Raw genomic sequence first — 72,089 nt, 5'->3', positions numbered from 1 at the left:
TCACTTAAAGTAGAAAGAACATTGGCTTGGTGTTTCACAGTTTAATAAAGGAGATTCTTGAGGGCCTGGGCTCTGAATTGGTTGGTTTGCATATCAAAGACATGCTTACAATCAAGTTGTCTTTAGGAATTAGTTAACCCTGAAGAAGACAGTAATTTTTCATGGCCACAAGGCCCTCAAGATGTCAATGCATCATAAAATATGGAAAATTTTTACATGTGATTAATATGCACAGTGGCACAAGAGGTAACTCAAGAGACAAGTAGGCTATGAATCATTCATGTCCTTTCACAGCATGGCTAAGAGTTTGGGTTGTATTTTACATATAGAGAAAAGCCCTTGGAAAGTTTACTTTAAAAACTGATGGCTGTAGATAAAATGAATTATGATAGGTGAGGTGGGAAAGTTTGGAAGCAGTGAGACTAAAAGGTAGACTCATATAGTTTTCTGAGTGAAAGATGACAGTGACATTCACTAGCATAGCAGTAGTGAAAATGAAGAAAAACAGACAAATGTAGAATATACTTTGGAAAGAAAGATGAAACGCGGTAATGGATAAATACATAGGGTAAGTGGAACTGAGAGATCAAGGATAACTTAGAGATTCCTGGCTTGAATAACTAGTTGGATGATGGTACCATACCATGAGAGTAGCATCTGTATGCAGATCATCTATATTTCTAGCCTTCAGATGAACCTGAGAAAGCCAATATATTTGCACAAAGAATGGAAATTTGTCCTGATTATCTATATTAATAATGGTAAATGGAACACATTAAGCCTATCATTAGATCTAATCTTAAGACTTAATCAAAAGAAGGGAGTTGTGTTCTATAATTAAACATTGATATTTGGTATTTAGCTAATATTATTTGGAAAATGTATTAAGCAGAAAATAAGGGGGTCAATCTTTAAATTAACTGCCATTGGCATATTGAGGAACATATGTGAATGTGGAGAGTAGAGAAAGATTGCTTGAGAGTCACTTTACCTACTAACATATTAAATGTAAGTTTGTTGCCAAGTATTTTTCTCTGTGGCTGATTGAAACAACAGATACAGAACCCATGCATATGGAGGGGGTAACTGTTTTCCTATCATTCATCTGACACTTGTGGAACACATGCAATCTGTCAGTTTCCTCATCTTATATATTTTGGTATAAAATGCAAGTTTTATGGGGGCACATTAAATATCAAAATCATTAATTCATTATTAAATGATGAGCTTCATTTGCTATCTGTAGAACAAATACTGTAGGTTTACATGCAAGGCTAACTTTGCTTATTAAAAAAAGAATGATTCAAAATTAATGATTGAGTATATCAAACACTCAAAATACAAAGAGAATTTTCTCAGAAAAATGGATGAACGTAGAGTTCACAAATATTGGACAATTTTCAGTGAAAAGAGCCTAAATAATGCAATTTAAAACTGAGCAACAGATCTAAATAAATATTTTTCAAATGAAGACATACAAATGGCCAACAAGTACATAACAAATGCTCAGTATTACAAATTATTAGAAAAATGCAAATTGAAACAGCAATGAGGTATCATCTGACTCCAGTGAGATTGGTTGTTATAAAAAAGAAAACATAACAAGTTCTGGCAAGGATTTAGAGAAAAGAGAACACTTGCACACTGTTGGTGGAAATGTAAATTAGTGCCATCATTGTGGAAAGCAGTATAGAAATTCCTTTAAAAATTAAAAAGAGAACTACCATATAATCCAGCAATCCCACCACTAGTAACTATCCAACAGAGATTAAATCAATCTGCACTCTCATGTTCATTACAGCACTACTCACAATAGGCAAGACATGAAAACAACCTATGTGTCCATCAACTGATAAATGAAAAAAGAAAGCATGTAATATATACAGAAAGCAATGGTATTTAGCCACAAAATGGATGATATCCTGTTGTGATAACATGGAAGGAATAGGAGGTCATTACGTTAAGTGAAATAAACTAACCACAGAGAGCCAAGTACCATGTGATCTCACTCATATGTGGAAACTAAAAATGATGATTTCATAGAAATCAAGAGTAGAATAATGATTACCAGAGGCTAGGGAGAGGAGGGGAGATGGAGGAATGGGGAAGGTTAATTAATGGGTACTCAGTTGTAGTTAGATAAGAGAAACACAATTTGGTGTGTTATTGCACAGTATGGTGACTATAGTTAAAATACATTATATACATTTTTAAAAATCTACCAGAATTTTGAATGTTTTCACTGTATATGCTTGAGAAGATGGACATGCTTACCCTGATTTGGAAATTACATCATGTATACATGTATCAAAATATCACATGGAATTCCATATATAATTTTATATATCAGCTGAAAATAAAAAAATAAATTAATGACATTTTGAAAAGAGTAAGAATGTTGTAAAAAATAGTGGACTAGGGCAGATGTTGTGGCACAGTAGTTTAAACTGCCACATGGGACACCTGCATCTCAAACCAGAGTGCATGGGATTAAGTCCTGTCATTTATTGTTTGAATGCTAATTTTACCTGCTCTGTGAGTGAATTTGGTGGTTTCTGTGTTTTCATGATGTTTACTTCCAATGCTGGACTAAGCTCAGAATTTCTTGTAAGGCTGGTTTGGTTGATCCAACTTCCTGCTAATGTGTCTGGGAAAGAGCAGATGATGCTATTACTTGAGTCCCAGCCACCCACATGTGAGACTCAGATGGAGTTCCTGATTTCTGGCTTTGGCCTGGCCCAGCCCCAAAGATATCTTTGTATCTCTTCCTCCTCCCTCCCTCTGTTTCTCTGCCTTTCAAATAAAATTTTTTATAGATTTATTTATTTACTTGAAAGTCAGAGTTACACAGAGAGAGAAAGAGAGGCAGAGAGAGAGAGACAGAGAGGTCTTCTATCCACTGGTTCACTCCTCAGATGGCCGCAACAGCCGGAGCTGTGCCTATCTGAAGCCAGGAGCCAGGCGCTTCTTCTGGGTCTCCCATGTGGATGCAGGGGCCCAAGGACTTGGGCCATCCTGTACTGCTTTCCCAGGCCATAGCAGAGAGCTGGATCAGAATTGAGCAGCCAGAACTTGAACCGGCGCCCATATCAGATGCTGGCAGCGGCTTTACTTGCTACACCATAGCGCCAGCCCCCAAATAAACTTTTAAAATGATCAAATAAACATTTGCAAATAGTCGACAATTTTGAGTGGTATTTTATAACATTGAATGTTTACAAGATTTCATAATTACAAAAGGGTTTCAAAAAGTTCATGGAAAATATAATTTAAAAATAATTTTATTTTTGTAAGTTTGACATTCATATATATTTTTCATAATATGTGGTTTTTTATAAATGTGTGTTTTTATATTTTAAAGATTTATTTATTTGAAAGTGACTAAATTATCTTTACAAGGAAATCAGCTGTGTACAGTTTCTATTTGTTCTTAGGAAGGGAAAGTTAAGTATGTATTTTCCAAGGTCCAGTTTAAAGGTGACAGAGAGAAAGGGAGAGACAGAGAGCTCTTCCATCCACTGGCTTACTTCCCACCTGCCTGTAATAGCCTAGGCTGGGCCAGGTGGGAACCAGAAGCCAGGAACTCCACCTGAGTCTCCCATGTTGATGACAGGAACCCAAGTATGTGGGCCATCATCTTCTGCCTCCCAGGCACATTAGCAGAGAGTTGGGTCAGAAGCAAAGTGGCTGGTACTTGAGCCTGCCCAATCATATGGGATGCAGGTGCCCCAAGTGGTGATTTAACCAGCAGCACCATAACAATTGCCCCTTTCCATGAACTATTTGAAGATCCTTCATGTTTTTAGTTCTCATTATCTTTTTTTCTATTGTTTTTTCCTTTTGGGAAAACAAGTACCTCTCAAATATTTATTGCAATTAGATTTAATTACATTATTTTGAATGTGTTGCAAAAATGGCTAGGGATATATTGAAATAAATGTTTTAGTGTTATTTTGTTTTACTTTCATGTGGGAGCTGACAACCATATGCTCCAGGCTTCAGTAATAACTTTTACTGGGGAAAAAAAGGAATTTCTATATTTATATCTGTCTGGATATTGCCTTCTCACCTAGTGGAATCACTAAATTATCTGTACAAGGAATTCAGCTGTGTACAGTTTCTATTCTTCTTATTCTGGAAGGAAAAGTTAACTATATATTTTCCAAGTTCCAATTAAAAATGATTGAAATTTGATGCTAAAGTATAAAATTTTTGTTTCAGAATAGTTGGTAAATAGTGTGAAATTTGATAACAGGAAAGATTGACATTTCATTTCTCTCTAATCATGCTACACACATTTGGCAAAAAATGTTTCAAAATTCTTAGAATGGAAATGCGCTTTTAAGATATTAAAAATATGTATTGTCTTGTCTGTGTGCCTGTACAATCTATCTCAAGGCTGTTTTCTTTGCCTATAACAGCCTTCACAAGTTATTGATTCATATAGAAGCTACTGATTCACAAATCATTCTGTACATTTTTGCACTACCCATACTTCTATTGATAAGCAATCCAGAATAAAAGATATTTTTTCATTTGCAAGTAGAATAAAAGTGGTTTATATTAATATACAAATGTGCTCAGTGACTGCTGTTGTTGACTTAACAATTGACACTCTTGTTTATGGCGTCAGTAATCACCCTAGGCTCTTGTCACTGTGCACTTACTCCCCATGTAGGATCTCTGTCCTTAATGTGTTGTACTATGTGATTTAATGCTATAACTAGTACTCAAACAGTACTTCACACTTTGTGTTTCTGTGTGGGTGCAAACTGTTGAAATCTTTCCTTAATATATACTAAATTGATCTTCTGCATATAAAGATAATAGAAAGTGAATCTTGATGTGAATGGAATGGGAGAGGGAGTGGGAGATGGGAGGGTTGTGGGTGGGAGGGAAGTTATGGGGGGGGAGCCATTGTAAGCCAAAAGCTGTACTTTGGAAATTTATATTTATTTAATTATTAAATAAAAGTTAAAAAATTAATATACAAATGTGTACAATGAATGTAGGAATAAAGAAAAGATTTGTTGGAATGAAAAGAATAACCATAATTTATGGAATCAAGGAGTTGTCCCCTCTCTTCCCTGATAGAGGCTAAAAATAGGCTTTTTTGAGACCTTCAAGGATAAACAAGTTTGAGATCTCTAGTGTATGCTTTCAATATATTGAGTGAGAAGCTATATGTATTTACCTTGAAGGGATTCACTAATCCTATCTGCTTTTGATTTAATGAGCAAATAAATTTCATCACTCTACATTTCCAAATATCTCATCTTTTAGCCACTGCTGTAATAATCTGATAATGTGATATTCTTTGTTGGGGCAACACTATTGTTGACAAACGACAGGGACATTAGCATTGGTAAGCAGGGTAGGATAGAGTGGTTTGCAAGGGTACTTAACTGGGTTCTTTGCCTAACTAGTTGTATGACTGTTAAATCTTTTGATCTTTCTGTGACTTGATTTTCTCACGTATTGTTGTACTTAATGAACTTGGATTTTGGAGCTGGATTGAATTAGTTCCAATCCATCTCTACCATTGATTAATAGTGAGAACATGAGTAAATTCTTCAGATTTCTTGTGTTTTAGTTCCTTTGCCTGGAAAGCAGCAACAATAGCACCTTCTTTTACTGTTTGGAGGATACAATTAGCTTATCCACACAGAAAAATCACTTTAAATAGTATCTAGTATATAATAAATCCTATAACTATAGCTATTATTATTATATGTAGTAGAAATATTTGTTGGATGACCTGGGACATGGGTTGGAATTTAAGTTTCATTGCGAATTATTCCAACCAAATGCTTTTGTATAGCATATATAACTGGAATTGTTTCTACATTTTAAATATTTTAGAAAATAATATGAGCAATATATGAAATGCAAATTTAATGTTTCATAAAGTTACATTAAAACAGAGCCATATCTATTCATTTATATATCATCCATAGCTGTTTTATGCTATAATAACAGAGTTCTGTAATTATAGCAGAAACTCAACAGTGTATAAAGTAGAAAATATTTATGACACAGTTTCTAACAGAGGAAGTTTGCCAACTTCTGCTCTAGGAGATGATCTTCATTGAATGGTCCTGCAGTCAGCAACATCAGCATCACCTCAAACATAATATAAATTAAATTTCTCAGGCCTCAGCCTACACCTAGTGAATCAGACTCTAGGATGTGACCAGAAATCTGTTTTTTTTTTAATTGTGGTTAAAAATATCATATGACATGATATACCCTCTTAAAATTTTTTTTAACTTTTATTTAATGAATATAAATTTCCAAAGTACAGCTTATGGATTACAATGGCTTCCCCCCCATAACGTCCCTCCCACCCGCAACCCTCCCCTTTCCCACTCCCTCTCCCCTTCCATTCACATCAAGATTCATTTTCTATTCTCTTTATATACAGAAGATCAGTTTAGCATACATTAAGTAAAGATTTCAACAGTTTGCTCCCACACAGAAACATAAAGTGAAAAATAATAGATGATTTTTTAAATGATGATGAAATCAGATCAGACCTATTGTCATGTTTAATCCCAGTGAGAGTCAAGTTGGGAATTGATAATTTCTTTTCTTTTCTTTTTTTTTTTTACAGAAGATCAGTTTAGTATACATTAAGTAAAGCTTTCAACAGTTTGCACCCCCATAGAAACACAAAGTGAAATATACTGTTTGAGTACTCGTTATAGCATTAAGTCTCAATGTACAGCACATTAAGGACAGAGATCCTACATGAGGAGTAAGTGCACAGTGACTCCTGTTGTTGACTTTACAAATTGACACTCCTGTTTATGGCATCAGTAATCTCCCCATGCGCCAGTCATGAGTTTCCAAGGCTATGGAAGCCTTTTGAGTTCTCCAACTCTTATCTTGTTTAGACAAGGTCATAGTCAAAGTGGAGGTTCTCTCCTCCCTTCAGAGAAAGGTACCTCCATCTTTGAAGACCTGTTCTTTCCACTGGGATCTCACTCACAGAGATCTTTCATTTAGGTTTGGTTGGTTTTTTTTGTTTTTTTTTTTTTTTTGTTTTTTTTTTGCCAGAGTATCTTGGCTTTTCATGCCTGAAATACTCTCATGGGCTTTTCAGCCAGATCCGAATGCCTTTAGGGCTGATTCTGAGGCCAGAGTACTGCTCTTAACAAATTTTTGAGAGTACAGTTTTGTTAGCTATGTGTACTTTGTTGTTTAACAAATGTCTAAAATATTTTCATTTTACATGACTGAAATTCTATAATCATTGTACAGCTACTCCCAATCTCCTAATTTGCCCCTCCCTCTACACCCTGACAATCACCATTCTACTTATTGATTCTATGAATTTGATCATTTTAGATACCTCTTACAAGTGGAATCATCCAGTATTTGACCTTCTGTGAATGGCTTACTTCACTTTGCAGAATGTCTACAGAATTCATCTGTTTTTACGTATGGTAACATTTTATTGTTTGTAGAAGTTAAATAATATCCTATTGTATGTTTGTTCCACATTTTCTTTAACCATTAACCTATTTATGCACATTGAGGCTGTTTCCTCTTCTTGGCTACCATGACTATAGTAATACTGAAATGAACACTGTAGTGCAAATATTTTTTATGATTTCCCATTTTCCCCTTTCAGTTCATTTGGTAGATCTACTACTATTTTTAAAATTTTTTTTAATTTATTTATTTTTAAAAGTGAGGGAGAGAGAGAGAGAGGGAGAGAAAGATAGAGATAGAGAAGGAGAGAGAGAGAGAGAGAGAGAAAGAGAGAGAAAGAGAGAGAGAAAGAAAGAGAGAGAGACAGGCTCCATCCTCTGGCTCATGCACCCACATACCTATAATGGCTAAGACTGAGCAAGGCTGAAGCTAGGCACTGGGAACTTAGTTCAAGTCTCCCAAAAGGGTTTTAGGAGCCTAATTATGTGAACCATCACTTGCTACATCGCAGGGTTCACATTACCTAGAAGCTAGAATTAAGAGTAGAACTAGGACTTGAACTTAGGCACTTTGATATGGAATGTGGACATCCCAAATGATATCTTAACCATTATTCCAAAATACTAGCCACTCTATTATTAATTTTTGAAGTAATTTCATACAGTTTTCCATAGAAGCTTTACTGTTTTTAATTCACATTGAATGCATTATGGTACCGATTTCTCCATATCACTGCCAAAGTTTGTTGTATTTCATTTTTTTTAAATAAAGATTTTATTTATTTATTTGAGAGGTAGAGTTACAGACAGAGAGGGAAATAAAAAGAGTAAGATCTTCATGCACTGGTTAACCCCTCAAATGGTTGCAAAGACCAGAGCTGGGCCACTCTGAAGCCAGGATCCAGGAGCTTTTTCTGTGTCTCCCATGCAGGTGCAGGGGCCCAAGCACTTGGGCCATTATCTACTGCTTTCTCAGGCCATAGCGAAAGCTGGTTCAGAAGAGGAGCAGCAAGGACATGAACCAGCACTCATATGGAGTGCTGGCACCACAGGTGAAGGCTTAGCCTGCTACGCCACAGAACCAGCCCCCTCTTTTCTTTTTATTTTCAATTTTGAAATGGTCATTTCAACATGTGTCAGATGATATTGATTCATATAAATGTTGGTCATTTGTGGAGATTTTTGGACAAACGTTTATTCAAGTCCTTTCCATTTTTAAAATTATTTTTTTTGTTTTATTTATTTATTTATTTATTTATTTTTTGACAGGCAGAGTGGACAGTGAGAGAGAGAGAGAGACAGAGAGAAAGGTCTTCCTTTGCCGTTGGTTCACCCTCCAATGGCCGCCATGGCCGGTGCACCGCGCTGATCCGATGGCAGGAGCCAGGTGCTTCTCCTGGTCTCCCATGGGGTGCAGGGCCCAAGCACTTGGGCCATCCTCCACTGCACTCCCGGGCCACAGCAGAGAGCTGGCCTGGAAGAGGGGCAACCGGGACAGAATCCGTTGCTCCAACCGGGACTAGAACCCAGTGTGCCAGCACCGCAAGGCGGAGGATTAACCTATTGAGCCACGGTGCCAGCTTTCATTGATCCATCTTGAGTTGATTTTTTTGTGAATGGCATAAGATAAGGATCTGATTTCATTTTTTCACAAGCGATTATTTAGTTTTTATAGCACCAGGTAATGAAGAGATTATCTTTTTTCCATTGTCTATTCTAGGCATCCTTTTGGAAGATTCATCAACTGTATATGCAAAAATGTGTTTCTGAGGTTTCCATTCTGAGCCATTAGTTTATCTATTTTTTTATGCTGGTAGTAAGATATGGTTACTGTAATTGTATAATGTTTTAAGTCACTAAGTATAAGGCCTCTAGCTTTGTTTTTTCTCTCTCAAGGTTTTGTTGGTTATACAATGTCACATGTGTTTCATATGATTTTAGTGTTTTTTTTAAATTCTATTTTTGCAAAAAAATGCCATTTTTTGGATTTTGGTAGGTATTGCATTGAATCTGTGAATCATTTTTTGCAGTATGGACACTTTAAAAATATTATATTTGGGGGCTGTTGTAGTGCGGCAGGTTAAGCAACTTCCTCTGATGCTGCCATTCCATATGAGTACCAGTTGGAGTCCTGGCTGCTCCACTTCTGATTCAGTTTCCTGCTAATGCACTTGGGAAAGCAGCCAAAAACAGCTTGAGTGTTTTGGCCCCTGTTACCCAAATGGGACACATGAATGGCATTCCAGGCTCCTGGCTTCAGCCTGGATCAGACCTGATCTTTGCAGCCATTTGGGGAATGAACCAGCAGATTGAAGATTCTCTCTCTCTCACTCTCTCTCTTTCTCTCTCTCCCTCCCCCCCATCTCTCTTCTCTCCTCCCTTTCTGTAACTTTGTCTTTCAAATAAATAAATCTTCAAAAAACTTAAGTCTTTCAATACATGAACTAAGATGTCTTTCCGTTTATCTGTATCTTTGTTAATTTCATTCAGCAATGATTTGTAGTTACCAGTGTACAAGTTTATTCCTAAGTATGTTTTTGATGCTATCATAAATGGAATTGTAGTCTTAATTCAGTTTTTGGATTTTTCATTGCTAATGTACAGAAATGTGCCTGATTTTGTGCATTGATTTAGTATCATGCAATTTTCTGAATTGCTTATTATTCTACCAGATTTTTCCAGACGTATTTAAGGTTTTTTTCGTATATGATGATGTCATCTGGGAACAGAGATAATTTTAGTTTTTACATTCTGATTTATATTTATTTCCTTCTCTTGTCCAATTACTCTGGCTTGAAATCATATTATCATGATGAATAAAAGTGTTGATAGTGGGCATCCTTGTCTTGTCTGATCTCAGAGGAAAAGTTTTCAGATTTTGACTCTTTGTGATATTAGCTGTGGATTTTTCATATATGGTTTCTATTATGTTGGAGCAATTTTCTACTATTCCTAGGTGTTTTTCAGTGTTTTTCTTTATCAAGAACAGGTGTCGGATTTCATCAAAAGCAATTTCTACATCTGGTGAGATGATCCTGTTATTTTTATCTTTAGTTCTATTAAAGTGGTGTATCCCATTGATTTATTTTAAAGTGCTGAATAATCTTGACATAATAGGGATAAATTCTACTGTGTCATAGTACATGATCCTTTTAATGTACTGTTGAACTGTGTTTGCAAGTATTTTTTTCAAGTTTTGGCTTCTAATTTTCTTGTAGTGTCTTTGCCTGGCTTTGAAATATGTGCACTATTGGCTTCATAATATGAGTTTTTTTCTCTCCTCTTCAGGTTTTTGAAAGATTTTGGGAAGGATTGGAATCCATTCTTCTTTAAATGCTTTGTAAAATTTCTTATTAAAACCAGGTGGTCCTTGGTTTTCCTTTGTTGAGAGGTTTTTGATCACTGTTTGAATATTCCCAGTAGTTATAGCTCTCTTCAGGTTTTGTATTTCATCATAATTCAGTCTACAGATAGTATATTTCTAGGGATTTATCTGTTTCTTTTAGTTTGTACAAATGTTTAGCTTACAATTGCTCATACTAATTTATCATAGTCCTTTTTATTTCTGTGGTATCATTTGCGATGTTCACTTTTTCTCTTTTGATTTTTGTTATTAAAAAATCCCAGTCTTCCCACACCCCTGGCCTAACTAGGGATTTGACAATTTTGACTATGTTTTCAAAAAAGTAACTCCTGATTTTGTTGACCTTTTTGATTATTTTGTATTTTTAATTTCTTAATTTCTGTCCTTTTCTTCTTGTAACTTTCGGTTTAGTTTTCTCTTTTTCCAGTTCCATTAGATATAAGTTTAGGTTATTTATTTAGAAACTTCTGTTCTTTCAGTGTTGATGATAACTACTATAAACTTCTGAATACTGCTTTTGCTGCACCACATAAGTCTTGGTATGCTATGTTTTTGTTTTCCTTTGTGTTAAGATATTTTCTAAATTTCTTTGTGATTTGTCCCTTGATGAATTGGTTGTTTGGGCATTTTTGTTTAATTTTGAAATATTAAAGAATTTTCCAGTTTTTCTACTGCTGTTGATTTCTAGTATGATTTCATAGTGACCAGAAAAGACAGATGGTATCATTTTGATCTTCCTAAATTTATTAAGCCTTGTTTTGTGACCTAACTTGAGATATACCTTGGAGAATGTTCCATTTGCATTTTAAATGAATGAATATTCTGCCCTTATTGGGTGGAATGTTCTGTAAATTTCTGTTAGATCATTTTGGCCTATAGTGTTTTGTAACTTTCCCACTTCATTATTGATAATATGTGGGGCTATTCTATCCATTCTTGAATGTGAAATATTGATATTTCCTACAATTATTCTGTTGTCTATTTTCTCTTTAGTTCTGTCAATATTTGATTCATAAATTTCATTGCTTTGATGTTGGATGCAAATATGTTTCCACCTTATGGCTTTCAGCCTGTTTGTCTCCTTTAGTCTAAAATGAATCTTTTGGAGCAGATATTGTGGCAGAGTGAGCTAAGTTGCTGCCTGGGACACCTGCTTCTCATATCAGAGTGCCCGGTTCTAGTCCCAGCTACTCCATGCTTCCTATGAGGCTTCCTGCTACTGTACCTGGGAGGTAGCTGTTGATGGCCTAAGTACTTGAGTTCCTGCCATCCATGATGGAGTTCTTGACTCCTGGCTTTCCCCTGTTTTAGCTCCAGCAGTTGCAGGCATTTGGGGAGTGAACCAGCGTATACAAGATTTATCTGTGTGTGTGTGTGTGTGTGTCACTCTTTTTCTTTTGCTCTGTCATTCAACAGTTCAAATATATAATCCTAAAAAAATAATGTGAATCTCTTGCAGACAGTATTTATCAGATTCTGTTTTGCTTTTTTTAAAAATATTTATTTTATTTATTTGAAAGACATAGTTACAGAGAGAGGTAGAGAGAGAGAGAGAGAGAGAGAGAGAGGTCTTCCATCCTCTGGTTCACTTCCCAATTGGCTGCAATGGCTGGAGCTGCGCCGATATGAAGCCAGGAGCCAGGAGCTTCTTCTGGGTCTCCCATGTGGGTGTAAGGGCCCAAGGACTTGGGCCATAACCCACTGCTTTCCCAGGCCATAGCAGAGAGCTGGATCGGAAGTGGAGCAGCTGGGACTCAAACTGGCACCCACGTGGGATGCCGGCATTGCAGGCGGTTTTACCCACTATGCCACAGGACTATTGCATATATCAATTACTCTGGTGCCAGTTAGTGAGGACTTTGTGGCTGGAACAAGAGGGGCCTCCTGAACATGGAGCCAATGCTATTCCAGAGCCCCAGCTACCTGCCAACTTGTACCGAGGAGGAATCTGGCAGGATAAAACCCAGAGAAACAGATCAATTAGGAACCAGGAACTGCATTCACTTCAGAACAAGATACAGTCATTCACAGACCTTGATGGAAAGGTGTGTTAGCCAAAAGTCTCTCCTTTATAAGACAATGGAAGATACAAAAGTGGAAATCCAGTGTACTTTACCAGAGAGTGCCTTCCATCGAGGAGGTAAACCTGGTGGCTCCTGGATCTCAGGAAACTTGCCCAGCAAGCAGAGGAGGTGAAACTGCCATTGTCTAGAAGCAGGTGTAACAGAGTTGACCATGGGCTGGAGCTCTGCCGAATACAGTATTCCCAGAGAGGCCAGTCTGTGGTGCATTCCATGGAGAGTTACTGCATGCCTCTCCTGTAAATGAGCTGGGAGGACCTGGCTGGACATTCCCAAGCTAGTTTTCTATTCAGGTTTTGATTTTAAATCCCAGCTGGTATAGAGAATGAGAAGGTTGCATGTATTCAACTTAACAAAGAAAGCAATCATTATCCTGCCATTTCTTGTGCCATAGGGAAAATACGGATTCCTTCACTGGATGTTGAAGCCCTACTGTGTGCTTTGCATTGAAGGGGCTGTGAGGGATATAGAGGATTTACTCTTACTTTCCTCTTGATTCCAAATGCTGCCCTGAAAGAATCTAACAATACTACCATTAAGTATGTACTGTATACCAGACACCATGGCATGTGCTTTTTATGAATTATTTCACTTAATTCTCACATCAATCCCAGAAGTTACTCACAGGGGAGGAAATTGAGCCTCATGGAGGTCAGGTAATTTCTGCTGGTTCACATGTGGTAGAATAAGGACTCAAATGCAGGTTGTCCGGCAGTCAGTCAGTATGCGATGCTGCCTGAGTGTCAGGCATGGAAGGCAAAAGATAAACAAGACAGTTACTCCTGGCTCTCTTGAAGATTATGCTCTACTGCAGTCTTTTGAATCTACATTCCCTGGTTTTGACACTGACACTATGCTGCTTCCCTAGATCTGTCCAAATATCTGTTTTCAAAGACAATTACTGTTAAGAGAAAAGTAGCATTTTGAAGGAATCTAGCCAAGTATTCCAATCTCCTCTCCTGGTGCTTATATTCTGTGGTCAGATGACACAAGTTCTGTGTCCTTAAGAAGTCTGAAGAGCATTCTGGAAGCAGAGACTATGTTCCAGTTCCAGCTAGGTCATTTACTAGCCGCCTGAGCTTGGATAAGTAACATAACCTTCTGAGCTTTAACTTCCCCAACTGAAAAATGGATGCATTGTTACTGCATGTGCTTGCAGGGAGAAAGAATTCAGATGATGTGCTCAACACATAGCAAGTCCAACAGTTACTGTTTCCGAGTTTTTTGAGGGCTTGTCTAGGTGCTTCTAGTAGCAGTTTGTCCTGTATGGTAAGCATACAGGTCTTCACTTTCTTAAAGGTGCACACAGTCTAACTGATCCCTGTGTCTGGAGGATTTAGGCTCCATAAATGTTAATCCAGGCAGCATGGAGAGGGGCCTCGGCCCTTGCAGCAGAATTGGACTCAACCCCTGAGTCATTACCACAGCTACAGGTGAGTGACACTGCCTGCCACCTGGCCCTAGCCAAGGTGACCAGCCAGGTGTGGGGCAGAGGAGATCCCACTGGCCTAGGTAGCAGCAACGCTGGATCTCTGGGCCTGGCTGGAGCTGTGTGGTGGCTCAGATAGGGGCCAGGTCTGGGGTCACGCCAAGAGCCAGCCACTGCCTGCTTGCATAGGGGCTCTGCTCCCCTCCCCCACCTCAGGCCCAGGAGGGTTACATTAAAGCGCCTGGGAGTGGTAGATGGGACCCGTGGCTGGGCAGCAAGCTAGGCTGTGGGTGAGCAACTCAGGGGGCATCCATCCCTGCCAGGCCACGGGGTCCTCACGGCAGCCTCCAAGCCTGGGGCTGCAGGAACTGGCAACCAGCCTGTCAGAATAGTAAGCATCTACCACACTTTTAAAGAACTTATTCCAACTCTTCTCAAACTGTTCAAAACAATGAAAGGGAGAAAATCTTTCCAGGCTCCTTCTATGAAGCCAGCATCACCTTAATTTCAAAACCAGAAAAAGATATAACAGAGAAAGAGAACTATAGACTAATATCTTTGATGGACATAGATGCAAAAATCCTCAACAAAATGCTAGCCGGTAGAATGCAACAACTCATTGGAAAGATCATTCACCTGGACCAAGTGGGATTTATCCCTGGTATGCAGGGTAGTTCAACATATACAAATCAATAAATCTGATACATCATATTAACAAATTGAAGAGTAAAACCATATAGTTTTCAATGGATGAAGAGAAAATATTTGATAAAATACAACATCTTTCATGATAAATACCCTAAACAAATTGGGTATACAAGGAACATTCCTCAACACATTCAAGGCAATATATGACAAACCCACATCTAGCATCATATTGAGTGGGAAAAGTTGGAAGCACTACCACTAAGATCTGGAACCAGACGAGGATGTTCACTTTCACAATTGCTATTCAATATAGTTCTAGAAGTTTTAGCCAAAAGCATCAAGCAAGAAAAAGAAATCAAAAGGATAGAAATTGGAAAGGAAGAAGTCAAATTATCCATGTTTGCAGATGACATGATCCTATACATAGAATCTCTGCTGTTAAAATTATAAAACATTAAAGAAAAATATAAGAAGACATAAAAATGGAAGAATCTTCAATGTTCATGGATTAGAAGAATTAATATCAAAGTGTCCATAGTTCCCACAGCAATTTACAGATTCAATGTGATCCTCTTCAATATACCAATAACATTGTACTCAGATCTAGGAAAAACAATGCTAAAATCCATATGGAAACACAAGAGACCCTAGATAGCTAAAGTAATTTTAAATAACAAAGACAAATTTGGAGACATCACAACACCAGAGTTTAAGACACATCACAGGTCAGTTATAATCAAAACAGCCTAGTACTGGCACAAAAATAGGCATGTAGATCAATGAAACAGATCCGTAAAAATTCAAGAAACATACTCTCTGTCTCTCTCTCACTGTCCACTCTGCCTGTCAAAAAAAAAATTCAAGAAACTCAGCAACAACAAAACAATCCAGTTAAGAAGTGGGCAAAGGACATGAACAGGCACTCTTCAAAGAATGAACTTCAAATAGCCAACAGACACATGAAAAACAATGCTCAGGGTAACTAGCCATCAGGGAGATGCAGATAAAAACCAAAATGAGGCTTCACCTCATCCCAGTTAGAATGACTTTCATCCAAAAACAAACAAACAAAAAAAATGCTGGCGAGGATGTGGGAGAAATGTTACCCTAATGAACTGTTGATGGGAATGTATACTAGTACACTAATTATAGAAGACAGTATGGAGATTCCTCAGGAATCTGAAAATAGATCTGCATATGATCCAGCCATTCCACTCCTTGGAATTTACCCAAATGAAATCAGCATATGAAACAGTTATTTGTATCCCCATGTTTGTTTCAGCTCAATTCACAATAGCTAAGATATGAAATCAACCCAGATGTCCAACAGCTGATGACTGCATAAAGAAAACGTGGTATATATATGCTATGAAATAATACTCAGCCACAAAAAAAAAAATGAAGTCCTGTCTTTTGCAACAGAATAAATGCAACCGGAAAGCATTTGTATAGGAATGAAACGGAAATATGTGAGAAGGCACTAAACAGCCATCTGTATTTTTTTAAAGATATATTTATTTATTTTGAAAGTCAGAGTTACACAGAGAGAGAAGGAGAGGCACAGAGAGAGAGAGAGACAGAGGGGTCTTCCATCTGATGGTTCACTCCCCAATTGGCACCAATGGCTGGAGCTGCATTGACCCAAATCCAGGAGCCAGGAGGAGCTTCTTCCAGGTCTCCCAACGTGGGTGCTGGGGCCCAAGGACTTGGGCCATCTTCTACTGCTTTCCCAGGCCATAGCAGAGAGGTGAATCAGAAGTGGAGCAGCTGGATCTCGAACCGGCACCTATATGGGATGCCGGCGCTTCAGGCCAGGGCATTAACCTGCTGTGCCACAGCAATGGCCTCGTCAGCCATCTGTTTTCACTTTGAAGCTTGGTGTAAGCAGCAAGTAAAAGTTAAGGCAGAGTTGTAAACTGCCAGAATGTTGAAGGCATGTGTCCATAAAACACATTCAGAGCTCCATGGCAAAGGCTGGAGACATATTGGTTCCAGGTATTTAAGGAAACCTCTGTCTAATAATTAGCTGTGCCCTTGTGAATAATGTATATTATATCCTTGTTGATTATTTAGTAAGTTATTGCTATTATCAACTGAACTGTGCCCCTGTTGAATTATATGTTGGAGCCCTAACCTTGAATGTTACCGAACTTGGAGGAAGAGCCTTTAAGTTCACTAAGGTTACTTGAGAATCCTAATCTGATAGGACTGGTGTCTTTATAAGAATAGGCAGAGCCCCCAGAAATATTTCTCTTTCTGCACACTCACAAGGCAAGGGGAATGTAAGGTACAGTGAAAGGTCTGTATCTGCTAGCCAAGATGAAAGATCTCAGAAACCGTCCCTGCTGGAATCTTGATCTTACATTCCAGGATACAGACCTTTGAGAAAATAAATTTTTGTTGTTTAAATCACTCAGCCTCTGGCACTTTGTTATGGTAGCCCAGCTGACCAATATACTCAGTGAAACTGCAAAATTATTATAAGACTAAAAAAGAAGTAAAACCATCATGATTGGTGCTGGCATTATGACAGCAGGATAAGCCACTGGCATCCCATATTGGAGTGACAGTTCAAATACTGGATGTTCTGTTATTTAGCTCCCAGCTAATGTGCCTGGGAAGGAAGTGGAAGATGGCTCAGGTGCTTAGGACCCCTAACAAGCACATGGGAGGCCCACATGGAGTTCTCGACTCCTGGCTTTGGCCAGGTGCAGCTCCAGCTGTTGCAGCCATTTGAGGAGTGAACCAGAGTATAGTCTCTCTTTCTCTGTCTCTCTCTCTCTCTCTCTGTCTCTCTCTCTCTCTTTTTTTATAGGCAGAGTGGACAGTGAGAGAGAGAGAAAGGTCTTCCTTTGCCATTGGTTCACCCTCCAATGGCCGCTGCGGCCGACGCACCGCGTTGATCAGAAGCCAGGAGCCAGGTGCTTCTCCTGGTCTCCCATGGGTTGCAGGGCCCAAGCACTTGGGCCATCCTCCACTGCATTCCCGGGCCATAGCAGAGAGCTGGCCTGGAAGAAGGGCAACCGGGACAGAATCCGGCGCCCCGACCGGGACTAGAACCCAGTGTGCCGGCGCCGCTAGGCGGAGGATTAGCCTATTGAGCCGCGGTGCCGGCCTGTCTCTCTCTTTTAAATAAATGAATCTTTTGAGAAAATTGTGACCCTTGGATTTGGTGATGCATTATTAGGTATGATACTGTAATCATTTTCTAAGGTTTCCATAAGAAAATACTACATACTAGCTTAAATAAAAGCAATTTATTTTGGAATCATTGAGATTAAAGACCAAGGTCTGCAGCATTGGTTTCTTTTGAAATCTTTCTCAGTGGCCTGAAGATGACTATCCTCTCCCTGTGTAAAATCTTAACATGGTCTTCCGTGTGTGTGTGTGTGTGTGTGTGTGTTTGTGTGTATCTCCTAATCTCCTCTTCCTATAAGGACACCAGCTATATTGGACTAGAAACCCCACACATGATCCAATTTTAACTTAATTAACTCCTTAAAGACCCAAATAAATTCACATTCTAATGTAGTTAGAATTTCCACATATGAAGTTTTTTTTTTTTTTTGGTGGGGGACACAATTCAGTCTATAGTAGATGCCCAAAAATGAGCAATAGAAGAAAAAATAAGTTGCAATTCATCAAAATTTAAAAAAAACTTTTGTACATAAAAAGATATTTTCATAAAGTAAAAAGACAACATATGGAACGTGGAATGGGAGAAAATATTTGCAGATATTATGCATGATAATCAGTTAATATCCAGGATATATAAAGTAGTCTTATAATTCAACAAGTAAAAGAGAGAACCTAATGAAAAATATTAAAGGTATCTGAATAGACAGTTCTCTAAAAAAGATATGCACATAAAAAGGTGCTCAGTGTTATTAGTGATTAAGGAAATGCAAATCAAAAACACAGTGAGATGCCACTTCACACAGACTAGGAGAATTGTAACTAAAAGCAATAAGCAGAAAATAATATATGATGGGAAGAATGTGGGGAAATTATAAACCTCATACATTGCTGGTAGTAATATGAAATAGTGCAGCTGCTCTGAAATACACATTGGTAGTTCCTTACAATGATATAGAGTTATTTTATGACTTACCAGTTACACTGCTAGATGAATGAGATGCATATATCAGAAAAAAATATTTGTGCATGAACATCCACAGAAGCATTATTCATAACAGCCTCCAAAGAAACAATCCAAATGTTGATCAACTTATAACTATAGAAATGTGGCATCAATGGAATATTAAACTAGAAAAATAAATGAAGTCTCAGGGCCAGTATTGTGGTGCAAGTTAAGCCACCATCTTCTGTCCTGGCATCCCATATCAGACTGCTCGTTCAAGTTTTAGCTGCTCTGTTTCCAATGCAGCTCCTTGCTATGTACCTGGGAAAATGGTGGAAGATGGCTCAAATACTTGGGCCCCTGACACTCACGTGGAGTCCTGGATGGAGTTCCAGGCTCTTGCCGTTGTCCTGACCCAACCCTGGCTATTGCATCTATTTGGGGAGTGAACCAGCAGATGTAAAACCTCTTTCTCTCTGGTTCTCCATCTATCTCTGTAACTCTGCCTTTCAAATAAATAAATAAGTAAATCTTTTAAAAAATTAATGAATCCTGTACATTCTAGAACATGATAAACCTTAAAAAATTGTGCCATATTAAAGAAATCAGACACCAAAGACCACATAGTGTGGGATTCCATTTATATGAAAGATCCTGTAAAGATGAATCTTTTTTTTTTAACTTTTATTTAATGAATATAAATTTCCAAAGTACGATTTATGGATTACAATGGCTTCCCCCACATACCGTCCCTCCCACCCACTACCCTCCCCTTTCCCACTCCCTCTCCCCTTCCATTCACATCAAGATTCATTTTCGATTATCTTAATATACAGAAGATCAGCTTAGTATACATTAAGTAAGGATTTCAACAGTTTGCTCCCACACAGAAACATAAAGTGAAAAATAATAGATGATTTTTTTAAATGATGATGAAATCAGAGCAGACCTATTGTCATGTTTAATCCCAGTGAGAGTCAAGTTGGGAGTTGATAATTTCTTTTTTCTTTTTTTTTTTTTAAAGAGGATCAGTTTAGTATGCATTAAGTAAAGATTTCAACAGTTTGCACCCCCATAGAAACACAAAGTGAAATATATTGTTTGGGTACTCGTTATAGCATTAAATCTCAATACACAGCACATTAAGGACAGAGATCCTACATGAGGAGTAAGTGCACAGTGACTCCTGTTGTTGACTTTACCAATTGACACTCCTGTCTATGGCATCAGTAGTCTCCCTATGCTCCAGTCATGAGTTTCCAAGGCTATGGAAGCCCTCTGAGTTCTCCGATTCTTATCTTGTTTAGACAAGGTCATAGATAAAGAAATTATGGGATATGTACTCTTTAGAATACTATACCGCAGTAAGAAACAACGAAATCCAGTCATTTGCAACAAAATGGAGGAATCTGGAACACATCATGCTGAGTGAAATAAGCCAGTCCCAAAGGGACAAATACCATATGTTCTCCCTGATCGGTGACAACTGACTGAACACCAAAAAGGAAACCTCCTAAAGTGAAATGGACACTATGAGAAATGGTGACTTGATCAGCATAGCCCTGACTGTTAATGAACAACTTAATACATTATCCCTCTTAGTAGTTTTTTTGTCTGTTCTACTTAATATGACTGGTTTAATTCTGTAATTAATACACAGTTATTCTTAAGTGTTAAAAATTAACTGAAATGTGATCCCTGTTAAACATAAGAGTGGGAATAAGAGAGGGAAGAGATGTATAATTTGGGACATGCTCAAGCTGACTTGCCCCAAATGGTAGAGTTAAAAACATAACAGGGGATTCCAATTCAATCCCGTCAGGGTGGCATATACCAATGCCATCTCACTATTCCAAGTGATCAATTTCAGTTCACAATTGATCATAATGATAAGACTAAGAGTCAAAGGGAGCACATAAACAAGTCTAGTACCTGCTAACACTAACAGATGGAATAAATAAAGGGGAGAGTGATCCAACATGGGAAGTGAGATACTCAGCAGACTCATAGAATGGCAGATGGCCTAAATAGCACTCTGGCCTCAGAATCAGCCCTAAAGGCATTCGGATCTGGCTGAAAAGCCCATGAGAGTATTTCAGGCATGGAAAGCCAAGACACTCTGGCAAAAGATCTCTGCGAGTGAGATCCCAGTGGAAAGAACAGGTCTTCAAAGAAGGAGGTACCTTTCTCTGAAGGGAGGAGAGAACCTCCACTTTGACTATGACCTTGTCTAAGCAAGATGAATCTTTAAAGGCAGAGAGATGTTTAGCGGTTGTCTAGGGCTGAACTTGGGGGTAATGCATAAAATTAGGAATGACTGCTTATGGGAATGGGATTTCTGTTTGGTGTAATGAAAATGTTCTAAAATTGATTGTGGGCATGGTTGCACAACTTTGTGTCTATATTTTTAAAACAGTTTTAAAATTTTTGTGTGTTTATTTTATTAGAGGGGCAAAGAAACAGAGCTCCCATGCATTGATGTAATCCCCAAATACCTGGGAGCTGGAAGCTCAAACCAGGTCTCCCACATGGGTGGCACGGAACCAACCACTTGATCCATCACCTGCTACTTGCCAGGGTGTACATTAGCATAAAACTAGAAGCAGGTGTAAAATCAGGACTCAAATCAAGGGATTCTGATATGGGATGCAGTTTTCCCAACCAGCATCTTAACTACTGCTGCAAATGCCCACCCTTGTAACAGTGCTTGAACCTTTAAAGTATAAAATTTAGAGTTTAAGTAAGAATATTAAGATAAAAATTATTGTTACAAAATACGAACTCCCCACATTGGCTACCTGTTCTGTAGAGTGAGTCCTGTTATGAAAGGGTAAATCAAATGCAAGCACTTGGATTTACCTGCCTATCAAAAAAAAGCTGTGAATCTCCATGATAGCAGAGATTAGCATCACCGTATGAGACTTAAAATATGTGAGGGGTGGTATTCCCATTTTACTTAATTATTTTTACAAATGTGAAAGATATATTGGCCTATTGTTGCTATACTCTTAATAGAAATTAAATATCCAATCATGGATGTCATGACTTTAGTAATGGAGCTATCTGCAGTAACTTGGATTCATTTGACACATGAAACCCTAAAATTGGATTGTTTAGTGGCTTTTCATTATTATGAAAACAAGGAGCTCCTGAAGAAGCAAGAAAGCTACATGAGCAGGTGGATCAAACTCCGATTGTAACTACTTTTGCTGCACTGCACTGACATATTCCTCAGCACCCACCTATAGCCTCGTGGGAAGTTCCTTATGGCGGGTTGAGAAAGTATGAAACATATAAGCTTGATTGAAGATGATCTTGCAAGATATATCAGCACCAGAAGAAAGTTGATTACTACAGCATTTCGGGGCTTCTGAGGGTGATGTAGAGGGTCAAAGAGAAAGAGAACCTTGTGTTGCAACAGAACTCTGAACATTGTATCTAATCATTTACTTTTCTGAGAAGAAAAGATGGGCAGGCTGGAAAATTTATGCCATTGTCCAGTGGCTTGGTAAGATGGCAAAGAGGCTTAGAAGATACAATATTTGTGCAGTGGTAGCAAGGAAGTTTCAGGGAGAGATATGAAGTTTGAAAATGGACCTCTTGGAATGAGCCCAAGACTGAGAATATTTTTATTCTATTTGAATACGCTAAAGAAAAGCCACTGCACTGGAGATTCACTAATAAAGTGAACAATTTGCCTTGTTCTTTAGAGGTCTGTGAGCATCTTTTTCCATCTACTTTCATTACTTGGACAATAGACACATAGGAAGCAACAAGGATTGAGGTTTACTTGGGCTCAAAATATGATGGTATCTTCGTTAGGCTGATGTAGATTCTGCCACTGATGGATATTAAGTTTGTCATCAACAGAGGGTAAAGTTGAATCCTTGTTGTGCACCATTATGTGAAACAAGCATCCATCTACCTTATGTTGAATTTATTATTTTGGATTGCTTCCATAATAGAGAGTTCAATAATTTTTTTTCTCAGTGAAATAGATATATTGCATAAGGATGCATCAACTGTAATCATTAGGTTTTTGCCAACACACTATCTATAAATTAGTTCAAGTCTTAATCACAACCATGGGATTCCATAAAACTTTATTTCTGATCAAGGAATTAATTTCCTGCTAAAATTTGGTAATTTATTATGACTTCCAGATTTGAATACTTTAATCATTTACCCCATAATCCAGAAGCCACATTTTGGATCCTGGATGCTCCAGGCCTTAGAATCAACATGTTTCTCTGTGATTGTTTTGCACTTGTCATTCAGTATTCCCATATCTCTTTCTTTATCCTCTGTTTTCTTACCTTTTTATTCACTTTCACCTCCTCACTCTCACCTTTTCTCCCATGCTTTCTTTTCTGCTCTTTTTTCTATCCCTTCTCTTACTTTTTGAGATGTATTGACTCTTCTCTTCTCAGAATTTGAAGTGGTAAAAATCCAAAGAAAATGGTCAGAATGTGGACCTAGATAAATAAAAAAAATGGCCAAGAAGAGGCAGGACTCAGATTGTAAGTTTGAGTGGCTAAAGTAATTTCTTCTTAAACCAAAAATCTACCAAAATACTTGGAGCGCTGGAAACCCTGTCCTTTGCTTAATAAGCACCTCAATCTAAACAGAGTGTGAAGAAAAATGTTGCTAGTTAAGACTAGTGTGCAAATGACTTTTTAAAAATATTTATTATTTTGAAAGGCAGAATGTAAGGGAGATGGGAAGACAGAGAGGTCTCCACCTGCTTGTTAATTCTCCTCATGGTTGCAACAGCCGGGACTGGGCCAGGCTGAAGCCAGGAGGCAGAAACTCCATCCAGGTTTCATAGGTGGCAGAGGCCCAAGCAATTGGGCCATTTTCCACTTTTTTATCAGGCACATTAGCAGAGTTGGATTCAAATTGGAGCAGCTGGAACTCAAACCAGTGCTATGATATGGGATGCTGGATTTACAGGCAACAGCTTAACCTGCTACCCAGTAACACCAGCCCCTCAAATGGCTTTTTCATCCAACAATTATGTTATTTACATAGGATTTACTGATATCCAAAGGGTGCTTAAACAAAAATGGTACAAATGTAAATCTGGAGAGCAACTTATTCACCACTTATATTTTACTAGGAAGGAGACTAAAGATCACAGAACTTAAATTGCCAAGTTTACGCCATTTATTAATGGTAGAGCAGGGAATGAGATCTGGAACTTCTGATCATCAAAGCAGTTTCCTATCTATTGTATTTCAATGCTTTTGGTCTAAATATTAATTCTTTTGTGCCATTTACAATTTATTTCTTCTGCTCTACCTAAAGATGCCCCAACTATTGGCAACTATCTTCCTACAATGTATTACTAGAATATAAATAGCTGCAAACTAGGAAGAAGTAGTAGTGAGGTAATAAAAACAACTTAAATTATTTTTCTCTAGTAAACATGACAGTTATAACACTAAGATTTAATAAGTACAATATCTTATTTCTATTTCTCAATCATCATAGATTCAGTTTTCTTTTTTTAATGATTTGCTTATTTTACCTGAAGGTCAGTTACAGAGAGGCATTGGCAGAGAGAGAGAGAGAGAGAGAGAGGTCTTCTATCCACTGGTTCACTCCCCAAAAGGCCCCAACAACCAGAGCTGACTGATCAGAAGCCAGAAGCAGGGAGCTTCTTCCGTATCTCCCACGTGGGTGCAGCGGCCCAAGGGATTCAGTCATCTTCTGCTGCTTTCCCAGGCCATAGCAGAGAGCTGGATCAGAAGAGGAGCAGCCAGGACTTGAACCGGCACCCATATGAGATGCCAGCACTGCAGGCGGTGGCCTTACCCACTACGCCACAGCACTCTTCCCAGATTCAATTTTCAAAACAAATCTAAAACCCCACAATGCACTGCACTGCAGATTGTGAAAGCATACACATCACAGAACAGCTCTGCCTGAGCATCTACATGGGATTCAAAAGGCAATTTACGTTCTCATTTTCCTGCCTAAAGTCTAACTTCAGGTTCGAATTATAGATTTGTGCGTGACCTTACAAGCAATAGGATACTGAATCACAAATGCTAGACGAGACATTAGAGAAGCATGGAACAATTTATTATTTTTTCTATTTATTTATTTTTGGAGGACATTATTTATTGATATCTTCAATAGTGGTAAAATTATGGCTAAGTTGCATTAAATTCCTACAGTTATTTTAATATTAATAGTGTCTCTACACTAAAACAACATTTTTGTCATAACCTGGACTTTTTTTTTATTGAAGTTCAACATACATGCCAAAAAGCTCACAAATCACAAATTATACAACTCACTGAATTATTCCAAAGTCAAATTACTCATTACTCATACAACTACCACCTATGTCAAAAAACAAAACATTACTAATATCTAGAAGCCCCCCAATACCACTTCTCCTTCCTACTCTGTAAAAATAAGCACTTTCCTATAATCTAATTCCTACTTTTGCCTGATTTTGAATCTTATACACATGAAATCAATTTAGTAGGTCCTTTTTAGTGCCTAGTTTATTTTTATCAAAATGTTTGTAATTTATTTTTGCTGTTGCATGGAGCTGTAGTTCATGCATTTTCATTACTTATTGTCATTTAGTAATGGATTGACTATCGCACAATTTATCCATTTTACCACCAATGGACATTTGTGTTTTCTGGTTTTGGCTAATACAAATAATGTTACTTTGAACATGACTACACTCATCTTTTAGTGGCTACCTGCATGCATTCCTATCAAAATTACTGAATATATGTATGCCTACACACATAAACACACACAGAGCTTTAGGAGATGCTGCCAGGTTTCAAGTGATTTTCCCAGTTTATACTCCCACCAGCAGTGAGTTTTATTACTTTCCATATTTTGCTGAAACATCAGTCTTTCTAATTTTAGCTTTCTGGTGAGTGTTGTAGTATTATCACATTATAGCTTTAATTAGCATTTCCCTGGTGAATATAACTGAATAATTTTTCATATATTTATTAGTCATTTGAGTATCACCTTTTGTAATGTGCTGGTTCAAGACTCTGATTTTTGTTTTATCTATTGGCCTGTCTTCCTCGTATTGTCTTGTAGCTATTTTTTACTTATCATTAATATAACCATCTGTCAGGTTTATATATTCCAAGTGTCCTCTTTTTCTTTGGTTTACTCTTTTATCTTACTGGCATCTTTTGATGACAGAATTTCATAACTTGTCAGTCATCCAGGTTATCGATCCTTTCCTTTATATCACTAGATTTTGTATGCTGTTTAAGAAATCTTTTTTCTATTTCAAGATAGTGAAGATATTCTCTTAAATTGTTCTCTTGAGACTTCATTATTTTACTTTTCGTAGCTAGATCTTCAAACACATTCGGAAGCTGGGATCAAGTTTTGTTGTTTTTCCAATTTGGATATCCAAAATACCAGCAATGTTCTCAGAAAATATTGTTCTTATTTAATGAAAATAAAAACACTAGAAAAATACCAATCAAAAATTTTAATAAGTAATATAGCACTAACATAAGTTAGAAAATGATTAAAATGACAAAACCACAATAGTAATACAAATGTGATTCTGAAAATATACAATAGATGAAATAGTCAAAAATGGAAGATATCTGAATAACACATGTAACACCCAAAAGACATACATGAACCACTGTGTTTATAGCAGCACTGTTCACAATAATGAAAATATGTCATCAATAAAGGTGTACAACATCAGATGAATGGATAAGGAAAATGGAATGAATATCATGAAATAGAATATTATTCAGCTATAAAAATGAAATTCTGTCATTCGTATGAATATACTTGGAATTGGAGGATATCGTGTTGAGTGAAATAAGGCTGACACAGAAATATAAATACCATATGCTATGCTTATATGTAGGAGGTAAAATTAAAAGAAAGAAAGAAAAGAAGGAATGCTTGTGTGTATCAGTTTTGCTACAAATATAGTGTTTTGTAAATCTTTGTTTTATTTTTTTCCCAAAGAAACCTTTTATTTAAGGAATACAAATTTCATGCATTTCATAAGTACAACTTTAGAAATACAGTAATTCTTCCCACCATACCTGACCTCTCACCCCTCCTCCTCCGCCCACTCCAATTCCCAGTCCCATTCTCCACTAAGAGCCATTTTCAATTAACTTTATACACAGAAGACCAACTCTATACTAAGGAAGGAATTCAACAGTTTTCAAGAAAAAAAAAAAACTGTTCTTCAACAGTCGAGACAAGGGCTGTTCAAAATCATTGCATCTCAAAATTAATTTCACTTTTTTTTTGAGAAAACTAACTTTAAAGAAGCACACTTTTGTGAGCACATAGAGATAACTATAACTTATGAGACATAAGACTATCCTCCACTTAATACATTAAAGGAAAGTAGGTCCTTGAGAACAAGTTTTTATCATTAAGGAAACATCAAAGAAAATAAGCGATGGAATTGGACACTTAGGCATAATTAAACTTATGAGACATAAGAATATCCTCCAATTAATACATTAAAATGAAATAAATCTTTGAGAACAAGTTTTACTGTTAACTCTGATGATACAACTCTTTGAGGACAGAGGTCCTAAATGGGAAGTTAGTGTACAGTGACTCCTGCTGTTAATTTAACAATTAACACTCTTATGTATGATGTCAGTGATCACCCAAGGCTCTTGATATGGGCTGCCTTGGCTATGGAAGCCTTTTGAAGCCACAAACACTGTCAGTATTTAGACAGGCCGTAAGCAAAGTGGAAGTTCTCTCCTCCCATCAGAGAAAAGTACATCCTTCTTTGATGGCCACTTCTTTCTGCTGGGGTCTCACTAACAGAGATCCTTGATGTAAAACATTTTTTTGCCACAGTGTCTTGGTTTTCCATGCCTGAAATGCTCCATTTCAGCCAGACAAGGAAGCCTCAAGGGCTGATTCTGAGCACTTAAAGCAATTGTCATTCTATGAGTCTGCTGTGGCATTTGTCCCTTTAGTTTGCCTTATTTCCGTAAGTATGATGTTTCCCAGATTCACCCATTTTGTGGCAAATGACTGTATCTCATTTTTTTTTACTGTGTAGTATTCCATGATGTACATATACCATAATTTAGCCAGGATTTGGTTGATAGGCATTTAGGTTCATTCCATGTCTTAGCTATTGTGAATTGAGCTACAATAAATATAGGGGTGCAGATAACATTTTTATTTACTGATTTCATTTCCTTTGGGTAAATTCCCAGGAGTGGGACGGCTAGGTCATATGGTAGGTCTATATTCAGATTTCTGAGATTTCTCCATATTATCTTCCAGAGTGGCTTCACTAGTTCACATTCCCACCGACAGTGGATTAGGGTACCTTTTCCCCTACATCCTTGTCAGCATTCGTTGTTTGTTGATTTCTGTATGAAAGCCATTCTAACTGGAATGAGGTGAAACCTCATTGTGCTTTTGATTTGCATTTCCCTGAGAGGTAGTGATTCTGTGCATTTTTTCATGTGTCTGTTGGACATTGGGATTTCCTTTTTGAAAAATGTCTGTTTAAATCCTTTGCCCATTTCCTAACTGGGTTGTCTGTTTTGTTGTTGTTGAGTTTCTTGATATCTTTATATATTCTAGTTATTAATCATTTATATATTGTATTGCTTACGAATAGTTTCTCCCATTCTGTCAGTTGCCTCTTAACTTTCCTGAGTATTTCTTTTGCAATACAAAAGCTTCTCAATTTGATGTAATCCCATTTGTTAATTTTGGCTTTGACTATCTGTGCCTCTAGGGTCTTTTCCAAGAACTCTGCCAGTGCCAATGTTTTGCAGGGTCCACAATGTTCTCTAATAAGTTGATGTTATCAGGTTGTAGACTTAGGTCTTTAATCCATTTTGAATGGTTTTTTTTTGTAAGAGGTAAGAAGGGATCTTGCTTTGTACTTCTGCATATGGAAATCCAGTTGTCCCACCACCATTTGTTGAAGAGACTGTCCTTGCTCCAGAGATTGGTTTTAGAGCCTTTGTCAAATATCAGTTGGTTATAGATACTTGGTTTTATTTCTGGTGTTTCTATTCTGTTCCATTGGTCTATCCACCTGTCTTTGTACCAGTATCAGGCTGTTTTGATTATAAGTGCCTTGTAGTATGTGTTGAGATTCAGTGTCTCCTATGTTTCCATATGAGTTTCAGCATCATTTTGTCTATATACAAGAGGAATGTCCTTGGTATTTTGCTTGATATTGCATTGAATATATAATTTGCTTTCAGAAGTATGGACATTTTGATGATACTGATACTACCAATCCATGAAAATAGATTTTTTTCCATTTTTTGTATCTTCTTCTATTTATTTCTTTAATGCTTTGTAATTCTCATTGTAGAGATCTTTGACATCCTTGGTTAATTTTATTCCAAGGTATTTTATTTATTTATTTATTTTGTAAATATTGTGAAAGGGATAAATCTTAGAACTTCTTTCTTGGCTAAGGCTTTGTCTGTGTATTCAAAGGCTGTTGATCTTTGTGTATTGTTTTTATCTCCTGATACTTGACATAACTCTTTTATGAGTTCCAATATTCTCTTGGTGGAGTCTTTGGATACCCTGTATATAGAATCATGTCATCTGCAAATAGGAATAGTTTGACTTCCTCCTTCTCAATTTGTATTGCTTTCATTTCTTTTTCTTCCCTAATGTCTCTGGCTAAAACTTCCAGGATTATATTGAATAGCAGTGTTGAGAGTGGGCATCCTTGTCTGGATCTGGATCTCAGTGAGAAGGCTTCCAACTTTTTCCCATTCAGTAGGACACTGGACATGAGTTTGTCATAAATTGCCTTGAATGTGTTGAGGAATGTTCCTTCTATATCCTATTCTCTTAGAGTTTTCATCATGAAGAGGTATCATATTTTATTGACTGCTTCTTCTGCATCTGTTGAGGTAATCATAGAGTTTTTATTTTTCATTTTGTTAATGCAGTGTATCACATTGTTTGACTTGCAAATGTTTTACCATTCCTGCATACCAGGGAAAATGCCACCTGGTCTGTGTGAATGATCTTTCTGATATGTTGCTGGATTCAGTTGGCCAGAATTTTGTTGAAGGATTTTTGCATCTATGTTCACCAGGGAAATTGGTATGTAGTTCTCTTTCTCTGTTGCATTTTTTTTTTCAGTTTCAGGAATTAAGGTGATACTGACTTCATAGAAAAAAATTGGGAGGATACTTTCCCTTTCAATTGTTTTTGAATAACCTGAGAAGAATTGGAGTTAGTTCTTGTTTAACTGTCTGGCCAATGTCTGATAGAATTCAACAGTAAAGCTATCCAGTCCATGAATTTTCTTTGTGGGGAAGGTCTTTATTACTGATTCAATTTCTGTCTTGGTTATGGGTCTGTTTAGTTTTTCCATGGCTTCATGGCTCAATTTATGTAGGTTGTATGTGACCAGGAATCTATCCATTTCTTCTAGGGTTTCTGGTTTGTTGGTGGACAGCTCTTTATAGTAATTTCTGATGATTCCTTTTATTTATGTGATGTTTGTTGTTACATTTCCTTTTTTTTACATTTCCTTTTTCATCTCTAATTTTATTGATTTGGGTCTTCTCTCTCCTTCTTGGTTTAGTCAGGCCAATGCTGGGTCAATTTTGTTTATTTTTTCAAAAAACCAGCTCTTTGTTTTGCTAATCTTTATATTTATTTTTTATTTCAATTTTGTTGATTTCTTCTCTAATTTTAATTATTTATTTTCTCCTACTAATTTTGGGTTTGGAATGGTGTTGTTTTTCTAGATCCCTGAGATGCATTGATAGCTCATTTATTTGGTGCTTTTCCAATTTCGTAATGTAGGCACCAGTTGCTTTAAGTTTTCCTCTTAACACTGCTTTTGCTGTAGCCCATACATTTTGATATGCTGTATTGTCATCTGCATTTGTTTCCAGAAATTGTTTGATTTCTCTTTTGATTTTTTCTATGAAATACTCTTCATTCAGGAGCCTGTTGTTCAGTCTCTATGTGTTTGCATATGTTCTAGAGATTCCTGAGTTGCTGATTTCCAGTGTTGTTCTATTGTGGTCCAAGAAGATGCATGGTATGACTTCGATTTTTTTGAATTTGATGAGACTTGCTTTACGGGCTAGCATGTGGTCAATCCTAGAAAAAGTCCATGCACTGGTGTGAAGAATGTGTATTCTGTAGCTGTAGGATTGAAAGTTCTGTAGATATATATTAGGTTTATTTGGTCTATAATGTTGATTAACTCTGAAGTTTCCTTGTTGATTTTCTTTCTGGTTGATCTATCTTTTGCTAAAAGTGAGGTATTGAAGTCCCCCATTACTACTGTATTTCAGTCTGTGTCTACCTTTAGATCTCTTAACGTTTCTTTTAAATAGCCAGGTGCCTTGTAATTAGGTGTGTATATGTTTATAATAGTTACATCTTCCTGTTGAGTTGATCCCTTAATCATTACATAGTGCTTGGCCGGCGCCGCGGCTCACTAGGCTAATCCTCCGCCTAGCGGCGCCGGCACACCGGGTTCTAGTCCCGGTTGGGGCGCCGGATTCTGTCCCGGTTGCCCCTCTTCCAGGCCAGCCCTCTGCTGTGGCCAGGGAGTGCAGTGGAGGATGGCCCAGGTGCTTGGGCCCTGCACCCCATGGGAGACCAGGAAAAGCACCCGGCTCCTGGCTCCTGCCATCGGATCAGCGTGGTGTGCCGGCCGCAGCGTGCCGGCCGCGGCGGCCATTGGAGGGTGAACCAACGGCAAAAAGGAAGACCTTTCTCTCTGTCTCTCTCTCTCACTGTCCACTCTGCCTGTCAAAAATAAAAAAAAAAATAAAATAAATTAAAAAAAATAAAATAAATCATTACATAGTGCCCTTCTTTGTCTCTTTTAATAGTTTTTGTGTTAAAGTCTATTTTGTCTGTTTAGGATGGCTGGCTACACCAGCTCTTTTTTGGTTTCTTTTAGCATGGGATATCTTTTTCTACCCTTCCAACTTCAGTCTGCATGCATCTTTGTTGGTGAGATGTGTTTCTTGTAGGCAGCAAATAGATGGGTTTTGTTTTTTAATCCATTCAGTCAGTCTGTGTCTTTTAACTGGGGAGTTGAAGATATTTACACTCAAGGTGACTATTGATAAGTAACAACTTTGCCCTGTCATTTTTCCATAAATATTCTTATTTTTTACTTTGAATTTCCTTTGTACTTTCATTGGAAGTTTTTCAGCCTTTCCATTTTTTTGTAGTGATGACCATGTTTCTGTTTTTCTGTGTGCAGCACATTTATAAGCATTTTTACAAGGCTGGACAGGATTTGACAAATTTTTTCAATTTCTGTTTGTTATGGAAGGTCTTTATTTCATATTTATTCATAAATGAGAGTTTTGCAGGGTACAGTATTCTGGGTTGACAGTTTTTTTCTCTTAAGACTTGGAATGCATCTTGCAATTCTTTCCTAACCTGTAGGGTTTTTGATGAGAAGTCTGCTGTGAGTCTAATTGGTGATCCTCTGAAAGTAATCTGACATTTCTTTTGTGCACACTTTAGAAGGGAGGGATTCGAAACAGTCCCTAGTAGAAGTAACTTCATATAGAAATCATAGGGTGGGGTGCTGCGCTGTGGTGCAGCGGGTTAAAACCCTGGCCTGAAGCGCTGGCATCCCATAGGGGCGCCAGTTAGAGACCTGACTGCTCCACCTCCAATCCAGCTCTCTGATATGGCCTGGGAAAGCAGTAGAAGATGGCTCAAGTCCTTGGGCCCCTGCACCTGTGTGGGAGAACTGGAAGAAGCTCCTGGCTCCTGGCTTCAGATCAGCGCAGCTCCAGCCATTGCAGCCAGCTGGGGAGTGAACCATCAGATGGAAGACCTCTCTCTCTCTCTCTCTCTCTGCCTCTCCTCTCTCTGTGTAACTCTGACTTTCAAATAAATAAATAAATCTTTCTAAAAAGCACAGGGCAACAAAAACTGAGTCCTTCTGCCATCTCTGACTTCATAGTTGTCAAAGAAAGACACAAAGTCACTGACCCTCAGTGTCACCAGAGGAAAGTTAGAGGACTGACTCCACAGGGACTGCAAACCCAAATGGCTACAGAGCTGAATAGATAACCTAAATAATTGGAGCAGACTGTCGAAGAGTGTGGCAAGCCAGATAGTGCTAATCTGGCCAAAATGGACAGGTGTTCCAGAATTCTGGTTCATTTCTGCCTTGGGAATTGCAGGCCCATTATTGTGAGTCCATTGGGTTTTTTAAGTTGTAAATAGTTAAATTAAAATTGAATGATGCTTAAAGTTACCTACAAATTTAAACAAATTAAGCTTATGCATTCAATCAACACACTCTTTTTCATATTTGACAGCCAGTTTGTGCTCATGCCAGATGATATGGTAAATCTATTTAGATGTTCAGGGTTTAACATTCTAAAGATCTTTGTTTACTCAAAGCCATGCAAGAAGTTTTCATGTGGTGTGGACATTTGACACAGAGGTTAAGATGCCACATTGTGCCAGCCTGCAGCACAAAGAACCAGGTTTCCTGAAACAGAGAGTGGGAATGGGGACAAGGACGCAAAGAATGGAGCCAAGACAAATCCTAATCAAGGCTGTTTATTCAACAAATCCAGCAGTATTTAAACATGACCAGTTGTATACAAGAAGGCACACAAAAGATTTACATATCTAAAAGACGTTTGGGGTTACAAAGAGTTCCCAACAAGGCTCTTCTACTTAACAGATCATAAAATGTTATCAATCATTCATTACAAGGGTACAATAAAACACCTAAGGGATAAATGCAAGTTTCAAACGTGATTGATTATCTACATGGGTCTCTTGTAAGAAGTGTAACAGTGGGATAAGGTTTTTCCTGCCTCTTCCTGGAACCTCCTTAGCCTTTTGTCCGTGCAGTGCTGTCTCCATCCATATGTTTAAACATAAACAAAAAAGGCGACTGTCTGCGGCTGCCCACACCACATTGAACACCTACATCCCATGTTGGAGTTCCTGGGTTCAAATCCTGGATCTGCTTCTGATTCTAGCTTCCTGTACCTTAGGAGGCAGCAGGTGATGATTCCAAGTACTTGGGTTCCTGCCAGGCATATGGGAGACCCAGATTGAGTTGTAAGCCCCTAGCTTCAGTCTGGCCCAGTCTCAGCTGTTGGTGAATATTTGGGAAATGAACCAGCTGATGGAAGATCCCAGTCTGTCTTTATGTCTGTCCATCTTTCAAATAAAATTTAAAATAAAATTGTAAAAAAAAATTGTGTGTGTGTATGTGTATGCTCTCATTTGTGCTGTAGTACACCAAAATGAAATTCCTTCTGCAATTAGTCTGAAATAGAAGTAGTTTTAGGTCAGTAGTTTAACATTTTAGGTCACCCAGAACAGCATGAACCCATCTAGACTTTTACTGAATTATCATTGAATTTTTTTGCATAAAGAAGGTATTGGTTTCCTAATGAGAACTGTGAAATCTGCTGTGAAATGCTTCTAGCCTCATTGTTCCTTGTTACAAAGAGAATAACATTCTCTATTTAAATTCCTTATCTGAATCAAGAATTCCAAGAACAGAACAAAACAGATAAAACCAAATCTCAAAGAAAAATAACTTATTTCTGAAAGATTGTAACAATTTATCAAAGCTCCAAAAACCTATCACACTCCTGGCACTCTGAACATTTTGTTTCTTTTTCCTTTAAAATCCCTCTGATTTTCATGTTTCAAGAGATACTCCCCGTATGTGTCCTTCCTGTTGCAGAAGCTTGAATACCTTATGTGCTTGCTTGCAGTTAAAATCTCATAAAGATTCTGAAAGTTCAAGAGGAAAAATTAACTGAAATTAAATGCTCTCAACATCTCTTTTATTTATGACACTCTAAGGTTGAAAACCAAATAATTCAAATAATTCAAAGTGATTGTTGGAAGACTACAGTTATTGACTGGGTGTAATGAACTAAAGCAAGGAAAAGTACAATTGATTATTAGAAGAACAGAGAAACTGACAAAAAATAAGTTTTGGGTATAAGGTTTTTTGATGGTGGTGATAGAGGTGGTAAATTTATACATAGGCCTGTGACGGTGAGGTTTTGCTAGGACATCCAAATGTCAGCATTTTGATTCCAATTTGAACTACAGACAGATGCATACATTAGAAGCAACAGCTGGAGATAAAAATGATCTTAGTGATCCTAGTTGAAGCAGTGACAGAAGACCAGGAAACTCCAGGCAGGCATTTGGCCTAGCACTGAAGCTGCTGGTAGGACTGCCTGTATGCCATACAGCAGTTATGTGGGTTTGAATCCTGGATCCACTCCCAATTCCAGATTCCTGACAATGTGTACCCTTGGAGGTAGCAGGTGATGGCTTTAGTAGTTAGGTCCTTACCATTCATGTGAGAGACCTGGATCAAGTTCCTGGCTTCCAGCTTCAGCCTGACCTAGATCCAAAGAAGATATGTAGAAGAGGTGGCATTGAACCTTGAGAAGTGTTTCCTTATGTGATGAGAGAAAGAGGAGAAGACTGTAAGTGATTAGAAAAACTATAGAGGAATCATAAAAATATAATATAATGGAAATTAGTAGAATGATAAATGAAAAATTACAAAATGAAGATGTTAATATTTATGCTTCACTCTTGCTACCTGGTCTAATTTTTATTATAATTTTATTGCAGTTTTTTCTTTTTAAAATTTTATTAATATAAACAGAACAGATTTGGTATATTTTATAGGTACAATCTAAGAAAGTAACCATATTTCCCTACCTTCCTTTTTCCCTCCCTCAATCCGCCCTCCTTCCTTCCCTTTTTGTTTATTTTAATTTTTGAAAAAACAATTTCAATATACTCTATAATCACAGGTTTAATGCACTACTAACCATAATATTCAACAAGTAAAAAGTAAAAAGGGCACAGTTCCACAAAAGTGCAAACAAGGGCTAAAACAATCAAATCATAAGATGTCTGTTTCATTCCTAAACTTTTATTTGTATTCTATGTTAGTTTTGCCACATATCAAGGAAAACATGATATTTGTCTTTGGGGACTGGCTTATTCCATTAAGAATAATGGTTTCCAGTTGCATCCATTTTGTTGCAAAAGACAAGATTTCATTTGTTTTCATGGCTGAGTAGTAGTCCCATAGTGTATATATTTCACATTTTCTTTATACAGTCATCAACTGATGGACATTTGGGTTAATGCAAGCAGATAACATGGTGAGTACCTCTTAATCGGTAAAATAAAATGTGTTATTTTGGGAAACAAAATGGAGCAATCTGTAGTTTTACAGCACAAAGAAGGAGGCATTATTGCAATGTGGCTAATTATTGTCTGGATTTTCATGTGCAAAAGCACATATGAAAGCAGACACTAGAGTGATCTCAGCTAGAAGGCAGATTAGGAAGCTTCCCCATGCAAACAGTAAGTAAGCAACAATATTCTGAACAAAGTATTTTTTTGGGAATTCTGACAGTTAAGAATCTACAGTATTCAACTGAATGTCCAGTCAAGAAAAAGACCCTGGAAACAATAACATTTTTTTAACATTTTTTGCTTACTCTTTCCCCACCTCCTCCCCAGTCTGGTATGGCAACATTAAAGGGAAGCTGCTCAATACCTGGACCCTCCAAAGGTAAGAACAGAAGAAAGAAAACTTTGTTTTCAACATTGTAGCTTGTCTAGGGCCTGCCTGAGGGAATAGCCTCTATTTCACCAAACTCAGAGTATTGGGAATGGTGATTTAGATCGTATATCAGCTTGAAGTTCACGAATGGCAGAGGTTGGTGCCACAGCATATGCAAATGACTGAAAGACTACACACTCGTGAGTACTGGGGAGCAAGATATTATAGACAAAAGAATGCAAGCAAATACCTAAGACCTGAAGAATAAGCAAGGCTGATACTCTGGAGGAAATTAAGACATTTTAAAATGAGTCATGTACAATGGGGAACTGGAGAAAAAGCACATACAGAAACCCAGAGAAGACATAAGTTCAGAAAAGGCCCAAGAACACATTAAATCCTTATGCTGTGCTGAACAGTGAAGGGCTGGCACAGAGCCAGTCTGCACAGACTAAAGGAAGTGACTGGTTTTTCAATGTGCAATTTCAGCAGCAAATCGTACATCAAATAAAGACTAGGACACACTCCCTTTTCAAAAAGACAAAATAAATCTCAAGAAATCATTCTTTCAAGAAGATAGGATTCAGAATTACATGACAGAAGCTTCAAAACTGTCCAAATGCTCAATGACCTAAAAGAGAACATTGACAGAGAACTAAAGAAAGTAAATCAGGAAAGCTAAACATGAACAAAATCAGAATATCAAGAAAGAGTTAGAAACAATGATAAAGAAATGAACACATTCTGGGATTGAAAAATAAAATAATTGAATGGGAAAATTTACTACAATATTTGAATAACAGATTTCAATAGAAGAAATAATAAGCAAATTGGAACACAGATCAATTGACATTCTTGTGTCAGAAGAGAGGAAAAAAAAGAGTGGAGAAAGAGGACAGTGCATAAGAGGTTTATGATATACAATAAAGCCAAATGATATGTGCTTTACAGGAGTCACAGGAAGAAGAAATAGGAGGGAAAGGGGCAGATAACTTATTCACAAATTCCCCCCAAGTGAGAGAAGACATGAATATACAAATAAAAGAAGCTCAACAAATTCAAAGTAGGTTGAACTGAAAAGAAATGCACCAATGCAGAGTTAGACAGAGACAGACAGAGAGAAAGGTCTTCCTTTTTTCCGTTGGTTCATTCCCCAAATGGCCACTACGGCAAGTGCGCTGTGGCCGGCGCACTGCGCTGATCCAAAGCCAGGAGCCAGGTGCTTCTCCTGGTCTCCTATGCGGGTGCAGGGCCCAAGCACTTGGGCCATCCTCCACTGCACTCCCTGGCCACAGCAGAGAGCTGGCCTAGAAGAGGGGCAACCGGGACAGAATCCGGCGCCCCAACCGGGACTAAACCCTGTGTTACCGGCTGGGTTACCACACTTTAATCAGTTTCAAAAGCCAGTAACAAATAATTTAGAAAACAACATTAGAAAAGTGACTACTCATTCATAAATGACACTTATTAAGATTATTCGTGGATTTCATAGCAGAAGTCTTGCAGGCTATAAGGCAGTGGGATGATACATTTCAATATGTGAAAGGGAAAAAAACCTGTCAACTGAGAATTTTATATTTATTAAACTTTGCTTCAAATATGAGAGTGATATTTAGTCTTTGCCAGATAAATAAAACCTGAAAGAGCTCATTAACCTTAGACCTGCCCTTCCAGAAATTATAGAGCCCATCCAGTTCAAAAGAAAGAATATTAGACTCAAATACACTAAGAACGTATATTAAGTTAGGGCCAGCATTGTGGCATAGCACCCTAAGCTGCACCTGTCTTGCTGGCATCCCATATGGGCACTGGTTCTTGTCCAGGATGTTCCACTTCAAATCCAGCTCCCTGGTAATGTGCCTGGAAAAGCAGTGGAAGATGGCCCAAGTACTTGAACCCCTGCACCCACATGGGAGACCTGGATGAAGCTCCTGGCTCCTGGTTTCAGCCTGGCCCAGCTCTGGTTATTGCAGCCCTTTGGGGAGTGAACCAGTGCATGGAAGACCTCTCTCTTGCACTGTTTATCCCTCTTTCTGTAGCTCTTTCAAATAAATAAATACACTTTTTAAAAAGAAAGTATACTAACTCAAAACCATCAGAAAATAAACTTCTACAAAAACGGTAAATACATGGACAAATATAGATTCCAGTATTATAATTTTGGAAAAATGAAAGCATAGAAATAATTATAAAGCTATGTTAATGAGTGCACAGTATATAAAGATGTAAATTGGAACATGAATAACGTAAAGTGCGTGGGCTGAACTGTATAGGAGTATTTTTATGTAATTGAACTTAAATTGTTTTTTAGTCTTCTCAGTTGCTAAAATAGAATACTTGAGATTGTAGTTCATTAAGAAAAGTTGCTAATTACAGCTCACAAGAGCTGAAGTCCAAGAGCACGGCACTGTCTTCTGTTTGACTTCTGTTGAGGGCCATGCCATGGAAACCGGATGTGGGCATACGCAGAAGAGAAGCACAAGTGGCACAAGTGCCAGAAAAGAAAGGAGAGTGAGTCCAGGAAGTCAAATTCACTTTACAACAGTCTGCTCTCAAAACAACTAACTCAGGGGCTGCAGCCTATGATGCTGCATCCTATATCAGAGCCGATTTGAGTCCTGGCTGCTCCACTTTCAATCCTGCTCCCTGCTAATGTGCCTGGGAAAGCAGCAGAAAATGGCCTAAGTCCTTGGGTCCCTGCCACCTCAACAAAGCTCCTGGATCCTGGCTTCAGCCCAGCCCAGACTCCACCAATGTGGCTATTTGGGGACTGAACGCTGGTTCAGGGTACTGATGGAAGATCTCTCTGTCTCTCCTTCTCTCTCTGTAACTCTGCTTTTCAAAAATAAGTAAATCGTTAAAAACAAATAACTAAATAACTGCGTCTTGCAGGAGTTACATTAACCTATTCAGGAAGGTGGAGGCACCACAACCTAATTACCTCTTAATGGTCCCATTGCCTCTCAATATTGTTACATTGGGAATCAAGTTTTTTCCCCAGATAACTTTTATTTAAGGTACACAAACCTCATACATCTCATAAATACAAATTGAGGAACATAGTTATTCTTTCCACCCTACCCTCTTTCTGACCTGCACTCCCACCCGTCTTTCTCCTCCCTCTTCTATTCTCATTCTTATTTTTAATAAGATATATTTTCAGTTAAACTTATACACAAAAGATTAACCCTACACTGAAGTATAGAGTTTAGCAAATACTATGAAAAAAAAACTGTCCCTCAACAGTCGAGACAAGGGCTGCTCAAAGTAGCTCCTTTGTCAAAGATAAGTTGGTTGTAGATGGGTGGATTGATTTCTGGCATTTCTATTCTGTTCCATTGGTCTATCCATCTGTTTTTGTGTCAGTACCAGGCTGTTTTGATTATAACTTCCCTGTAGTATGTTTGAAATCTGGTATTGTGATGCCTCCAGCTTTGTTTTTGTTGTATAAGAGTGCTTTAGCTATCCAGGGTGTCCTGTGTTTCCATATGAAATTCAGAATCGTTTTTTTTTCTTTTGAGAAAAATGTCTTTGGTATTTTGTTTGGGATTGCATTGAATCTGTAAATTGCTTTTGGACTTTTGGTAGTATGGATATTTTGATAATATTGGTTCTTCCAATTTATGAATATGGAAGATTTTTCCACTTTTTGTGTCTTCTATTTCTTTCTTTAATGTTTTGTAATTTTCATTGTAGACATCTTTGACATCCTTGGTTAAATTTATTCCAAGGTATTTAATTTTTTGTAGATACTGTGAATGAGACTGATTTTTTTTTTTTTTTTGGCAGGCAGAGTGGACAGTGAGAGAGAAAGACAGAGAGAAAGGTCTTCCTTTGCCATTGGTTCACCCTCCAATGGCCGCCACGGCCGGCGCGCTGTGGCTGGCACACTGCGCCTATCTGAAGGCAGGAGCCAGGTGCTTATCCTGGTCTCCCCATGGGGTACAGGGCCCAAGCACTTGGGCCATTCTCCACTGCACTCCCTGGCCACAGCAGAGAGCTGGCCTGGAAGAGGGGCAACCGGGACAGAATCTGGTGCTCTGACCGGGACTAGAATCTGGTGTGCCAGCGCTGCTAGGTGGAGGATTAGCCTATTGAGCCACAGCGCCGGCCGAATGAGGCTGATCTTAAAAATTCTTTCTCAGCTGTGGCATTGTCGTGTTTACCAATGCTATTGATTTTTGTGTGTTAATTTTATATCCTGCCACTTTACCAAACTCTTTTATGAGTTCCAATAGTTTCTCAGTGGAGTCTTTTGGTTCCCCTATATATCGAATTTTGTCTTCTGCAAATAGGGATACTTAAACTTCTTCCCTCTCAATTTGTATCACTTTGATTTCTTTTTCTTTCCTAATGGCTCTGTTTAAAACTTCCAGAACTAGATTGAATAGCAGTGGTCAGAATGCTTATCCTAGTTTGATTCTGGATCTTAGTGGGAATGATTCCAACTTTTCCTCATTCAATAAGATGCTGGCCATGAGATTGTCATAAATTGCCTTGAATATGTTGAGGAATCTTCCTTCTATACACAATTTGCTTCAGGTTTTCATCGTGAAAGAATGTTGTATTTTTCAAATGCTTTATTTGCATCTATTGAGATAATCACATGTTTTTTGTTCTTCAGTTTGTTAATGTGATGTATCACATTGATTGATTTGCAAATGCTGAAGCATCCCTGCATACCAGGGATAAATCCCACTTGGTCCATGTGAATGATCTTTCTGATGTGTTGTTGGATTTAATTGGTTAGGATTTTGTCGTGGACTTTTGGATTCATGTTCACCAGGGAAATTGGTATGTAATTCTCTTTCTCTGTTGTATCTTTTTCAGGTTTAGGAGTTAAGGTGATGTGGCTTCATAGGAGGAATTTCCATTGTTTTGAATAGCTTGAGAAGAATTGGCATTAGTTCTTTAAATGCCTCATGGAATTTAGCAGTGAAGCCATGTGGTCCTCGTTTTTTTTTTTTTTGTTGGAAGTATTTTTATTACTGATTCAATTTCTGTCTTGATTATTGGTCTGTTTAGGTTTTTCCATGTCTTCAAGGCTAGATTTTGGTAGGTTGTTTGTGTACATGAATCTATGCATTGCTTTTAAGTTTCACAATTTGTTGCCATACTTTGTAGTAACTCCTGATGATTCTTTTTATTTCTGTGGTATCTGTTGTTATGCTTACTTTTTCATCTATAGTTCTATTGGTTTAGTTCATCTCTTTTATTTTTGGTTAGTTGGGCCAATGGTATTTCAACTTTGTTTATTTTTTCAAAAAACCAGCTATTCATTTTGCTGATCTTTTATATTGTTTTTCAGTTTCCATTTTGTTTATTTCTTCTCTAATTTTAATTATTTTTTGCCTCCTGCTAATTTGGGGTTTGGTTTGCTGTTGTTTTCCTAGATCCTTGAGATGCACTGATAGCTCATTTATTTGGCACCTTTCCCATTTCTTGATGTAGTCAGCCACTGTACATTCAGGAGCATGTTATTCAGTTTCCATGTTTGCACATGTTCTAGAGATTCTTGAGTTGTTGATTTCAAGCTTCATTTCATTGCAGTATGACAAGATGCATGGTTTGATTTCAATTTTTTTGAATTTGCTGAGACTGGCTTTATGGCCTAGCATGTGGTCTATCCTAGAGAAAGGTTCATGCACAGATGAGAATAATAGATATTCTGCAAATGTGGAATGAAAAGTTCGAAGATATCTGTTATTTCTATTTGTTCTATAGTGTCCATTAAGTCTGTTGATTCTTTGCTGATTTCTTGTTGGGTTGATCTGTCCATCACTGAGAGTGGGTTGTTGAAATCTGCCATTGCTATGGTATTGGGGGCTATGTCTTCCTTTACATCTATTAACACTTCTTTTAAAAAGCTAGGATCCCTGTAAGTGGGTGTATATATGTTTTGTACAGTCACATCTTCCTGTTTAATTGATCCCTCAATTATTACATAGTGCCCTTCATTGTCTCTATTAACAGTTTTTGTGTTAGAGTCTATTTTATCTGATATTAATATGGCTACATCTGCTCTTTTTTGTTTTTTGTTAGCATAGAATATCTTTTTCCATCTTTTCACTTTCAGTCTGTGTATCTTTGTTGGTGAGATGTGTTTCTTGTAGGCAGCAAATAGATGGGTCTGGTTTTTTAATCCATTCTGCCAGTCTGTATCTTTTAACTGGATAGTTGAGGTCATTTGCATTCAAGGTGATTATTGACAAGTAATGACTTGGCTCTACCGTTTTCCCGTAAATATTCCTATTGTTTACTTTGAATTTCTTTTGTACTTTTTGGGAGATTTTTTGCCTTCACCTTCTTTATTTTTTTGTGTGTTAAGAATTATTTATTTATTTGAAAGACTTACACAAAGAGGAGAGGCAGAGAGAGAGAGAGAGAGAAGGAGAGAGAGAGAGAGAGGTCTTTCATCCGATGGTTCACTCCCCAACTGGCTGCAATGGCTGAAGCTGAGCAAATCCAAAGCCAGGAGCCAGGAGCTTCCTCTGGGTCTTCTATGTGGATGTAGGGGTTCAAGGATTTGGGCCATCATCTATTGCTTTCTCAGGCCATAACATAGAGCTGGATTGGAAGAGGAGCAACCAGAACTAGAACCGGCACCCTTATGGGATGCTGGCATTTCAGACCAGAGCATTAACCCGATGAGCCACAGTGCCAGCCCCTTCACCTTTTTTCATGGTGATGACCATGTTTCTTTGTTTTTGTGTGTAGCACATTGTTAAGCATCTTTTGTAAGGCTGGTTGAGTGGTGACAAATATGTTCAATTTCTGTTTGTTATGGAAGATTTTTATTTCATCTCTATTCATAAATGAGAGCTTTGCAGGTTACAGTATTATGGATTGGCAGTTCTTTTCTCTTAAGGCTTGGAATATATTTCGCCATTGTCTTCTTGCCTGTTAGATTTCTGATGAAAACAACTGTGAGTCTAACTGGCGATCCCTTGAAAGTAATTTGACATTTCTCTCATGGACATTCTAGATTCTTTTCTTTGTTTTAATGTGGAAAGTTTGACTACAATGTGTTGTGGTGAAGATCTTTTCTCATCATGTCTATTATGACTTTTATGTGCTTCCTGTATTTGGGCATTCCTATCTTACTCCAAATTGGGGAAGATTTTTGTTATCATTTCACTAAAAACACCTTCTAATCCATTCTTTCTTTCCATGCCATCAGGAACTCCTAAGACCATATATTGGGTCATTTGATAATATCCAGTAAATCTCCAACACTGTTTTTAATTTTTCTAATTTCTTCTTCTTCTTCTTCTTCTTCTTCTTCTTCTTCTTCTTCTTCTTCTTCTTCTTCTTCTTCTTCTTCTCCTCCTTCTTCTTCTTCGCCTCCTCCTCCTCCTCTTCCTCCTCCTCCTCCTCCTTGATCTGACTGTAAAATTTCCAGATTTGTCTTCTAATTCAAATATTCTTTCTTCTGCCTCACTGAGTGTTTTTAAGGCTTTCCACCACATTTTTTATTTTATCTATTGAATTCTTCATTTCTAATATTTCATTTTGGTTTCTCTTTTAAATCTCAATTTAGTGGGAAAATTTTCATTCATGTCATGTACGGATTTCTTTATTTCATGGATTTGCTTCTGATTACTTCTACATAATCCTACAATCAGATTTTTTAATTCCATTTCTGGCATTTCTTCAGACTCATCATCTTCACATTCTAGTATCGAAATGTTTTGTTCTTTGGAAGGCATCATGGTGTCTTCTTTTTTTAATCTCTGTGATTATTTTTATGCATTTGTGGAGGTACTTATTGCTTTCTTTTTTTCCCCTCTGATGGATTTTATCTATGGATAAAATTTTAATTTTTTATCTATTCATCTGTGGCTGAATGGAGTGTCTGCTCTTTCAGTGAATACCTAGAGGTGTGTTGTGGGTGTGGCCAGGGAGCTCTATTCAGAGCTCCAGGGTGAGGGGCATGTACAAGGTGACACCCATGTTGGATGTGGTAAATATCTTCTTTTTTTTTTTATCAGAGGGGTGGATTTGATCAGTTTTGTTGGCATAGTCTCATGTTCACCTCCTCTCCTCCAAGGCGACCAATGCCTGGGTGCTAGCACAAGTCGATGCAGTATTCATCCAGATCCACACAAAGGATCTGTGCAGTCCTCAACTCAGTGTGAACATGGATCCCACAACAATAATCTTCCCCACACAATCAGTGGCCACTGAGCATGTGGAGCTGCCCACAGCAACTTCCCAAAGACTTAGCCACACCATGTGCCTTCCCACACAACAACAGTCTTTTCACAGTCCCAGCACATAAGGCTCTCACAGTCCCAGCACATAAGGCTCACACAGTCATGGGCACACAGACCCCTCTCAATTCTCCCAGCCAAACTCAGGCATCTCCTCTCTGCTGGTTGCTGGCACAGCTGTTATGTATTTCCAAAATGGCACCTGCCCTCTCTCAACTAGTTACAGAATACTGTTGTTGGGTGATTAGGGAGAAAGAAACGTGCCCTCCTCTTTTCCCTCTAGATTGGCAGATACACTGTCCCACACTGGGCTCCAAGCTGGACTTATGTCAGGCTTTCCCCACAGCTTTATTGCCAGTGGCTTGGGCTTCTACAATCTGGTCTCACTTCACTCTCCAAAGCTGGCTGTCAGCTGCTGGGGTCCTGTGTTGTATCCATGTTCATGCTGCACATCCACACCCTCCATGTAGATCCACAGCATCCCTCTAAGTTGTGCAGAGTTTCCACTGCAGTTTTCTCCCCAACTGTTCCCTGAGATTTCACTCTCTCCACTTTATTTTTTAACTACCTTCCCCTAAGCTAGAGCAATAAGCTCTCTCCCTATTCCACCATCTTGGAATCTCTCTTTGGGAATTAAATTTCAACATGAGTTTTACCAGGGGCAAATCATATCCAAACCACAAGTTGTTATCAGTTTAAAAGCCATTTCTATAAGTTTAAAATGTTACACACAATACCTATCATAGCCACAAATAAAGTATCTGAAGAATGTACACATTAAGTAGACAATGAAGACATTTCATTATGAAAAATGAACTATGGAGTAGGCATTTGGCACAGCAGTTAAGATGCCACTTGGGAGGTCTGCAGCCTGTATTGAAGTGCTTCAGTTGGAGTCCAGGCTTCATGTAGGATTTCACCTTCTTGCTAATATGCACCCTGGGAGGCAGCAGAAAATGGTTCAAGTGCTTGGGTCTCTGCCACCCACCGAGAAGATTGAGTTCCAACCTCCTGCACAGCACATTTTAGCCTGGCTCAGACTTGGCTATTGCAGACAGTTTAGAAGTGAACCAGCAGATGGAAGACCTCTGTCTGTCTCTTTCTCTGTTAGCTTTATAAAATGTTTTAAAAATTTTAAAAAAACACATGAAAATAAACTAAACAAAAAGTAAGATAAGAAGAAAGGAAATGAGGAACAAAAAAGCCATAAGACATACTGAAAACAAATAAAGTGTGATAATAAATCCTTCTGTATCAGTAATTATAATAATGAAAATTGATTGAACTCTAATAGAAATCAATCATTGCCTGAATGTATAAGAGAACAGAATCCAACTATATGCTGTCTATGAATTTCACCTTAAATGTCAGTACATACATAATTGATATGAAAGTATAGAAAAAAAGGCATCCCATAAAAATAATTAACCAAAAGATAACAGGGCTATATATTTGAACATTAGAAAAAACATATGTTAAGCTAAAAAATCTTATGAGATCAAGAAAGATATTAGATAATAAGAGGATCAACTCTTTAAAATGATATTATATTCATAAATATGCATGAACCAAACATCAGAGCTCCTAAGTAGATGAATAAAGCATTAACAGGATTTTAGAGAGAAATATATACCACTACAATAATAGTAAGAAACATCAATATCCCACTTAAAATAGTAGAAGATATAATGAGGCATGTGATCAATAAGTAAATAGAGGACTTGAACAACAACATCGAACAAATGGATCTAACAGATAAAAGAACACTCCAATCAAGAACAGAATACACATTTGTCTTAAGTGGAAAAATGAGAATGTGGAACATTTTCTAGTATAAAAAATGCTTATCCACAAGATGCCTAGACAAATTTAAGAATTTAGATGAAAACCATTCAAAGTATGTATCCTTTCCAGTTACAATAGAATGAATAGTGAAGAAAAATCAGAAAATACTAACTATGTGAATTAATCAGCATACTCCTACACAACTAACAAGCTGAAGTAGAAATCAGAAAGAAAATTTTTAAATATCTTTATCTTTATATAAATGAAAATGAAAACACAATATATGCTTAGTGAAATAAACCAAGCACAGTGAAACACATACTCTATGATCTCATTTATATATGGAGTCTGAAAAAGTCACTCTCCTAGAAACAGAGAATAGCAAGCTGTCACCAGAGAGTAGTATGAGGGAGGTGAAAGTATGGGGGGAAAGGAGATGCTTATCAAAGGGTATGAAGATTCAGTTAGACTGAAATGTCCACGGGAAAGCTGAATTAAATGGTAAATTTATTTTGGTGCAAAAGAAATTCTTGCAGCTTTTTCATAATATGCATTTTCCATGAACTTTTTGAAGGCCTCTTGTAAGCATTGGCAAAGACATAGAGAAACTAGAAGCCTTATTCTGTTTGGGGAATTTAAGATGCTATGGAAAACAGTATAATGGTTCCTCAAAAAATGGCAAATAGAATTACCATTATGTTCCTGCAATTCCACCTGTATGTGTATACCTAAAATAATTGAAAGTCAGGTCTTGAAGAGGTATTTACACACTAATATTCATAGCCACATTTTCTTTTCTTTTTTTTTTAATTTTTTTGACAGGCAGAGTGGACAGTGAGAGAGAGAGAGAGAGACAGAGAGAAAGGTCTTCCTTTGCCATTGGTTCACCCTCCAATGGCCGCCGCGGCCGGCGCACCGCGCTGATCCAAAGCCAGGAGCCAGGTGCTTCTCCTGGTCTCCCATGGGGTGCAGGGCCCAAGCACTTGGGCCATCCTCCACTGAACTCCCTGGCCACAGCAGAGAGCTGGCCTGGAAGAGGGGCAACAGGGACAGAATCTGGTGCCCCAACCGGGACTAGAACCCGGTGTGCCGGCGCTGAAAGGTGGAGGATTAGCCTAGTGAGCCGCAGCGCCGGCCCATAGCCGCATTTTTCATAGTAGCCAAGTGTGAAAGATATTCTAACATTCATTTTAGATGAATGGATAAACAATATGTGATGTATACAAATAAAAGAAAATTATTCAGCCTTAAAAGGGAAGGAAATTCTATCACATGCCACAACATGGACAAACTTTGAGGACATTATGCCAAGGGAAATAAGCTAGTTACAAAAAGAAATATATAATTCCATTTACTTGAAGTATTTAGAATAGTGAAATTCACAGAGATAGAACATAAAATGGTGGTTTCTAGGGGTTGGGAACAAGAGCCAATGGGAAAGTATTATTCAATAATATAAAGTCTCAGTTTTGCATGAGGAACAAAGTTCTAGAAATGAACAGTGGTGATGGCTGCACAACACTATGAATGCACTTAATAGCACAGAACTATAGGTTTAAAAATGCTTAAGGTGGCACATTCTGTTTTATGTATATTTTAGCACATTCTAAAGGGTATGCATTACTGTCCTCTTTACCAAGGACAGAGAAGCTTTCATTGGTGTCCATTTGATATGTTCATTTATTCTTTTGCCAATATTATACTGTACCTGTAGCCTTCCCTGAGTGAAGCTCTGTGGGAGGTTCATCGAGGTTATTGACAATGCAGATTTTCCTTTGTGCCAGACAAAAAAAAGTACTGGGACTTGATGGAATGTACAAGCTGTCACTGCTACACAGCTTGGTGTCAGGGCTTTCTATTGAAAGGCACGTTTTTGGAATGCTATGAAGGCTACCTAGATAGCCCTTCAGAGCTGTCAGGGTCTAAAACCTTTCTCAAACAGGTGTTTGATATCTGAGTAAAGCACAAGGTAAAGAGCATATAAAAAACCTGAGAAATGTTTCCTCAAAGTTTCTGAAGCATGTTTTTTTTTTCAGTAATAACTTTGGAAAAGCTGTCATTATATTAAGCAAAGTTATAATAGAAGTGGAACAAAATGGAAATTTTATTCTTTTGAATTTTGTTTAATTGCTTTCAAGGTGAAATGGCAGCATTTATTCTTCATGCACTTCATTTATTTTCCAAAATTAAAAAAGAAAAAAAGCTCTCCTCAAGTAGTTTTGTCTTTTTAAATTCAGTTAAGTCAGTTTCACTTGAGTCATTCCTCACTTCAAAGCCTCTAGGAAAAAAAAGAACCATTTGGCCAGTGGAGGAGAAATGGAAAGAAGCTTGGTAACGTTGGTGGTAGGATCTCCCCAAAACGTTGAGCATCAGCTACTAGTCACAATAAGAATGTATTAGTATGAGACACACATGAACAACTTTCTTCTTATTCAACCAACCAACCAACCAAGTGGCTAGTGTGAAAAGAATGCCAACATGTATTAAAATAAAGCTTGAAATGAAAAATTAAGACCAGCTTGTACATATGATTCAACAGTTGAAAAAGTTAACCATAAGGTATAAGAGTTCATTACTTAAAAGAATTTGTAACTTACAGCATTTTACTAGTCAGATAGATCTCCAAGGCTATGACAACAATGTTTCTTTTGTCTTAGCTGCATTTAATTTCACTTCTGAAACATCTGAATCTATTTTCTATTAAACCTATTTATATAATTCACTATTTCACTGTTTCTCTTAATTTGTACACATTACAGTATATTTAATTGAAGGACTACCATTGACTCTGTTTAATAATGGCTGTATTTTTGTTTGTTTTTAATACCATCTATCCCAGAAACATGCTGCTATTTTTCTTTGTATGCCTGTTGCCTTAAGCACTGATTAATTAAGAACATTAAGATGTTCCTTTGATATTCAGTAAGGAAACCTTAGGTAAACACAGTGTTTTTCATCTGTTATTTTGGCAAAACATTATAAGCAATGCCTTTATAAAACCCCTCATTCATAAGTAATAGTCATTTTCTAGTCCCAGGAGGATATTAGGGTCTGAATTAGATTTATTGTGCCCCACACAGAGTGCTTTTCTCAGTCAATGATCAGTTCTGCTCTACAATCATTTTCAATTTCCTTTTCTACTTCAAAGCCAAGAATATTCTCTTAACTTCTTCCTAAAATAAAACAGAAAGTACCCTATGGCCTCAACAGATAATGTATTTTAAATTCTTGCTTAAAGATTTAATTTTACAGAAGGCGAATTTTTAGAGCATGTAGTCTTTTAAATAATAAAAAAAGCATCTAAAGACAATATTTCAAAGTTATAAAAAAACACAGACCTTGGCTTTTTCTAGTTTTCATTCTTACCTATAACTCCCACAGGAAAGGGAATTAGAATATTTAAAATACTCTTCTAATGTTTGTGTCGCTCCCCCACTTGCGGAGGAACGACACCGGACGCTGTTTTCTTTCCCCAGTCCTTCCCAGATTTGCTGCCGCTCCCCCACCTCCGCAGAGGAGTGGCACCAACGAGCTCTCCGACCGACTCTCTCAGGCGGCCCCACATGTGGCCCCACATGTTGTCTCTCTCCCCCTTTTATAGTCCTCTCCCACCAATCCGTACTGTGCTGCCGGCGTGCTGAGCATGCCGCTTTCTTCCAATCAGAGGCTGGATCAGGAATCAGCTAATTGAGGAAGCAGCTGTGTAAGATTTGTTTTCTCCCTCTCAGCGCCATATGGTGGGAGATCAGACGTATAGAGTTAGTTTCAGTCCACAGTCTCAGTACTTAATTGTCTCCCGGGAGCCCCGCCATGTTGCGGGAGATGGACCCTGTTCCCCACAGATTCCCCCTTCTTTTTATTCTTTGTGGCGTTGATACGTGCTTGTCTTCGGTGCCCCATGGCACATACTCTGCTCTGCTAGAGTTGCCCGCAGGTGCTTATCGCCCTAGGCAGTCCGAATCCGAGTTCTCTCATCGCCATGTTGTGGGGAGGCTTTCTTATTTCTTTCTATTTTATTTCTCTCTATTCGGCTTTCCTCTCCCCCCGCGGCTTTTCCGAATCACGGCCTAGCTTTCGTCTCTGCTACAGTTTAGCTTTCATCTCCGCTACGGCCCAGCTTCCCCGCAGCTTTTCGTCTTTCTGTCCCCGCGGCTTTCTTCCCGCAGCTTTTTGTCTCTGTCTCTCTCTCCCCCGCGGCTTTTCTGAATCATGGCCTAGCTTTCATCTCTGCTACAGTTTAGCTTTCGTCTCTGCTACGGCCTAGCTTCCCCGCTGCTTTTTGTCTTTTCCCTTCTCCTTCCTGGCTTTCTCCCAGCAGTCCGTATCCGAGTCACGGAACCACTTGTTGCTCCCCCACTCGTGGAGGAACGACACTGGATGTTGTTTTCTTTCCCTGGTCCTTCCCGGATTTGCTGCCGCTCCCCCGCCTCCGCGGAGGAGCGGCACCCCCGCCGCTCCCCCACTTTCACGGAGGAGCGCCACCAACAGCGCCACCAACAAGCTCTCCGACCCTCTCAGGGGGTCCCACATGTTATCTCTCTCCCCCTTTTTTAGTCCTCTCCCACCAATCCGTGCTGTGCTGCCCGCATGCTGAGCACGCTGCTTTCTTCCAATCAGAGGCTGGATCAGGAATCAGCTAATTGAGGAAGCAGCTGTGTAAGATTTGTTTTCTCCCTCTCAGCGCCATATGGTGGGAGATCAGACGTATAGAGTTAGTTTCAATCCACAGTCTCAGTACTTATTTGTCTCCTGGGCACCCCGCCATGTTGCGGGAGATGGACCCTGTTCCCCACAGTTTGTTACAGATTTTCATTCAAATGTCTGCATGTCAGAGAAAACTGCTCTAGTGTATCTAGTATTTTAACCATATTTATACATCTTGAATGATGCTTGTGTTAATACAGAACAAATAACTATGATTTGGATACATGAAATCATCAAACATTTCTAATATCCATGTAGTCACTTTGATCATAATTAAAATCTATTAGGAAATTGGCTAAAAGTTAAAGAAATATTATAGGAATGATGGTCAAGACAAGTGCTGTTCAAGTCATTTCTTCTCAAAGTGTCAATTTCACTTTAACAGATTTCTTTTTAGGTTCTCTATTAGTTATCACAGATCAGGGAGAACATATGGTATTTGTCCCTTTGGGACTGGCTTATTTCACTAAGTATGATGTTTTGCATATTCATCCATTTTGTTGCAAATGACCAGATTTCATTTTTTAAACTTTTACTTAAATATAAATTTCCAAAGTACAGCTTATGGATTAAAGTGGCTTTCCCCTCCATAACTGCCCTCCCACCTGCAACCCTCCCATCTCCTGCTCCCTCTCCCATTCCATTCACATCAAGATTCATTTTCAATTATCTTTATATACAGAAGATCAATTTAGTATATATTAAGTAAAGATTTCAACAGTTTGCACCTACACAGAAACACAAAGTGTAAAGTACTTTTCAGATTTCATTTTTTTACCACTGTGTAGTATTCAATGGTGTACACATCCCATAATTTCTTTATCCAGTCTTTGGTTGACAGGCATTTAGGTTGATTGCATGTCTTAGCTATTGTAAATTGAGCTGCAATAAACATGGTGGTGCAGATAACTCTTTTATTTGTTTATTTCATCTCCTTTGGGTAAATTCCCAGGAGTGGGAAGGCTAGGTCATAGGGTAGGTATATATTCAGATTTCTGAGGTATCTCCAAAATGTCTTCCATAGTGTTTTTTTTAAAAGATTTATTTATTTACTTGAAAGTCAGTTACACAGAGAGAGAAGGAGAGGCAGAAAGAGAGGTCTTCCATCCATTGGTTCATTCCTCAATTGGTCACAACAGCCGGAGATGTGCCAATCCAAAACCAGGAGTCAGGAGCTTCTTCTGGGTCTCCCATGTGGGTGCAGGGGCCCAAGGACTTGGACCATCTTCTACTGCTTTCCCAGGCCATAGCAGAGAGCTGGATCGGAAGTGGAGCAGCTGGGTCTCTAACTGGCGCCCATATGGGATGCTGGTGCTTCAGGCCAGGGCATTAACCCACTGTGTCACAGCGCTGGCCCCTTCTGTAGTGGTTTTACCAGCTTATATTCCCACCAACAGTGGGTTTGGGTAGCTTTTTCCCTACATCCTTGCCAGCATTTGTTGTTGGTAGATTTCTGTATGAAAGCCTTTCTAACTGGAGTGAGGTGAAACCTCATTGTGCTTTTGATTTGCATTTCCCTGAGGGGTAGTGATTCTGTGCATTTTTTCATGTGTCTGTTGGACATTGGGATTTCCTTTTTGAAAAATGTCTGTTTAAGTCCTTTGCCCATTTCCTAACTGGGTTGTCTGTTTTGTTGTTGTTGAGTTTCTTGATCTCTTTATATATTCTAGTTATTAATCGTTTATCAATTGTATGGTTTGCCAATAACTTCTCCCATTCTGTCAGTTGCCTCTTAACTTTCCTCAGTATTTCTTTTGCAATACAAAAGCTTCTCAATTTGATGTAATCCCATTTGTTAATTTTGGCTTTGACTATCTGTGCCTCTAGGGTCTTTTCCAAGAACTCTGCCAGTGCCAATGTTTTGCAGGGTCCACAATGTTCTCTAATAATTTGATGTTACCAGGTCGTAGATTTAGGTCTTTAATCCATTTTGAATGGATTTTTGTGTAAGGGGTAAGGTAGGAGTCTTGCTTCATACTCTGCATATGGAAATCCAGTTTTCCCACCACCACTTGTTGAAGAGACTGTCCTTGCTCCAGGGAATAGTTAATGCATACTAAACTGATCCTCTGTAAAAAAAAAAAAAAAAAAAAAAAGAAAAAAAGAAATTATCAATTCCCAACTTGACTCTCACTGGGATTAAACATGACAATAGGTCTGCTCTGATTTCATAAAAAAAAAATAAAAATAAAAATAATAGAACTTCTCATATACATTGTTGTGAGAAGTAAGTGAATGAATGTGGCATAGATAGCATAGATAACCAAAAAATATAGCTGCCTGAGCTTGTTCTGTGGACATGGAAAGTTACTGAAAATATGATAGTGAGGAATGATGTCTTTGCAGCTGACTAACATGATATTTCTATATCCTGCATCTTCTGTGACACAGTTCTCATGACCTCAATTATAGTCTCATACCTTCTGTGTCCAGTGTTCATAGTTTCTAACAAACACTATGTCTCATTTAAAAAAAAAAAAAGATGAGACACACATGACTGAAACAAGATGACTGCATGATTAGCTTTTTTTTCTCAAAAAGATTTATTTATTTACTTGATAGGCAGAGTTACAGAGAGGAAGAAACAGAGAGAAAGAGAGATCTTCCATCCACTAGTTCACTTCCCAAGTGGCCCCAGTGGCTGGAGCTGGGCAGATCCAAAGCCAGGAGCCTCTTCTAGATCTCCCATGTGGGTACAGGGGCCCAAGGACTTGGACCATCCTCTGCTGCTTTTTCAGGTGCATTAGCAGGGAGCTGGAGTGGAAGTGGAGCAGCCGAGACTTGAACTGGAGCCCAAATGGGATGCTGGCACCGAAGGAGGCGGCTTTACACAATAAGCCACAGTGCTGGCCCCTCTTGGTTAGCTTTGTAAACTATTTGGGAGACAGAGAAGGTGGATGATGTTTCACTAAGCTTTGAAATTTATGAAATATAATTTTACATTGTGTTCCCATTGGTAAGTCAGCAGAATCCACTGCTGTAACTGATACTGAAATAACACCTGGAACAATGAGAAACTTGACATGTCTCATTAACTAATCTCATCAATAGTCTAGTTGAGGACATCTTTAATAGTGTTATTCTTTTAGACTTGCCATTTGCTTGAGGGTTCTTGGAAATCATTGTGACAACTTGGGAAAGTTTCCATCAACAAATTGCCTAAGCACAACTGAGATAAATGTTGATTTACTGTCAAAAATGATAGCACCTGGCAATCCATGTGTTATGATCACTGACTTAGAACACTGATTATTGTCAAGAAATTTGAAGTGACACTTGGAGCAATTTGAGGAGTTTTGAAAAGGGGGGAAAAAAAGGGCCGGCGCTGTGGTGCAGCAGGTTAATGCCCTGGCCTGAAGCACCGGCATCCACTATGGATGCCGTTTCAAGACCCGGCTTCTCCACTTACACTCCAGCTCTCTGCTATGGCCTGGGAAAGCAGTAGAAGATGGCCCAAGTCCTTGGACCCCTGCACCCACGTGGGAGACCCGGAAGAAGCTCCTGGCTCCTGGATTTGGATCAGCGCATCTCCGGCTGTTGCGGTCAATTGGGGAGTGAACCATCAGGTGGAAGACTTCTCTCTCTCTGCCTCTGCTCTCTCTGTGTGTAACTCTTTCAGATAAATAAATAATTTTTTAAAAAGGGGGGGGGGGCAGAGAATAGTCCAGAAGTTGTTCGCACAGGATGATACTGAAAAATAAGTACAGAACTGGTGTTCTTGGTTACTTTACATGAACAATTGTCTTTTTCATATATTCTAAATATCTTAGCACATTACTCATTATTTTATAATGTTGTAAGAACTGTACTTCATTCTGAGCTACTATTACAGAGATTATTTTTTCTAAAAATTTACTTATTTGCAAGTCAGAGAGAGAGAGAGAGAGAGAGAGAGAGAGATCTTCCATCTGCTGGTTCACTCCCCAAGTGGCTCCAACAGTGGAAAGAAGAAGGCTTAGGTAACAGCCTACAGTCAGGAGAGTTAGTTATAAAGAAGATGATGGTTTTAATAAACATTTAGTCAGTAAAATCAACTGAGTTTGATGATTGTGAGAGGTCACAGAAATGGAAGAAGTCAAGTAAGTCTTTCCCCATTGAGTACATAGAGATGCCTAGTACGTAATTGTATATTTATGTTTCTACTTAATAAAACAATTTGGGGGCTTATTATATTCCAGGCATTGTTCTTAGTGCAATGGGAACTGTCTTAGTCCATTTTGTGCTGCTACATAACAGAATATCATAGACTGGGTAATTCATAGTTTACAAAACTTTATTTCTAATAATTCTAGATGCTGGGAAGAGCAAGATTAAGGGGCCAGCATCTTGTGAGGGCCTTACTACATCATTTCATAATAGACAGTGGAAGGGAAATAGAAAGAGAAGACAGATATATATATATATATATATATATATGTACACAAAGACACACACAGAGGCTGAATTCGCCTTCTGACTTCAATTTTCATTCATTTAAAAAATCTTACTGTGTATGTTTAAGATATACAACATGATGTTATGAGATACATGCAGATATAAAAAATTTCTACACTGAAGCAAATTAAGATGTCCATTAACTCACACACTCACTGTTTTTCTGTTTTTGTGATAAGAGCGGCTAAAATCTACTCATTTAGCATGAGTCTCAACCACTACAACCTTTTTTTTTTTCTTTTAAAGATTTCTTTGAAAGTCAGAACGAGAGAGAGAGAGAGAGAGAGAGAGAGAATCTTCTATCCCCTGGTTCACTCCACAAATGGCTACAACAGCCAAATCTGTCCAGGCTGAAGCCAGGAGTCAGGAATTTCATTCTGTTCTCCTACCTGGATAGCAAGGACATAAGCATTTGTGCCGTCTTCTGCTACCTTCCCGGGTGCAGTAGCCAGAAGCTGGATTGGAAGCAGAGAAAGTGGGACTCAGCACTGCAACTCAATTCACAATAGCTAAGGTATGGAATCAACAAACCCAGATGTCCATCAACTGAAGACTGGATACAGAAATTATGGTATATGTACACCCTGGAATATTACACAGCAATAAAAAAAAAAGTTGAGGCTGGGGCTGTGACGCAGTGGGTAAAGCCATTGCCTGCAGTACCAGCATCCCATATGGGCACCAGTTTGAGTCCTGGCTGCTCCACTTCCGATCCAGCTCTCTGCTATGGCATGGGAAAGCAGTGGAAGATGGCCCAAGTCCTTGGGCCCCTGCACCCACATGGGAGACCCTGAAGAAGCTCCTGGCTCCTGCCTTCAGATAGGCACAGCTCCAGCAGTTGCGGCCATCTGGGGAGTGAACTAGCGGATGGAAGACCTCTCTCTCTCTTCTCTCTGTGTGTAATAAATCTTTAAAAAAAAAATCCTGTTGTTTGAAACAAAATGGATGCAACTGGAAACCATTATACTTAGTGAATTAAGTCAATCCCAAAAAGACAAATACCATATATTTTCCCTGATCTGTTGTATCTAATAGAATATCTAAAAGGTAATCTATAGAAGTGAAATGGATACTTTGAGATGCGATGACTTTGAACAGCCCTCTTCTCAACTGTTGAGGAACAGTTTTTTTTTTTTCCATGCTATTTGTTGAACTGTTTACTTAGTGTAGGATTAATCTTATGTGTATAAAGTTAATTGAAAATAGATCTTAGTAAAAAGTAAGAACATGAATAGAAGAGGGAGGAGGAAGAAGGGTGGGCGTGCAGGTGGGGGAGAGAGGATAAGGGAGAGAATTGCTATGTTCCTAAATTTGTATATATGAAATGTATGAAGTTTCTTATGCCTTATATAAAAGGCTTCTAGGTTTTAAAAAAGATATTTTTATGTGAAAAAAATTGAAATCCATGCATAGGCCTTTTGTAAATCAAATTTTCCATGAACTTTTTGAAGATCGTTTGTATGACTGGATCTCAAAACTTTTTGCACCAAAATATATTTATCTTTGAAATATGTTTTCCATGAACGTTTTGAAGTTTCCTTGTATGTGCTACAGTTTACTCATTTATCCGTTGATGAGTACTTAGTTTTCCTGTCTTAATTATTGGGAATATATTGCAATGAACATGGAGTGCAGATATCTATGAAATAGTGATTTAATTTTTCTTTGGGTATATATATGCTCAGAAGATGAATTTCTAGGCCACATGGTAATTTTATTTTTGATTTATTTAAGAACCTACATACTGTTTTCCATAATGGCTGTATCAGTTTGCATTCACACCAACAGAGTACATTATTTTCCTTTTCTCCACACCCTCACCAGGATTTGTTATCTTTTGACTTTTTGATAATAGCCTTCCTAACTTCTAAGAGGTGTTATCTCATAGTAGTTTTGATTTTCTTTCCTTTGAGGGTTAAAGATGTCAGGAATATTTTGCATACCTGTTAGCCATTTCCATGTCTTCTTTCGAGAAATGTTACTCATATATTTTATTCATTTCTAAATGTAGTTGTGTGTTTTTCCACTAATGAGTGCTATACATTATTAATAAATTTTGAATATTAATGCCTTATCAGATACATAGTTTGAAAATATTTTTCCCAATCTGTAAGATTGTCATTATTTTGTGGATTGTTGTGTAGAAGCTTTGTAGCTTGATATAGTCTCCTTTAGCAATTTTTTCACTTGTCGTCTGAGCTCCTGGTGTGATACCCAAAAAAAATCATTACTACAGCCAATGCCCAGGAGCTTTCCCTGGTTAAATCCTTTCATCTTTTACTTCTTAGTCATGTGAATACTTAGCCCTAGATTAACACTGCTGTGGTTCAGCAGAGTTAAGAGTATTAAGCCTCCAATGAGGGGGCTTCAGCAGTAGTGCAATATACTTCACTCTGTCAAGTGAAGACATCTCTATACTACCTCCACAACCGTAAAACGGCAAATTATAGGAGATCATTATAATAACCCTAGCATAACTATAAGATGAATGTCTAACATTTTACTTTAACTGTTAATTAATAAAATTAGTAGAGAATTCAAATGTGTGTATGTATGTTTGTGTGTGTGGACACACACACACACAGAGAGAGAGAGAGAGAGAGAGAGAGAGAGAAGGAGTTGTAATCAGATCCATTATACAAGAAACATTTGCATTTCTAAGGACAAAAAAAGCTTGTGTCAGTGTGAGTTTTCCTGTATCCCTTGTAATATAGTTTAAAGATAAAAAAAAAACTACACAGAACTCAATGAAATCAGATAAACTATAATTGTATTCTAGAAAACAGCTTTTTATCTGTTGAAGCCAGCAAATACTCCTTTAGTCCATTTTAAAATACTTTCTAATTTGTCCTTTGTTACCACCTGTTTACTAGGGTTTGCACAAACCTGAGCTACAATTTTTTGTCAAACTGAAAGCTGCAAATATATGTGCTTATCTTTAGAAAATGCTGTTCGAGAACTAATATGAGAATATTTGCCTGGCCCTATACGTAACCTTTTTATTTCCTTTTTCTTTTGTTTTTTGTTTTTTTTTTTTTTCTCCTAACCAACCTCAGTATTTAAACATAAAAGCTTGCTAACTGCCAGAAGGAAGGATGATTTCACTTTTAGACCCCCTGCCCAAAGAATGAATTCAAAATAAAGTATCAAAAACATCTGTAGGGCATTCTTCATGCTAGAAGGAGCTCTTAGGAGATCCCAATAGAAAACTAACACTCTTTGAGGAGCATTTTTACAAAAGAATTCAAAGTATATGGATATATAGATATTGAAAAGCCTAAAATATCCAAAATATTTGGTTTACTTACTGAATTTTTCTAGTTGGAACAAATAACACAATTTAGTTTAAAAAGCTAGTTATTTTGATAAGCATTGGTTTTTGCCTGGTATTTGGTGAATATACCCATAACAAAAGCATACAGGAGTTGAGAAAAGCTTACTGGAGTTGAATGTATATTTACTTAACCTCCACTATGTGACATTATTGTACTATGTGCTGTAATGAACAAGATAATCATAATTGAATAAAATAATTGGTTAGTAAATAGTTTTGTGAACTGCACACACACTCACACACACACACACACCTTTATGTAGATATTGATGGTCTAACTTCTGAATTACTTATATTGATTATATTAAAAATCCTTTAATTTCCCCCCCCCCTTCTCATTCTGCTTTGGCTAGAATCACTTTTGCAGATAATTAAATAATAAAATAATATTCTTCTGTTAAAAACATGGCTATGGAACAGTTCAGATTCAGGATGGGATTCTTAATTTACAAATGCTCATGCTATGGTGTCAATCAGAAGAGGTTTAGCATTCTTGTACTGTGCAGATGATACAACCATATCCATTTGTATGCAGTTTCACCATCTCTTACGCTTGTCATTCACTCATTGGCTGAACAGATTGAAAATTGGCTGGCAGTGCTCTGCAGGCAGTGATGCAAAAGTGCCTTCCATCTTTAATCACATTCAGTTTCATTTGGATTACAACAGGAAGGAGACAATTTTCGTTCTCTGTGTTGAAGATTTAAAGTGTGAGCATTGGTTCCATACTATTGAATCTTAGTGCTTGTTATAAAAGAATGTCCTAGAAAGCTTTCAAAACAAATTACTTTCTTTTGGCGCTTCAAAGAATAGATTTTGTTTTTATTGTGCTTGTTAACTCAAAAAAGACACCTCTGAAAAAATTCCTCATCTGATTTCTGCTATAATAAAATTCATAACATGGTACTCAGGCCATATCACCTACAATTTTCCAAGTGAGCTTCTGTTAAATATTGCTAGCATGTTAATTTACCTATCTGCTTCTAACAAAGAAAAGAAAGGTGATCATAGTGAAGACCAGATCTGTGGCTATGCTGCCAAGGGTACAGACAAATCCAGAACACTCTGTAAACTTATTTGTAGCTTTCAGTAGTCTAAAAATGTAGCAAAATTTATTTATAGACCTCAGCTTTCCTAGCTCTCTTTGTGCCACTGATAGCTCTATAATCCTCCCCCCACCCCGCCCACCACTACCACTTGAAGTATAAAAAGGTTAAAAGAGTGGAGTCATTTTAAATTTTAACACAGCGTCTGTTCTACCCACCACAAGCTACACATTAAAGGGTACTTTGAGAAGCTCATTAAAAAATTGATTTACAAGATAGGTTTATTTTATTGCAAAAAGTTTTTTAATCCATGCATAAATGTTTTCATTATATACATTTTCCATGAACTTTCAGAAGTCATTGAACTCTAGTTCTGGGACTGATAAATTATGCCACAAGAAAAGAAGGATAGTTTACTTATTAAGAAATCACCAGAGAGAATTAACCCAGATAAAGTGGGGGGAAGATTTGCCTGCAAACTGACTGCTATTTAATCGTATAAGAATGTGCTATGGTTTAAGTATTGGCTTGGGGAACTCCCAAAAGTTAATATGTTAAAAGCTTGTAGCCAGGGTGGCAGTTTTGGGAAGTGGTGAAGTTTTAGTGAAGTGGGGCCGAATGCAAAGTCCTTAGGGACTTGAGGGCTTGCTTTTAAAGGGAATTGTGTCCCAACAAAATGTATGCAATTGGGGGCCATTATGTTTAATGTGATATGCCCATCCCAAAAAGACAAATATCATATGTTTTCCCTGATTTGTGGTAACTAATATACAGAGCACACAAAAAAATGTAATGTATATGAAGAAAATTGACATTTTCGATTTCATTATTGATTATAGCATTTGTCTGAACTCTTAAGGAATAATGTTTCTTTTTTTCTAATTACTACTTGTTGACTACTTTATTTAGTGGAGGGTTAAGCTTGTGATTTTACAGTAAATTGTAAGTATGTCATTGTAAAAATTAAAAGAAAAATAAGAAAGGATGGAGGAGGGAGGGCAAGAGTGGGGGGATAGAAGAATAGGGTAGGAAATATCATTATGTTCTTAAAACTTTATATTATGAAATTTGTTCCCTTTACATAAATAAAAAAAAAAAATAAAGGGAATTGTGGAATCTCATTTTCTCTTTGTGTCCTCTATGCTCCAAAATGCACTCCAGCCATGGCCATCTGACATTCCCCGTGCAGTCCTTAGAAGAACTGTGCCCATGCAGGCGCCACGTATTTGAACCTCCAAAACCGTGAACTAAATAAACCTGTCTTTATTTCATAAGTAGCTTGTCTTAGATATTTTGTTACCATAATGCACAGCTGGTATAACAGGAGTAGATTAGCAAGAGGAGGAAATATACAGGGTTAGGTTTTCCAAATGAATTTCTCAGACTTAATTAACACTGAGACATCTGACCAACTGAATATAAATGTAGCTCCACTCATTGCTTAAATATTATTAAAACAAATGTCATATTTCCAGATTATTAAAACTAGCTTTAGCACCTTGATCTCCAACATGCATCTAGGAGTTTTATGAGTGAATAAGAAGTCAAAGATTAGGTGAACTTATTTTCCAAAAGACTTGAAGTCTGATTGTCTTTGCATACCTGCATGATGTTAAAACATCTGGGTTAATTATTGCACATACCCTATAAAATTTCAAAACTAGAAAATAGTTCTTCCTTACAGAGTCTTGTTTTACCTGGATGTCAGCTGCCTTCATTAGAGTTCTTATAGCATAAAATAGTATTCTAACATATAGCTTAAAGTGGTGCATACATAAATATTCTTGGCAATTAATCTCTGATCTGGCAAAATAAAATAGAAGACTCCAACCTCCACAGCCCTCATCAAATTTCCCTTTGATGTCTGACTCTCTCTAAATCTACAAGAAGCCCTGTCTTCCTATTGTATCAACATTCTGAATGTCCTAGAATGGAAGTTATCTGTAAGCCTCTTGGAATTTTATTATAAGGGTGAGAGATGGGAGGGAGATAAGATTTTTCCTTTAGAATGAATTAATCAATTATATTAGCTATTTGTGATTTTAATTAGATATGCCAGTCCCCCATAGGTATAGAGAAAATTGTTTTCTAACAAAATCTCTTCTTTCAAAGTAATAGAGTTAATCCAACTGTTCAAATATAGACTATATCATACAGCTTTCCAGACCCTGTGACTGAATCGTCAGCAATGGTATGTGTACAGAAGTGATAAATGCAACATCTGTCTTAATTTTTAAATGAAAATAGTTTTCTCTACACTTTCCATTCTCATAAGGTAGAACATGAGTATGTTACTAACCTTATATTAAGCCTACAATCTATGGCAATGCCTTAGAGCACGGTAGAGTAACAAGAAGGATGGGGGCCAGCACTGTGGTGTAGTGGGTAGAGCTGCTGTCTGCAGTGCCAGCATCCCATATGGTCACCGGTTCGAGTCCCAGCTGCTCCACTTCCCATCCAGCTCTCTGCTATGGCCTGGGAAAGCAGTAGAAGATGGCCCAAGTTCTTGGGCCCCTGCACCTGCATGGGAGAGTCGGAAGAAACTCCTGGCTCCTGGCTTCAGATGGGCCCAGCTCCAATTTTTGTGGCCAATTGGGGAGTGAACCAACGGATGGAAGGCCTCTCTCTCTCTCTCTCTCTGCCTCTCCTTCTCTCTGTGTAACTCTAACTTTCAGATAAATAAATAAATCTTTAAAGAATAACAAAAAAAAAGGAAGGAACATGCATCTCTGAATGTGAGTATAACCATCTAGTCAATTTGACTGTTTATGAACTTTAGAAAAGAGTGAAAAACATGTATTCTCTTTAAGGCATGTTCTTTTTGTACCCTTTGTGGAACCAATTTATCCTTTATTCTAATACATGAAAGAATAATAATCAATTTGGTAAGCTAGACTAGTGGAAACAGTTATTAGTAATCACATGCCTAGGCTGGATACCTGTTGTTCTTATGAGGGAAAGTAAAATAATATGGCTTATTTGCTAATAAAAAACAATTGTTTGTCCTGATTCTTCCAATGAAAACCCATAGGGAATTAGTTATTTACAGGATCATCTATACTCCCTTCAATATTCATTTAACATTCTTAGGACACTGGAGCAGCCCTGCTAGTGAAAGGGAATGAATGGAAATTAGTGGAAAATTTATAGTTTTTGATATGGTGTAAAGGGTAGGGAAAAATCAGAGATTGTTTCTTGTTTATCATTTCAAACTTGGCTGACAGATTGGCTCTCTAGGATAAAATATGATCCATTTTGCTAATTTATCACCTTTGAAATGTATTTGTTGTTCTAGTCTCCTGTAGTACTACACACTCTCTCATCTGATGCAAAATGATTATTTTATTTGCCTTTATGGAAAACTTTTGTAATTTTTTCCTGTTTGGATAGTTCACAGATACTAGTGCATTAATTACTATGAGATTGGTTTCATTAGAGATTATCAGTCTATTTATCCTCATCTACAAATGGTGAAGCAAAATAGCAGAACAATTGGATATAGGCCAGGTCCACTGTCAGAGGCTGGGTGTGACAAGTTCAGAAAGAACTCACCTTGGACCCATAGTCTTTCCCTAGACTACACTTCTAAGTTCTTGGAAAAAGATGAAGAGAGCATTTTACTTTCTATTTTCTGTAGGATCAAATTACTGTCCCCATTATTACAGAATGATTAGCAGTTCGCTTGCAGTTTCCCATTTAATTAAATGAGAAACAGCAGGCCTACTATGACCCACAATATTATAGGGAAACTAAACAGCTGTCACCATAATATGCTTTTGTATTCTGGAATGGAACCTCCCTACACCCCTAAACATTTCCGGAAACAAGGGCACTCAAATTATCAGATAATAGCTGGCCTCATCTAATAAAGGCCTGAGTTATCTTGATGAGCTGAACATGATCAGAAAAAATACCTCTGAAACTCTCATTTACTATATGCTTTAAATATTTTAGGAAATGATATGCATTTCTCAGTTGTTTTTCTTATAATTCAAAACCTAGAAATTTATGAAAATGTCTTAGAATGGGTTTATTTGAAGCACACTTTATTAGGATATTTCTTGGCAATGGAGAGAAACAAGCGTATCAGTTCCTCCCTGCTGCTTGAGTAATTGAAGGTCTGAACCCAGCAGGGTCAGTTAGCCACGAATGAGGCAATTATGACGCATGGCTTATCTCAAAGTACTTATTTTCCCTGAAATGTCAAAACATCTCAAGAGCATAAAACTTTTCCAAGTTTAAGGTGAAACCTGCCTATCATCACAACTTTCCTTTTCTCTCAAGAGGAAAGTGTATGTGCAAGTACTAGTGATTTGTTTTATTGGCCTGTAGCAGAGTGATAAAGAGGGAAGGACATAATACCCAATTCTAAGGCTTGAATTTTGGTTTTAGAAAGTCATTGCCTACTTAACTATGAATAATTATGGATAATTCAAAGTGTATGGATAATATATTTTTGGCCATGACTCTGGTTACAAGCCTTGCTTGTCCTTTCTTCTATTACTGATCCTATTATATGAAGGGCTGGAATAAAACTCTAAGGACTTGGAAGATTACCCTACTGAACTCCATGTACTTCTTATTTACATACTGGTATGAATTTCTCAAAATGTAAATCAAAAGATTATTAATTTTGCACTTAAAACCTATGCCATTTAATATACAAATTGGGACTCACATCAGAACTTCAGAGCTTTATGTGGTAGCTACTGAGTTACATCCTGTAGCCTCAACATACTCCTATGGTGTGGAGTTTCTGAAGAGCTTAATGGATTAAGTTGTAATAGGTCTTTCTTATCAGATGTTATCAGAACATACTCTCTGGGGAAGGGTTTACATGAAAAAGTGACAATGCTATAAATAATTTTCCACTGTCTGTTAAATTCACTATAAGTAAGTAAATGTTAGTTCAATGTTCAGAACATGTGAATCCCCTTTCATTATTGAAATGCTTGCTACTAGTCATACTCGAGTTTTTTGGTTTGTTTGTAAATGGGGATTTACTTTAAATTTTAGCTTAGATTTTTTTTAAATAAATATACCTTTTTTTGTGTGTGTGGTGAGAACACTTAAAATCTGTACCCCAAGCAATTTTCAGATGTACAATATACTGTTATTAATTATAGTAACCATGATGTACAATATATATCTTGAACTTATTCCTCCTGTCCAACTGAACTTTTCTTCCCTTTGACCACCATCTCCCCCAACATCCCTGCCTGCCATCTCCACAACCATCCCAGCCCCTGATAACCATCATTATGCTTTATATACTTACAAGTTCAACACTTTTTAGATTCCACATGTAAACGAGATCAGATAGTAATGTCTCCGATCAGGGAGAACATATGATATCCCTGATCGGTGACAACTAACTGAGCACCAAAGGGGAAACTTGTTGAAGTGAAATGGACACTATGAGAAACAGTGACTTGATCAGCTCTTGTCCTGACAGTTGATGTACAATGTAATACTTTATCCATTTTAGTATTTTTTTGTTCTAGTACCATTGGTTGAACTCTGTAATTAACATACAATTATTCTTAGGTGTTTAAATTTTAACTGAAAAGTGATCCCTGTTAGGAATTTGGAAAACATTATGCTGAGTGAAATAAGCCAATCCCAAAGGGACAAATACCATATGTTCTCCCTGATAGGTGACAACTAACTGAGCATCAAAAAGGAAACCTGTTAAAGTGAAATGAACACTATGAGAAAGGGTGACTTGATCAGCCCTTGCCCTGACTGTTGATGAACAACTTAATATGTTATCCCTCTTAGTATTTTTTGTTTGTTTGTTCTACTTAATACTTTTGGTTGAATACTGTAATCAATACACAATTCTTCTTAAGTGCTGAAACTTAACTGAAAAGTGATCACTGTTAAATATAAGAGTGGGAATAAGAGAGGGAAGAGATGTGCAATTCGGGACATGCTCAAGCTGACTTACCTCAAACGGTAGAGTTAGAAACATACCAGGGGATTCCAATTCAATCCCATCAAGGTGGCATGTACCAATGCCATCTCACTAGCCCCAGTGATCAATTTCTGTTCACAATTGATCATAATGATAGGACTAAGAACCAAAGGGATCACATAAACAAGAATAGTGTCTGCAAATACTAGCTGATAGAATCAAAAAGGGAGAGAATGATCCAACATGGGAAGTGAGATACACAGCAGACCCATAGAATGGCAGATGTCCTAAACAGCACTCTGGCCTCAGAATCAGCCTTTAAGGCATGTGGATCTGGCTGAAAAGCCCATGAGAGTATTTCAGGCATGGAAAGCCAAGACGCTCTGGCAAAAAAAAAAAAAAAAAAAAAAAAAAAAAAAAAAAAAAAAAAAAAAAAAAACACAAAACACCTAAATGAAAGATCTCCGTGAGTGAGATCCCAGTGGAAAGAACGGGTCATCAAAGAAGGAGGTACCTTTCTCTGAAGGGAGGAGAGAACTTCCACTCTGACCATGGCCTTGTCTAAATATGATCAGAGTTGGCGAACTCAGGGGGCTTGGCAGCTCATGACAAGAGCCTAGGGTGATTACTGAGGCCATAAACAAGAGTGTCAATTTGTTAAGTCAACAACAGGAGTCACTGTGCACTTACTCCTCATGTAGGATCTCTGTCCTTAGTGTGCTGTACATTGTGATTTAATGCTATAACTAGTACTCAAACAGTATTTTTCACTTTGTGTTACTATGTGGGTGCAAACTGTTGAAATCTTTACTTAATGTATGCTAAACTGATCTTCTGTATATAAAGAGAATCGAAAATGAATCTTGATGTGAATGGAAGGGGAGAGGGAGTGGGAAAGGGGAGGGTTGTGGGTGGGAGGGACATTATGGGGGGTAAGCCATTGTAATCCATAAGCTGTACTTTGGAAATTTATATTCATTAAATAAAAGTTAAAAAAAAAAGAAAAAAAAGATAGTAATGTCTCTCTGTGCTTGGCTTATTCCACTTAACATAATGTCTTCTGTGTTCATTCACATTATTGTGAATAACAGGATTTCCTTCTTTTTAAAGACTGAATAGTATTTCCTTGTGTATATATAGAACATTTTCTTTATCCATTCATCTGTTGATGAATATGCCGGTTGATTCCACAACTTGGCTATTGTGAATAATGCTGCAATCAATATGGGAGTGCAGATATCTCTTTAATATGATTATTTCATTTCCTTTGTATATATACCCAGTAATGGGATTTCTGAATCATATAACTGTTTTGTTTTTTAAATTTTAGGAAATCTCCATTCTATTTTCCATGATTGCTGTGCCAATTTACATTCTAACCAGCAGTGTCCAAAGGTTCTGTTTTCTCTGTATCCTAACCAATCCTAATTATCCTTTGTCTTTCTGATAATAGCTACTTTAAGAGATGTCAGGTGATATCTCATTGATTCAAATTTGTATTTCTTTGATAATTGATAATGTAGAGTAGTTTTTTAAAAATGGTTTTATTTGAATGTGGGAGAGAGATAGAGATTTTCCATCTACTGGCTCACTCCCCAATATTAAAGCCAGGAGCCAAGAATTCCATGCAGTTCTTCCATTATGAGTGACAGGAACCCAAGTACATGGGCCCATCATCATTGCCTTCCCAGGAACATTAGTGGGGACCTGGAGCAGAAGCAGAGCAGTTGAGACTCAAACTGGCACCCTGGTATGGAATGCTGGTGTGGCAGATGATGGTTTAACCCACTGTGGCACAATGCCAGGTGCTAATGCTGAGCATTTTTTCCATGCATCTATTGGACATTTGCATAAATACCTTTGAGAAATGTCTAATGAGGTTATTTGCCCATTTGTTAATTAGATTCTTTTCTAATTACTGAATTTTTTGAGTCCCGGAGCATTTTGGGTATTTATTCTTTATCAGATGTGTGATTTGCAAATATTTTCTCTCAATATGTAGGTTGTCTCTTCATTCTGTTAATTGGATAATTTTCTATGCAGAATCGTTTTGCTTTGATGTAGCCTAATTTGTCTCTTGTCTCTTTTCATTGTCATTGCTTGTGCTTTTGGGATCATATACAAAAATACATGCTCAGAGCAATGTTTTGGAGTTTTCTCTGACTTTGTTTTCTAACCTATTCATTGTTTCACCTTATTTTAAAGGATTTAATCCAGATTGAGTTGATTCTGGTATATTTATGTGTGAAATGTTTCAATTTTGTTCTTCCACATGTGGCTATCCAATTTTCTCAGCACCAATTTCCTCAGCACTTATTTAAAGACAGTCTTTTCACCTTTTTGTTTTGGTGTCTTTGTCAAAAATCAGTGGACTAGGGTGTGAATTTGATGCAGTGGTGACGAGCCCACATTCCATCTTGGAGTGCTCAAGTCGCTAACCTGTTTTCTACTCAGCTTCTTGCTATTACACACTCTGAGATGATGGCTCAAGTACTTAGGTGAGTGCCAAACACATGGGAGCCTAAATGGAGATCTGGGAACCTGGCTTTGACAGTATCCAGCTTAGGTTGTTGCAGGCATTTGCAGAGTGAACCAAAAAGATTCTCTCTCTCTTTCTCTCTCTCTCGTTCTCTGTTGCTCTGCTTTTCAAATACATCAAAATAAAATTTAAAAACCTAATGGACTAATACAGGCTGTATATGCAATCACACTGTTGGTGAACAGATGATTTAATTTTCTTCATTTCCAATTTAGATGACATTTATTTCTTTCTCTTGTCTACTTGCTCTGACTAGGACTCCCAGTATTTTGTTGAATAGAAGTATTACCCTATTACTATGAGATTGGTTTCATTAGAGATTATCAATTTCTAATGAAGAGCTAAGATATGGGTATCTTGATCTTTTTCTTGATCTTAGAGAAAAAATATTCAATTTTCTACCATTGAGTATAATATTAATTATTGTCTTGTCATATATGACCTTCATTATGTTGAGATGAATTCCTTTTATATCTAATTTGATGAGTGATTTTTGACATGAAAGGATGTTGAATTTTGTCACATGCATTTTCCGTACCTAATGAGATGACCACATGGATTTGCCATTCATTCTTTTAATGTTATGTATCACATTAACTGATTTGCATATGTTGAACTATCCTTGTATCACAGGGATAAATACTACTTGATCATAGTGAATAATGCTTTCAATGTGCTGTTGAATTAAGTTTATTCATATTTTCTTAAATATTTTGCATGTATGTTCCATAAGAATGTTGGCCTCTAGTTATGATTAGTGGTTGTGTTTTGCCTGTTTTTGATATCAGGGTAATGCTGGCCTCATAGAGTGATTTTTGAAAATTTCCTTCCTCTTCAATTTTTTTGGAATACTATTAATATTAGTATTAGTTCTTCTTTAAATGTTGGATAGAATTCAAGAGTGAAGACAAACTCCTGGATTTTTATTTCATGGAAGATTTTTTATTGGATACCATTATTTATACTTGATCTAAACAGATTTCTCTTTTTTTTTCATGGTTCAGTCATCTGTGTTTGATTCCTTATCTTAATAGGAATGTTTCCAACCTTTCCCCTTTACAATAAGATGCTGGCTGTTGGTTTGTCATAAATTGCCTTGATTGTGTTGAGGAATGTTCCTTCAATACCCAATTTCCATGAAGTTTTCATCATGAAAGGATGTTTTATTTTAGCAAAGGCTCTCTCAACATCTATTGAAATAATCATATGATTTTTATTCTTAAGTTTGTTAATGCAATATAGCACATTCTGATGCGTTGTTGGATTCAATTAGCTAGCATTTTGTTGAGGATTTTTGCACCTATGTTCTTCAGTGATATTGGTCGGTAGTTCTCTTTCTCTGTTTTATCTTTTTCAGGTTTAAAAATTAAGGTTATGTGGCTTCATAGAAGGAGTTTGGGAGAACTCTATACCTTTCAGTTATTTAAATAACAGGAGAAAAATTGAATTAATTCTTTTTTTAAACATGTTGTAGAATTCAGCAGTAAAGCTAGTTGGTCTTTATTACTAATTCAATCTCTGTCTTGGTTATTGATCTGTTTAAGTTTTCTGTGTCTTCATGACTCAATTTTGGTAGATTGCATGTGTCCAGGAATCTATCCATTTCTTCTAGGTTTCCCCCTGTGTTGGCATACAGTTCTTTGTAGTAATTCCTAAAGATTCTTTTTATATCTGTGGTCTCTGTTGTTAAATTTCCTTTATCATCTTTGATTCTATTTATATGGGTCTTCTCTCTCTCTTTTTGGTTAGTTGGGCCAATGGCATGTCAATTTTGCTTTTTTTTTTTTTTTTTTCAAAAAGCCAGCTCTTCATTTCACTGATTTTTGTATTCTTGTTTCAATTTTGTTTATTGCTTCTCTAATTCTAATTATTTTTTTCCTCCTACTAATTTTGGGTTTGGTTTGTTGTTTTTTTCAGGTCCTTGTGATGCATTGATAGCTCATTTATTTTGTGCTTTCTGTTACATCCAATAAGTTTTGGTATGTTATGTTGTCATTTTCATTTATCTTAGGGCATTTTAAAATTTCCCTTTCAACTTTCACCTGCTGGTAATTCAGACATTTGTTATTAACTTTTAAATAAAATACCTCCTATTGTTTATTTCTAGATTTATATGATGGTGGATGGACAAGATACTTGATATGCTTTTAATCTTCTTAAATTTATTAAGATTTGTTCTGTGGCCAATTATATGATCTATCCTGAGGAATTTTGTATGTGCATCTGAAAAGAATGTATATTCTACTGTTATTGGATGAAATATTTTATATATGTTTGTCAGATTCATTTGATCTAATAGGGACGAGGAATGTTCAGCTGGCAGGCTGCATAAGGCCTGTGAAATCATTTGGTCTGTCCCTACCACGGTAACCACAGGCAGGACTCAAAATTCTAAAAGTCTATAGCAGGTTAATTTTAAGTTGATAATTTTGTATAGCCTGCAAAAGTTGTTATAAATATCCAAATGGTCCTTAGGAGAAAAAGTTTCCCCACCATGCTATAATGTAGTTCAAGTTCAATGTTTCCTTTTTTTGTCTGTGTAATCTGCCCATTTTGGAGAGTGGAGTATTGGAGCTTGTTATTTTATTGCAGTGTATCATTTTCTTAACATCTATTACTATTTATTTTATATATTTATGTTCTCCGTGACTGGTGTACTTATATTTATAATTGTTATAACTTTTAGGTGAATCGACACCTTTAGCATTATATAATTGTCTTCTTTGCCTCATTTACAGTTTTTGACTGAAAGTCTATTTTTTCTTACATCAATATAGGTTCTCTTACTTCTTTTCATTTTCTGTTTGCATGGATTGTCTTTTCCCATCCTTTTACTTTCAATATATGTGTGTTCTCAAGACCACTGGTTGAACTCTGCAATCAATGCACAACCATTCTTAAGCGTTTAAAAATTAACAGAAAATTGATCTCTGTGGAACATGGGAGTGGGAATAAGAGAGGGAGGAGATATAGAGGATGGCACATACTCACTCAGACCTACCTCCAATGGTGGAACTAGAAACGTGCCAGGGGATTTCAACTCAACCTTACCAAGGAGGCAGGTACCAATGCCAGCATACTTGGTAAAGTGATAAGTATAAATACACAACCGATCAAAAAGATAGGGTAAGTGTCAAAGAGATTACACAAATAAGACCAGTGTAAGCAAATAATGAAAGATAGAATCAAAAGGGAGAGAATGATCCTGCGGGGGAAGCAGGACACACAGCAGACTCATAGAATGGCAAATGCCCAAAACAGCACTCCTGCCTCAGAATCAACCCTTGGGACATTCGGATCTGACTAAAAGGTCCATGAGAGTCTCACAGGCATGGAAAGCCATGACACGGTGGCCAAAAACAATCTAAATGAAAGATCCTGGTGAACAAGACCCAAGCAGAAGGATCAGGCCATCAAGGAGAGAGGCGCCTTTCTCTGAAGGGAGGAAGGAACCTCCACTGTGATATGGCCTTGACTAAACAAGTTCAGAGTTGGTGAACTCAAGG

General features: G+C 37.6%; 1 long non-coding RNA gene across 1 annotated transcript; it reads right to left on the bottom strand.

Annotated features, from left to right (window-relative positions):
- Nucleotides 1–33,600: 33,600 nt before the first annotated feature.
- On the bottom strand, nt 33,601–51,013 carry LOC149119662 (uncharacterized). The gene is made up of 3 exons (XR_016228495.1): nt 49,976–51,013; nt 35,375–35,481; nt 33,601–34,798 (listed from the first exon to the last, which is right to left on the bottom strand). It is a non-coding gene; the product is annotated as an uncharacterized LOC149119662 (long non-coding RNA).
- Nucleotides 51,014–72,089: the final 21,076 nt, after the last annotated feature.

Source organism: Oryctolagus cuniculus, chromosome X (genome assembly GCF_051225735.1).
Source record: "Oryctolagus cuniculus isolate XC-2025 breed Fujian yellow rabbit chromosome X, ASM5122573v1, whole genome shotgun sequence".
In the NCBI taxonomy this organism is placed as follows: domain Eukaryota; kingdom Metazoa; phylum Chordata; class Mammalia; order Lagomorpha; family Leporidae; genus Oryctolagus; species Oryctolagus cuniculus.
The sequence above is the reverse complement of the archived record's forward strand: the minus strand, read 5'-3'. Positions and strand labels throughout refer to the sequence as shown.